At 43.8% G+C, this 52,026-nt stretch overlaps 1 protein-coding gene across 1 annotated transcript; it reads left to right on the top strand.

Annotated features, from left to right (window-relative positions):
• The first annotated feature begins 7,192 nt into the window (after nt 1-7,192).
• Nucleotides 7,193-45,747, top strand: LOC112238847 (ryanodine receptor 2). Its single transcript, XM_042313127.1, has 15 exons — nt 7,193-7,384; nt 11,923-12,161; nt 13,176-13,263; nt 13,626-13,718; nt 14,551-14,721; nt 14,893-14,952; nt 23,713-23,847; nt 26,476-26,588; nt 28,475-28,571; nt 36,438-36,544; nt 37,989-38,040; nt 40,936-40,986; nt 44,243-44,342; nt 45,028-45,107; nt 45,685-45,747. The coding sequence occupies exons 2-15, from the start codon at nt 11,986-11,988 to the stop codon at nt 45,745-45,747; spliced, it is 1,386 nt and encodes a 461-aa protein (XP_042169061.1). The 5' UTR covers nt 7,193-7,384; nt 11,923-11,985.
• The last annotated feature ends 6,279 nt before the right edge of the window (nt 45,748-52,026 follow it).

The following is a 52,026-nucleotide window of genomic DNA, read 5'->3' as shown; positions in this document are numbered from 1 at the left end:
CCTTTCCCTAATACAACTGACTAGGTATCCCCCTTTCCCTAATACAACTGACTAGGTATCCCCCTTTCCCTAATACAACTGACTAGGTATCCCCCTTTCCCTAATACAACTGACTAGGTATCCCCCTTTCCCTAATACAACTGACTAGGTCTCCCCCTTTCCCCCTTTCCCTAATACAACTGACTAGGTATCCCCCTTTCCCTAATACAACTGACTAGGTATCCCCCTTTCCCTAATACAACTGACTAGGTATCCCCCCTTTCCCTAATACAACTGACTAGGTATCCCCCTTTCCCTAATACAACTGACTAGGTATCCCCCTTTCCCTAATACAACTGACTAGGTATCCCCCTTTCCCTAATACAACTGACTAGGTATCCCCCTTTCCCTAATACAACTGACTAGGTATCCCCCTTTCCCTAATACAACTGACTAGGTATCCCCTTTCCCTAATACAACTGACTAGGTATCCCCCTTTCCCTAATACAACTGACTAGGTATCCCCCTTTCCCTAATACAACTGACTAGGTATCCCCCTTTCCCTAATACAACTGACTAGGTATCCCCCTTTCCCTAATACAACTGACTAGGTATCCCCCTTTCCCTAATACAACTGACTAGGTATCCCCCTTTCCCTAATACAACTGACTAGGTATCCCCCTTTCCCTAATACAACTGACTAGGTATCCCCCTTTCCCTAATACAACTGACTAGGTATCCCCCTTTCCCTAATACAACTGACTAGGTATCCCCCTTTCCCTAATACAACTGACTAGGTATCCCCCTTTCCCTAATACAACTGACTAGGTATCCCCCTTTCCCTAATACAACTGACTAGGTATCCCCCTTTCCCTAATACAACTGACTAGGTATCCCCCTTTCCCTAATACAACTGACTAGGTATCCCCCTTTCCCTAATACAACTGACTAGGTATCCCCCTTTCCCTAATACAACTGACTAGGTATCCCCCTTTCCCTAATACAACTGACTAGGTATCCCCCTTTCCCTAATACAACTGACTAGGTATCCCCCTTTCCCTAATACAACTGACTAGGTATCCCCCTTTCCCTAATACAACTGACTAGGTATCCCCCTTTCCCTAATACAACTGACTAGGTATCCCCCTTTCCCTAATACAACTGACTAGGTATCCCCCTTTCCCTAATACAACTGACTAGGTATCCCCCTTTCCCTAATACAACTGACTAGGTATCCCCCTTTCCCTAATACAACTGACTAGGTATCCCCCTTTCCCTAATACAACTGACTAGGTATCCCCCTTTCCCTAATACAACTGACTAGGTCCCCCTTTCCCTAATACAACTGACTAGGCATCCCCCTTTCCCTAATACAACTGACTAGGTATCCCCCTTTCCCTAATACAACTGACTAGGTCTCCCCCTTTCCCTAATACAACTGACTAGGTATCCCCCTTTCCCTAATACAACTGACTAGGTATCCCCCTTTCCCTAATACAACTGACTAGGTATCCCCCCTTTCCCTAATACAACTGTGACATGGTTATTATAATGGTCTGGGCAGGAGGCTGCTGAGGAACGGCAGCAAACACCTGGAAACCATGGAAACCAGGTGTTTGATGTGTTTGATACCGTTCCACTGACTCCGCTCCAGTCATTACCACGAGCCCGTCCTCCCCTAATTAGGGTGTCACCAACCTCCTGTGGTGTGCACAACATACCTTCACAGACAGGCTACAGGAAGGGGGTGTTTATTTCCATCCTGTTCTGTCTGGTAGAGCAGTCCACCATGTTAATGACAGTCTGTTCTGACTGGTAGACCAGTCCAACATGTTTATTACAGTCTGTTCTGTCTGGTAGACCAGTCCACCATGTTAATGACAGTCTGTTCTGTCTGGTAGACCAGTCCACCACGTTAATGACAGTCTGTTCTGTCTGGTAGACCAGTCCACCATGTTTATGACAGTCTGTTCAGACTGGTAGACCAGTTCACCATGTTTATGACAGTCTGTTCTGTCTGGTAGACCAGTCCAACATGTTTATTACAGTCTGTTCTGTCTGGTAGACCAGTCCACCATGTTAATGACAGTCTGTTCTGTCTGGTAGACCAGTCCACCACGTTAATGACAGTCTGTTCTGTCTGGTAGACCAGTTGGTCATGTTAATGACAGTCTGTTCTGTCTGGTAGACCAGTTGATCATGTTTATGACAGTCTGTTCTGTCTGGTAGACCAGTCCACCATGTTAATGACAGTCTGTTCTGTCTGGTAGACCAGTCCACCATGTTAATGACAGTCTGTTCTGACTGGTAGACCAGTCCAACATGTTAATGACAGTCTGTTCTGTCTGGTAGACCAGTTGGTCATGTTAATGACAGTCTGTTCTGTCTGGTAGACCAGTTGGTCATGTTTATGACAGTCTGTTCTGTCTGGTAGACCAGTCCAACATGTTTATTACAGTCTGTTCTGACTGGTAGACCAGTCCACCATGTTTATTACAGTCTGTTCTGACTGGTAGACCAGTTGGCCATGTTTATGACTGTCTGTTCTGACTGGTAGACCAGTTGGTCATGTTTATGACAGTCCACCATGTTAATGACAGTCAGTTCAGACTGGTAGACCAGTTGGTCATGTTTATGACAGTCCACCATGTTAATGACTGTCTGTTCTGTCTGGTAGACCAGTTCACCATGTTTATGACAGTCTGTTCTGGCTGGTAGACCAGTTGGTCATGTTTATGACAGTCTGTTCTGTCTGGTAGACCAGTTGGCCATGTTAATGACAGTCTGTTCTGTCTGGTAGACCAGTTGGCCATGTTAATGACAGTCTGTTCTGTCTGGTAGACCAGTCCACCATGTTAATGACAGTCTGTTCTGACTGGTAGACCAGTCCACCATGTTAATGACAGTCTGTTCTGTCTGGTAGACCAGTCCACCATGTTAATGACAGTCTGTTCTGACTGGTAGACCAGTCCACCATGTTAATGACAGTCTGTTCTGTCTGGTAGACCAGTCCACCATGTTAATGACAGTCTGTTCTGACTGGTAGACCAGTCCACCATGTTAATGACAGTCTGTTCTGTCTGGTAGACCAGTCCACCATGTTAATGACAGTCTGTTCTGACTGGTAGACCAGTCCACCATGTTAATGACAGTCTGTTCTGTCTGGTAGACCAGTCCACCATGTTAATGACAGTCTGTTCTGTCTGGTAGACCAGTCCACCATGTTAATGACAGTCTGTTCTGACTGGTAGACCAGTCCAACATGTTTATTACAGTCTGTTCTGACTGGTAGACCAGTCCAACATGTTTATTACAGTCTGTTCTGACTGGTAGACCAGTCCACCATGTTTATGACAGTCTGTTCTGACTGGTAGACCAGTTGGCCATGTTTATGACAGTCTGTTCTGTCTGGTAGACCAGTCCACCATGTTAATGACAGTCTGTTCTGACTGGTAGACCAGTCCAACATGTTTATTACAGTCTGTTCTGACTGGTAGACCAGTTGGCCATGTTAATGACAGTCTGTTCTGACTGGTAGACCAGTCCAACATGTTTATTACAGTCTGTTCTGTCTGGTAGACCAGTCCACCATGTTAATGACAGTCTGTTCTGACTGGTAGACCAGTCCACCATGTTAATGACAGTCTGTTCTGACTGGTAGACCAGTCCACCATGTTAATGACAGTCTGTTCTGTCTGGTAGACCAGTCCACCATGTTAATGACAGTCTGTTCTGACTGGTAGACCAGTCCAACATGTTTATTACAGTCTGTTCTGACTGGTAGACCAGTTGGCCATGTTAATGACAGTCTTTTCTGACTGGTAGACCAGTTGGCCATGTTAATGACAGTCTGTTCTGTCTGGTAGACCAGTCCACCATGTTAATGACAGTCTGTTCTGACTGGTAGACCAGTCCACCATGTTAATGACAGTCTGTTCTGACTGGTAGACCAGTCCAACATGTTTATTACAGTCTGTTCTGACTGGTAGACCAGTTGGCCATGTTAATGACAGTCTGTTCTGTCTGGTAGACCAGTTGGTCATGTTAATGACAGTCTGTTCTGTCTGGTAGACCAGTTGGTCATGTTTATGACAGTCTGTTCTGTCTGGTAGACCAGTCCAACATGTTTATTACAGTCTGTTCTGACTGGTAGACCAGTCCACCATGTTAATGACAGTCTGTTCTGACTGGTAGACCAGTTGGCCATGTTTATGACAGTCTGTTCTGGCTGGTAGACCAGTTGGTCATGTTAATGACAGTCTGTTCTGTCTGGTAGACCAGTTGGTCATGTTAATGACAGTCTGTTCTGGCTGGTAGACCAGTTGGTCATGTTAATGACAGTCTGTTCTGGCTGGTAGACCAGTTGGTCATGTTTATGACAGTCTGTTCTGTCTGGTAGACCAGTCCACCATGTTAATGACAGTCTGTTCTGACTGGTAGACCAGTTGGTCATGTTTATGACAGTCCACCATGTTTATGACAGTCTGTTCAGACTGGTAGACCAGTTGGCCATGTTTATTACAGTCTGTTCTGACTTTCATTTGGTTTGCAGTCCCTTACTAGACCGTTCTGGTGCTTAGGAAAATTGTAATAGGCTCAGAACAGGGCAGCATGACTGGTCCTTGGATGTACACAGAGAGCTAACATTAATAATATGCATGTCAATCTCTCCTGGCTCAAAGTGGAAGAGAGATTGACTTTATCACTACTTGTATTTGTGAGACGTATTGACATGTTGAATGCACCGAGTTGTCTGTTTGAAATACTGGCACACTGCTCAGTCACCCATACATACCCCATAAGACCAGAGGTCTCTTCACAGTCCCAAGTCCAGAACAGACTATGGGAGGCGCACAGTACTACATAGAGCCATGACTACATGAAACTCTATTCCACAGTACTACATAGAGCCATGACTACATGGAACTCTATTCCACAGTACTACACAGAGCCATGACTACATGGAACTCTATTCCACAGTACTACATAGAGCCATGACTACATGGAACTCTGTTCCACAGTACTACATAGAGCCATGACTACATGGAACTCTATTCCACAGTACTACATAAAGCCATGACTACATGGAACTCTATTCCACAGTACTACATGACTACATGGAACTCTATTCCACAGTACTACATAGAGCCATGACTACATGGAACTCTATTCCACAGTACTACATGACTACATGGAACTCTATTCCACAGTACTACATAGAGCCATGACTACATGGCACTCTATTCCACATCAGGTAACTGATGCAGCAGTAGAATCAGATTTAAAAACAGGTAAAAATACACCTTATGGAACAGCGGGGACTGTGAGGCAACACAAACATGATAACATACGCACTCTACACACACGTAGACATGGACTTTGTGTTGTAGATACGTGGTAGTATAGTAGGGACCTGAGGGAACACACTTAATATGTTGTGACATCTGTTGTGAATGTATTGTAAAAAAAAAAGAGTTTTTAATTGGTTAACTGCCTTAATTTTGCTGGACCCCAGGAAGGGTAGCTTTTGCCTTGGCAGGAACTAATTGGGATCCATAATAAACCCCAGGAAGAGTAGCTGCTGCCTTGGCAGGAACTAATGGGGATCCATAATAAACCCCAGGAAGAGTAGCTGCTGCCTTGGCAGGAACTAATGGGGATCCATAATAAACCCCAGGAAGAGTAGCTGCTGCCTTGGCAGGAACTAATGGGGATCCATAATACACCCCAGGAAGAGTAGCTGCTGCCTTGGCAGGAACTAATGGAGATCCATAATAAACCCCAGGAAGAGTAGCTGCTGCCTTGACAGGAACTAATTCGGGATCCATAATACACCCCAGGAAGAGTAGCTGCTGCCTTGACAGGAACTAATGGGGATCCATAATAAACCCCAGGAAGGGTAGCTTCTGCCTTGGCAGGAACTAATGGGGATCCATAATAAACCCCAGGAAGAGTAGCTGCTGCCTTGGCCGGAACTAATGGGGATCCATAATAAACCCCAGGAAGTGTAGCTGCTGCCTTGGCCGGAACTAATGGGGATCCATAATAAACCCCAGGAAGTGTAGCTGCTGCCTTGGCCGGAACTAATGGGGATCCATAATAAACCCCAGAAGAGTAGCTGCTGCCTTGGTAGGAACTAATGGGGATCCATATTAAACCCCAGGAAGAGTAGCTGCTGCCTTGGCAGGAACTAATGGGGATCCATAATAAACCCCAGGAAGAGTAGCTGCTGCCTTGGTAGGAACTAATGGGGATCCATATTAAACCCCAGGAAGAGTAGCTGCTGCCTTGGCAGGAACTAATGGGGATCCATAATAAACCCCAGGAAGAGTAGCTGCTGCCTTGGTAGGAACTAATGGGGATCCATAATAAATACAAATACCCTGTTTTGAGAGTAAAATATAACAGAAATAACCTACTTGTCAACCTCAAATGAATGACAATCACTGGATTAGTTTGCTTATCAAATGAATGACATTCACTGGATTAGGTTGCATATCAAATGAATGACAATCACTGGATTAGGTTGCATATCAAATGAATGACAATCACTGGATTAGGTTGCATATCAAATGAATAAGGATTAATAATGACTTTATAAATAATGGTCTGGTGTCACCAAATCATGGGCTGGTACCACCAAATCATGGACTGGTACCACCAAATCATGGGCTGGTACCACCAAATCATGGACTGGTACCACCAAATCATGAGCTGGTACCACCAAATCATGGGCTGGTACCACCAAATCATGGTCTGGTACCACCAAATCATGGTCTGGTACCACCAAATCATGGTCTGGTACCACCAAATCATGGGCTGGTACCACCAAATCATGGGCTGGTACCACCAAATCATGGTCTGGTACCACCAAATCATGGGCTGGTACCACCAAATCATGGACTGGTACCACCAAATCATGGACTGGTGTCACCAAATCATGGACTGGTACCACCAAATCATGGGCTGGTACCACCAAATCATGGGCTGGTACCACCAAATCATGGGCTGGTACCACCAAATCATGGGCTGGTACCACCAAATCATGGGCTGGTACCACCAACTGAAAACGTTGGTGGCCCCAGTGACACCAGGGGAAAATGTTGGTCTGGATCCCTGAGCTGACAAGAGATAAGAACATGATTTGAAAAGACAATATTACTTAAACATTTAACATGAGCATCCCCCTCCCCCTGTCCTTCTCCTCAGGTGGTGCTGCCCATGCTATGCAGCTACATGTCTCACTGGTGGGAGCACGGCCCAGAGAACAACCCTCCAGAGACTGCAGACAGCTGCTGTACTCACCTCACCTCAGACCACATGAATAGTCTACTGGGCAACATCCTGAAGATTATCTATAATAACCTGGGGATCGACGAGGGGGCCTGGATGAAACGGCTCGCAGGTAGAGACACACCTTCTATCTACCACATGGTCAAAAGCACTTCAGCCTGCTTGTCAATGTCTTGGTTGTTATGTGTGTGTATGTAGTTACCATGACGTCATATGTCGTCAGAGGGGATCGTCAGCAATAATCATATATGCACATAGAATTGAATTCCACTGTTTGTACTGAAAACTGTCTGCCTTAGGAAGAAGCCCACTGTGGGCAGGCCACTCAGTAGCATTGAGTCAAAAGTAAATGTCATTGACATGTCTACCTCGGATCATTAAAAACAATCAAGCAACCCAGAAAAGGACTAAAAATAGCCCATATTAACATATGTAGCCTGAGAAACAAGGTCCATGAAGTTAGCTATTAACATCAGAACACATTACTATTCTGGCCATCTCTGAAACTTAAATAATTCCATTGATGCAGCGGTAGCTAAACGTGGTTATAGAATATACAGGAGAGATCAATAAGTTATGATGCAGCAATAAGTAGCTAAACGTGGTTATAGAATATACAGGAGAGATAATAAGTCAATATGATGCAGCAGTAGCTAAACGTGGTTATAGAATATACAGGAGAGATCAATAAGTCCTTTGATGTAGCGGTAGCGTAGCTAAACGTGGTTATAGAATATACAGGAGAGATCAATAAGTTATGATGCAGCGGTAGCTAAACGTGGTTATAGAATATACAGGAGAGATCAATAAGTTATGATGCAGCGGTAGCTAAACGTGGTTATAGAATATACAGGAGAGATCAATAAGTTATGATGCGGTAGCTAAACGTGGTTATAGAATATACAGGAGAGATCAATAAGTTATGATGATGCAGCAGTAGCTAAACGTGGTTATAGAATATACAGGAGAGATCAATAAGTCCTTTGATGGAGCAATAAGGTAGCTAGCTAAACGTGGTTATAGAATATACAGGAGAGATCAATAAGTTATGATGCAGCAGTAGCTAAACGTGGTTATAGAATATACAGGAGAGATCAATAAGTTATGATGTAGCGGTAGCTAAACGTGGTTATAGAATATACAGGAGAGATCAATAAGTTATGATGCAGCGGTAGCTAAACGTGGTTATAGAATATACAGGAGAGATCAATAAGTTATGATGCAGCGGTAGCTAAACGTGGTTATAGAATATACAGGAGAGATCAATAAGTTTTGATGTAGCGGTAGCTAAACGTGGTTATAGAATATACAGGAGAGATCAATAAGTTATGATGTAGCGGTAGCTAAACGTGGTTATAGAATATACAGGAGAGATCAATAAGTTATGATGCAGCGGTAGCTAAACGTGGTTATAGAATATACAGGAGAGATCAAAGTTATGATGTAGCGGTAGCTAAACGTGGTTATAGAATATACAGGAAAGATCAATAAGTTATGATGCAGCGGTAGCTAAACGTGGTTATAGAATATACAGGAGAGATCAATAAGTTATGATGCAGCGGTAGCTAAACGTGGTTATAGAATATACAGGAGAGATCAATAAGTCCTTTGATGTAGCGGTAGCTAAACGTGGTTATAGAATATACAGGAGAGATCAATAAGTCCTTTGATGTAGCGGTAGCTAAACGTGGTTATAGAATATACAGGAGAGATCAATAAGTCCTTTGATGTAGCGGTAGCTAAACGTGGTTATAGAATATACAGGAGAGATCAATAAGTTATGATGCAGCGGTAGCTAAACGTGGTTATAGAATATACAGGAGAGATCAATAAGTTATGATGCAGCAGTAGCTAAACGTGGTTATAGAATATACAGGAGAGATCAATAAGTTATGATGCAGCGGTAGCTAAACGTGGTTATAGAATATACAGGAAAGATCAATAAGTCCTTTGATAGAATATACAGGAGAGATCGGTAGCTAAACGTGGTTATAGAATATACAGGAAAGATCAATAAGTTATGATGCAGCGGTAGCTAAACGTGGTTATAGAATATACAGGATAGATAGAAATGTTCCAAGTGTGTGGTTGTTTGTCAGATCAATAAATATTTTTCGACGTAGGAATCACTACAAAACCCTCATCAATCTACACACAATACCCCATAATGACAAAGCAAAAACAGGGTTTTTAGAAACAAGATTCTTGGTGGTTCTGACCTTCTTCCATTTAAGAATAATGGTGGCCAATGTGTTCTTGGGGACCTTCAATGCTGCAGAAATGTTTTGGTGTACCCTTCCCCAGATATGTGCCTCGACACAATCAGTCTCTGAGCTCTACGGACAATTCCTTCGACCTCGTGACCTAGTTTTTGTTCTGACATTCACTGTCAACTGTGGGACCTTATATAGACAGGTGTGTGCCTTTTCAAATCATGTCCAATAAATAGAATTTAAGACAGGTGGAATCCAATCCAAGTTGGAGAAACATCTCAAGGATGATCAATGGAAACAGGCCATGAGAAGACGTCGCTCTGTTTTCTTGACATCTCGGTTGACCAGACAGGTCCTACAGGCTCTGATTTTGTAGCACCTGGACTACTGCCCAGTTGTGTGGTCATGTAGAAGGACATAGGTCAATTGCAGTTGGTCCAGAACAGAGCAGCACACATTGCATTTAGATGTACACGGAGGAAGAATGTCAATGACATGCATGTCAATCTCTCCCGGCTCAAAGTAGAGGAGAGATTGACTGCATCACTATTGGTCTTTGTGTGAGGTATTGATGTGTTGACTGCATCACTATTGGTCTTTGTGTGAGGTACTGATGTGTTTGACTGCATCACTATTGGTCTTTGTGTGAGGTGTTGATGTGTTGACCTCATCACTATTGGTATTTGTGTGAGGTATTGAGGTGTTGATGTGTTGACTGCATCACTATTGGTCTTTGTGTGAGGTAGTGATGTGTTGACTGCATCACTATTGGTCTTTGTGTGAGGTAGTGATGTGTTGACTGCATCACTATTGGTCTTTGTGTGAGGTAGTGATGTGTTGACCTCATCACTATTGGTCTTTGTGTGAGGTAGTGATGTGTTGACCTCATCACTATTGGTCTTTGTGTGAGGTATTGATGTGTTGAGGTGTTGATGTGTTGACCTGCATCACTATTGGTCTTTGTGTGAGGTAGTGATGTGTTGACCTCATCACTATTGGTCTTTGTGTGAGGTATTGATGTGTTGAGGTGTTGATGTGTTGACCTCATCACTATTGGTCTTTGTGTGAGGTAGTGATGTGTTGAGGTGTTGATGTGTTGACCTCATCACTATTGGTCTTTGTGTGAGGTAGTGATGTGTTGAGGTGTTGATGTGTTGACCTCATCACTATTGGTCTTTGTGTGAGGTATTGATGTGTTGACTGCATCACTATTGGTCTTTGTGTGAGGTAGTGATGTGTTGACCTCATCACTATTGGTATTTGTGTGAGGTATTGAGGTATTGATGTGTTGACTGCATCACTATTGGTCTTTGTGTGAGGTAGTGATGTGTTGAAGGTACAGAACTCTCTGTTTAAGCAGTTGGCTCACACAGTTCAGACTCTCATCGGTACATCGCAAGATATGCAATCAGAGGGTCTCTTCACAGTCCCCAGGTCCAGAACAAGAGGCTGGGAAATGCTCAGTATTAGAGACATGACTACATGGAACTCTCTGCCACCCCAGGTAACTCAAGCCAGCAATAAAAACCTGTTCAGAAACCAGATAGAAGAACATCTTACTGCACAACGGCGACTGTGAATAGACAGTCATGTTATATATCTTGTATTGTACCGTTGTATTATGTAGGTGGGTGACCTTGACCGAATCCTTGGCTTTTCCAGCAGGAACGGCTTATAGGGCCGGAGCCATCTCTGAAGCGTGAGGCAGGAGATGATGTAGTTTTCTGTGGTGTTATGTAGTGTTAGGTAGTGTTAGGTAGTGTTATGTATATTATATTATGCCTATGATGTATTTTATATATGTTACTTGTTGTTTTGTTTCCTGTTTGAACCTCAGGAAGAGTAGTAATTGGTCGAGAACAAATTAAATGCTAAAATTGCATGTTGATCGACGGGGAAGCCTGAATTGGTTGACCGGCAGGTGGGTGGGTGTTCAGAAACACAGCGGTTACCCACACTTTACTTGTCTTCAACCCTTCTATGCCGTAGGAGCATAGGTCACCCACATGACCAAGCAGTTTCCCATACTGGATATGTGTTGTTACTGCATGTGGTGATGATCATGTGTTGATGTCACGGGACACAGCAACCAAAATGCATTGTTTCTAAATGAAAACAAACTGTAGAATCATCCAGAGTGAAACACCACCATCGTTGTTTAAATTAGAAAACAAACTGTAGAATCATCTAGAGTGAAACACCACCATCGTTGTTTCAATTAGAAAACAAACTGTAGAATCATCAAGAGTGAAACACCACCATCGTTGTTTAAATTAGAAAACAAATTGTAGAATCATCCAGAGTGAAACACCACCATCGTTGTTTCAATTAGAAAACAAACTGTAGAATCATCATCTAGAGTGAAACACCACCATCGTTGTTTCCCACCAGTCTCTCTCTCTCTAACTGTCCTTCTCTCTTCTGTCCTCGCCTCCAGTGTTCTCTCAGCCAATCATTGGTAAGGCAAAGGGGGCTGTTGAAGACCCACTTTCTGCCGCTGATGGAGAAGTTGAGGAAGAAGGCTGCCACCGTACTGCAGGATGAGGAACAGATGAAGGCCGAGGGACGAGGGGAGATGTCTGAGGCTGAACTACTCATCCTGGATGAGTTTACCATCCTGATCAGAGACCTCTATGCCTTTTATCCGCTACTCATCCGCTTTGTAGACTACAACAGGTACCTAGACATTCTACTTCCTCCTCCTCCATGTTGCTGACTACAACAGGTAACTAGACATTCTACCTCCTCCTCCTCCATGTTGCTGACTACAACAGGTACCTAGACATTCTACTTCCTCCTCCTCCATGTTGCTGACTATAACAGGTACCTAGACATTCTACTTCCTCCTCCTCCATGTTGCTGACTACAACAGGTACCTAGACATTCTACTTCCTCCTCCATGTTGCTGATTATAACAGGTACCTAGACATTCTACTTCCTCCTCCTCCATGTTGCTGACTACAACAGGTACGTAGACATTCTACTTCCTCCTCCTCCATGTTGCTGACTATAACAGGTAACTAGACATTCTACTTCCTCCTCCTCCATGTTGCTGACTACAACAGGTAACTAGACATTCTACTTCCTCCTCCTCCATGTTGCTGACTACAACAGGTACCTAGACATTCTACTTCCTCCTCCTCCATGTTGCTGACTACAACAGGTACGTAGACATTCTACTTCCTCCTCCTCCATGTTGCTGACTACAACAGGTAAAGGACCAGTGGGGTAACTGAGATTAGTGGGTGGATCAATAAGCAAAGTGTTTTTTCCTCCAGTTGTTAAAGACGTGATTCCAGTTGCTGCTGTTGGTGTGACAGTTTTATCCAACTGAATGTTTCTGTAACTTGTTTATGCTCTTGTGACTGTTTTATCCAACTTAAAGTCTACTGTGATGTGTTTCTAGTGGTCTGACTGTTTTATCCAACTGAATGTCTTCTGTAACTTGTTTATGCTCTTGTGACTGTTTTATCAACAAAAGGACCAGTTAAAGTCTAAGCTGTTTTTTAATGTGTTTCCAGTTGCTGCTGTTGGTGTGACAGTTTTATCCAACTGAATGTCTTCTGTAACTTGTTTATGCTCTTGTGACTGTTTTATCCAACTTAAAGTCTACTGTAATGTGTTTCTAGTGGTCTGACTGTTTTATCCAACTGAATACTGTAACTTGTTTGCAATGTGTTTTTATCTTAGGGCCAAATGGCTGAAAGAATCAAACCCTGAGGCTGAGGAGCTCTTCCGCATGGTAGCAGAGGTCTTCATATTCTGGTCCAAGTCTCATGTAAGCTACACAGAGACAATGTCACATATCAATCATCACATCACTGTAACAGTTTCCAGGAAACATTTAATGTCTTAATCACTCTGTGATAGTTTCTACTGGTCGTCACCAAGGCACTCTGAGAGTACTCAGATACTCCTATTAAAATCCCAATCAATTCTAGGAATTCTTCAGCGTTTCTTTCTGCAATAAATACATGTTACATTTGCTTGCCTGGCAGAGAGAACTAGAAGACTGTGATGTATCTCTAGAGCGTTCATGTGTGTCTGTTCTTCTCCAAGTCCCCTGTCAGGCTGCAGGCTACATTTGCATAAATCCTTGGCAATATCCAACACTGAAATATTTGATTTCTTCCAATGCAGAATTTTAAACGGGAGGAGCAGAACTTTGTGGTTCAGAATGAGATCAACAATATGTCCTTCCTCATCACAGACACCAAGTCAAAGATGTCCAAGGCAAGTGATGTTATATAGATGGTACGAGCGTGACTTTTTATTTTTTTTACATTGATATGTACAATTTAGGTGTACTATGACTCTGCATAGCATATATAAGTCAAAGAGCTTTGTCCCCCAAAAATGAAAAAGACTGCACAGTAAGTTATGATGACTGAACATAATTAAATGGATAAGTTGTTCTTGACCTGAAATGTGGCTTGGTGTTCAGAAAGAACAAGAGAGGACCCAGGAGCCAGTAGTGAGACATTATAGAGAACCTACAGAGCCACACCTGTAGTGAGACATTACACCAGTAGTGAGACATTAAAGAGGACCTAGTGCAGAGCCCTGGGGGACACCAGCAGTGAGACATTAAAGAGGACCTATGCAGAGCCCTGGGGGACACCAGCAGTGAGACATTAAAGAGGACCTAGTGCAGAGCCCTGGGGACACCAGTAGTGAGACATTAAAGAGGACCTAGTGCAGAGCCCTGGGGAACACCAGTAGTGAGACATTAAAGAGGACCTAGTGCAGAGCCCTGGGTGACACCAGTAGTGAGACATTAAAGAGGACCTAGTGCAGAGCCCTGGGGGACACCAGTAGTGAGACATTAAAGAGGACCTAGTACAGAGCCCTGGGGGACACCAGCAGTGAGACATTAAAGAGGACCAGTGCAGAGCCCTGGGGGACACCAGTAGTGAGACATTAAAGAGGACCTAGTGCAGAGCCCTGGGGGACACCAGTAGTGAGACATTAAAGAGGACCTAGTGCAGAGCCCTGGGGGACACCAGTAGTGAGACCAGGTGGTGCTGCTGACTTGTTGACTTGTCACCTGGTTTCTCCCCTCTAGGGAGCCGTGTCCGACCAGGAGAGGAAGAAGATGAAGAGGAAGGGTGATCGCTACTCCATGCAGACCAGCCTCATCGTAGCAGCGTTGAAGAGACTACTTCCTGTAGGACTGAATATCTGCGCTCCAGGAGACCAGGAACTGATCGCTCTGGCCAAGATCCGCTTCAGTCAGGTAAATCACTTAAGTCTCTAATGAAACCGTAAGGTGTCTCTAATGAAACCGTAAGGTGTCTCATTGGTATTCTTTAACTCCCGAGTAAGTAGAACAGCCCAGATTCCATGGGCCCCCTGTTTGCTACAATCAACCCTATGAATCAGTGTTTCTTTGATGTTTTGTCAACAGAAAGACACAGAGGACGAGGTGCGGGAGATCATCAGAAACAACCTGCACCTGCAGGGAAAGGTGACCACTACTTAATTAATTAATTAATCTCAGTTGTGACATCATCAGCATGTACTCCCCATACTCATCTACACCATGCTACAGTATTGTGGTACTATACAACGTGGTACATACTAATCTACACCATGCTACAGCCTTGTAGTACTATACGTTGTATAAGCTGACTCGATACTTCACCCAATAAGAAGTAAATTTGGATGAAGTTAAGTATTAGACTTAAAAAGACAAAGAGAGGTTTCATTTGTCTTTCATAAACCTGCATGTCCCGTCTCCCTCCATTCCTCTAGCTCACCATCTCTCTCTGTCTCTCTGTCTCCATCTCACCGTTCTCTCTGCATGTCTGCATGTCCTGTCCACCGCCACCCTTCCTCCTCCGTCACCATCCTCAGTACCGAGTGTTCCACTTCAAAAAGCTGGTGAAGAAGTTGATCATAGTGATGAAGTGGATGAAGAGTCAGCAGGCCTCCAAACCTCCGGCCTTAGAGATGCCCGGCGGGCACAAACGTCTGGCTGGCACCCGCAAGCGCTCTGCCACTATGGAGAGTAGCTATACCCACCGGCCTCCCAGGACCACCCGGGCAGGCATCAAGAAAGCCTCGTCTGTGGATTATGTGATGCACCATGGGCACGGGCAGGGGCAGGGCAATGCCCCGGGTAGAGCCACTGATATCCTGGGCACGTCCAGGATTCGAGAGAGGGCCACCTGGGGGCCTTAGGGCAGAGCATGTATGGGTGTAATACTGCGTTGGTGGGTAGCCCATGATCCTCACAACCTTAACCCTTAACCCTTAGCCTGTAACTCTTAGCCTGTTTCCCAGATCTGTTCATCTAATCAATTAAAGAGAAATTGCAGAAAGTTAAAGGTCCGTTATGATATTCTGAGACAGCAAGTCAGTTAAGAACAAATTCATATTTACAATGACGGCCTACCGGGAAACAGTGGGTTAACTGCCTTGTTCAGGGGCAGAACGACAGATTTTTACATTGTCAGCTCAGGGATTCGATCTTGCAACCTTTTGGTTACTAGTCCAACGCTCTAACCACTAGGCTACCCTGCCACTACGATATATAACAAGGGTGTTAGAAAATGCCAGACAAGCTCAGTCTTCTAAATTGATCACTAATAATCAGAATAATTCAAAAGTGCTCTTCTCGACCATTGATGGACTGATAAATCCTACCGCAGGAAAACCTCTCTGTGAACTTTTCCGACGGCATATTTCAGAGATAAGATAACTAACGTTCGGCTGGGTATCAGTCAAGCAAGAACTCGTGAGAAGTTTGTTATGAGCCGTAGCCTACCACTCAAAGGCAATATGGATAGATTTTCTCTGGTTGACACAGACATGCTCAGGAAAGTGATATCACAACTTAAGTCTTTTGCCTGCCTTCTCGATCCTATCCCCACCACCTTCTTCAAAACAAATGACATATCTGAAGAAGTGCAAGCTATTGTTAATCACTCCCCTTTCATAGGCACTTTCCCCACGGCACTAAAAACCTGTCATGGTGAAACGCCCTTCTTAAGAAAAGTCATCTAGATTTTTTTTTCAGCTCTTAGCAATTTTCAGCCGATCTCCAACCTTCCATTCTTACACAACATTCTGGGGAAAATTGGTTTTCAAACAGCTAAATTATTTCTTAAGTGCCAACTGTATTTTTGAATAATTCCAATCTGGTTTTGGTGCCCACTACAGGACAGAGACAGCCTTAGTTCAAGAGGTAAATGATCTTAGAGCCGACACAGATGCCAAACAGCTCTCTGTCCTTGTACTCTTAATTGCTGCATTTGACACTGTTGACCGTGGTTTCCTTCTGGGCAGACTGGAGAGGTTGGTTTGACCTCTCTGGTTCAGGAGATGTTGGTTTGACCTCGCTGGTTCAGGAGATGTTGGTTTGACCTCGCTGGTTCAGGAGATGTTGGTTTGACCTCGCTGGTTCAGGAGATGTTGGTTTGACCTCGCTGGTTCAGGAGATGTTGGTTTGACCTCTCCGGTTCAGGAGAGGTTGGTTTGCCCTCTCCGGTTCAGGAGAGGTTGGTTTGCCCTCTCCCGGTTCAGGAGAGGTTGGTTTGCCCTCTCTGGTTCAGGAGAGGTTGGTTTGACCTCTCCGGTCCAGTTCTAAATTGGTTTAGGACCGATTTAACCGGTCAAGAGTTTTTTTGTCACTCTTGGTGAACATAGTACATATCACGGCGTTCCACAAGGTTCAGGTTTGGGTCCGGTACTGTTCAGTTTATATACAGGTATGTTACCCCTTGGTACCGTTATCAGTCTGGTACTGTTCGGTTTATATATGTTACCCCTTGGCAGGGTTATCAGTCTGGTACTGTTCAGTTTATATATGTTACCCCTTGGCAGGGTTATCAGTCTGGTACTGTTCGGTTTATATATGTTACCCCTTGGCAGGGTTATCAGTCTGGTACTGTTCAGTTTATATATGTTACCCCTTGGCAGGGTTATCAGTCTGGTACTGTTCAGTTTATATATGTTACCCCTTGGCAGGGTTATCAGTCTGGTACTGTTCGGTTTATATATGTTACCCCTTGGCAGGGTTATCAGTCTGGTACTGTTCGGTTTATATATGTTACCCCTTGGCAGGGTTATCAGTCTGGTACTGTTCAGTTTATATATGTTACCCCTTGGCAGGGTTATCAGTCTGGTACTGTTCGGTTTATATATGTTACCCCTTGGCAGGGTTATCAGTCTGGTACTGTTCAGTTTATATATGTTACCCCTTGGCAGGGTTATCAGTCTGGTACTGTTCGGTTTATATATGTTACCCCTTGGCAGGGTTATCAGTCTGGTACTGTTCAGTTTATATATGTTACCCCTTGGCAGGGTTATCAGTCTGGTACTGTTCAGTTTATATATGTTACCCCTTGGCAGGGTTATCAGTCTGGTACTGTTCAGTTTATATATGTTACCCCTTGGCAGGGTTATCAGTCTGGTACTGTTCGGTTTATATATGTTACCCCTTGGCAGGGTTATCAGTCTGGTACTGTTCGGTTTATATATGTTACCCCTTGGCAGGGTTATCAGTCTGGTACTGTTCGGTTTATATATGTTACCCCTTGGCAGGGTTATCAGTCTGGTACTGTTCGGTTTATATATGTTACCCCTTGGCAGGGTTATCAGTCTGGTACTGTTCAGTTTATATATGTTACCCCTTGGCAGGGTTATCAGTCTGGTACTGTTCAGTTTATATATGTTACCCCTTGGCAGGGTTATCAGTCTGGTACTGTTCAGTTTATATATGTTACCCCTTGGCAGGGTTATCAGTCTGGTACTGTTCGGTTTATATATGTTACCCCTTGGCAGGGTTATCAGTCTGGTACTGTTCGGTTTATATATGTTACCCCTTGGCAGGGTTATCAGTCTGGTACTGTTCAGTTTATATATGTTACCCCTTGGCAGGGTTATCAGTCTGGTACTGTTCGGTTTATATATGTTACCCCTTGGCAGGGTTATCAGTCTGGTACTGTTCAGTTTATATATGTTACCCCTTGGCAGGGTTATCAGTCTGGTACTGTTCAGTTTATATATGTTACCCCTTGGCAGGGTTATCAGTCTGGTACTGTTCAGTTTATATATGTTACCCCTTGGCAGGGTTATCAGTCTGGTACTGTTCGGTTTATATATGTTACCCCTTGGCAGGGTTATCAGTCTGGTACTGTTCGGTTTATATATGTTACCACTTGGCAGGGTTATCAGTCTGGTACTGTTCAGTTTATATATGTTACTCCTTGGTACCGTTATCAGAAAGCACAGCATTGATTTTCACTGCTACGAAGACGATATTTCTGTGTCACCAGAGAATGTTATGTCCACGGATAAATTATTCAACTGTATTAGTGATTTAAATACTTGGATGGCTCACAACTTCCTCCAGCTCGAGGTCCTTATTGTTGGAGCCAAAGCACAGAGAGAGAATCTATATATATATAGATATATATAATATGGCCTCACGTTTTAATTTACGGGCAATAAAGATAAAACACAATAAAACCTAGTTGTTGTTTTAGAATCTGAACTACATTTCAAATCGCATTTGTAATTTTGACCAAAATAGCTTTTTACCACCTGAGGACCATTGCCAAGGTGTGACTGTTTCTCTCTCAGGCCAATACAGAGAGACGCATCCATGCTTTTATTACAAGCAGGCTTGACTACTGTAATGCTGTCCTGTCTGGTCTACCCAAGAAAGCCATTTGTCAACAGCAAAACATACAGAATGCTGCAGCGCGGCTACTGACCAAGACCAGATGGAGAGAACATATTACACCTGTTTTAAGGTCTCTGCATTGGCTGCCGGTGGGTTTTAGAATACATTTTCAGATACATTTTAAGATTATTCTATTGGTTTTTAAATCAATCCACGATTGTTCACCCAATACATGTCAGACATGCTTTTGAGTTCTGTACCCAGTCGGTCCCTCAGGTCCTCTGGTTCTGGCCTAAGCCTAAGATGAAAAGACATGGAGCCTCTAGTTACTAAGCCCCCAGCCTCTGGAATAGCCTGCCTGAGGAACTGAGGGGGACCAAGAGGTATGGAGAGGCAGCCTCTAGTTACTAAGCCCCCAGTCTTTAGTTACTAAGCCCCAGCCTCTGGAATAGCCTGCCAGAGAACCTGAGGGGGATCAAGAGGTATGGAGAGGCAGCCTCTAGTTACTATGCCCCCAGCCTCTGGAATAGCCTGCCTGAGGACCTGGGGGACCAAGAGGCATAGAGATGCAGCCTCTAGTTACTAAGCCCCCAGTCTTTAGTTACTAAGCCCCCAGCCTCTGGAATACCCTGCCTGAGGACCTGGGGGACCAAGAGGTATGGAGAGGCAGCCTCTAGTTACTAAGCCCCCAGTCTTTAGTTACTAAGCCCCCAGCCTCTGGAATAGCCTGCCAGAGAACCTGAGGGGGATCAAGAGGTATGGAGAGGCAGCCTCTAGTTACTATGCCCCCAGCCTCTGGAATAGCCTGCCTGAGGACCTGGGGGACCAAGAGGCATGGAGATGCAGCCTCTAGTTACTAAGCCCCCAGTCTTTAGTTACTAAGCCCCCAGCCTCTGGAATAGCCTGCCTGAGGACCTGGGGGACCAAGAGGTATGGAGAGGCAGCCTCTAGTTACTAAGCCCCCAGTCTTTAGTTACTAAGCCCCCAGCCTCTGGAATAGCCTGCCAGAGAACCTGAGGGGGATCAAGAGGTATGGAGAGGCAGGCTCTAGTTACTAAGCCCCCAGCCTCTGGAATAGCCTGCCAGAGGACCTGGGGGGACCAAGAGGCATGGAGAGGCAGCCTCTAGTTACTAAGCCCCCAGTCTTTAGTTACTAAGCCCCCAGCCTCTGGAATAGCCTGCCAGAGGACCTGGGGGACCAAGAGGCATGGAGAGGCAGCCTCTAGTTACTAAGCCCCCAGTCTTTAGTTACTAAGCCCCCAGCCTCTGGAATAGCCTGCCTGAGGACCTGGGGGGGACCAAGAGGTATGGAGAGGCAGCCTCTAGTTACTAAGCCCCCAGTCTTTAGTTACTAAGCCCCCAGCCTCTGGAATAGCCTGCCAGAGAACCTGAGGGGGATCAAGAGGTATGGAGAGGCAGCCTCTAGTTACTATGCCCCCAGCCTCTGGAATAGCCTGCCTGAGGACCTGGGGGGGACCAAGAGGAATGGAGATGCAGCCTCTAGTTACTAAGCCCCCAGTCTTTAGTTACTAAGCCCCCAGCCTCTGGAATAGCCTGCCTGAGGACCTGGGGGACCAAGAGGTATGGAGAGGCAGCCTCTAGTTACTAAGCCCCCAGTCTTTAGTTACTAAGCCCCCAGCCTCTGGAATAGCCTGCCAGAGAACCTGAGGGGGATCAAGAGGTATGGAGAGGCAGCCTCTAGTTACTATGCCCCCAGCCTCTGGAATAGCCTGCCTGAGGACCTGGGGGGGACCAAGAGGCATGGAGATGCAGCCTCTAGTTACTAAGCCCCCAGTCTTTAGTTACTAAGCCCCAGCCTCTGGAATAGCCTGCCTGAGGACCTGGGGGACCAAGAGGTATGGAGAGGCAGCCTCTAGTTACTAAGCCCCCAGTCTTTAGTTACTAAGCCCCCAGCCTCTGGAATAGCCTGCCAGAGAACCTGAGGGGGATCAAGAGGTATGGAGAGGCAGCCTCTAGTTACTAAGCCCCCAGCCTCTGGAATAGCCTGCCAGAGGACCTGGGGGGACCAAGAGGTATGGAGAGGCAGCCTCTAGTTACTAAGCCCCCAGTCTTTAGTTACTAAGCCCCCAGCCTCTGGAATAGCCTGCCAGAGGACCTGGGGGGGGACCAAGAGGCATGGAGATGCAGCCTCTAGTTACTAAGCCCCCAGTCTTTAGTTACTAAGCCCCCAGCCTCTGGAATAGCCTGCCAGAGAACCTGAGGGGGATCAAGAGGTATGGAGAGGCAGCCTCTAGTTACTATGCCCCCAGCCTCTGGAATAGCCTGCCTGAGGACCTGGGGGACCAAGAGGCATGGAGATGCAGCCTCTAGTTACTAAGCCCCCAGTCTTTAGTTACTAAGCCCCCAGCCTCTGGAATAGCCTGCCTGAGGACCTGGGGGGGACCAAGAGGTATGGAGAGGCAGCCTCTAGTTACTAAGCCCCCAGTCTTTAGTTACTAAGCCCCCAGCCTCTGGAATAGCCTGCCAGAGAACCTGAGGGGGATCAAGAGGTATGGAGAGGCAGCCTCTAGTTACTAAGCCCCCAGCCTCTGGAATAGCCTGCCAGAGGACCTGGGGGGGACCAAGAGGCATGGAGAGGCAGCCTCTAGTTACTAAGCCCCCAGTCTTTAGTTACTAAGCCCCCAGCCTCTGGAATAGCCTGCCAGAGGACCTGGGGGGACCAAGAGGCATGGAGAGGCAGCCTCTAGTTACTAAGCCCCCAGTCTTTAGTTACTAAGCCCCCAGCCTCTGGAATAGCCTGCCTGAGGACCTGGGGGACCAAGAGGTATGGAGAGGCAGCCTCTAGTTACTAAGCCCCCAGTCTTTAGTTACTAAGCCCCCAGCCTCTGGAATAGCCTGCCAGAGAACCTGAGGGGGATCAAGAGGTATGGAGAGGCAGCCTCTAGTTACTATGCCCCCAGCCTCTGGAATAGCCTGCCTGAGGACCTGGGGGACCAAGAGGAATGGAGATGCAGCCTCTAGTTACTAAGCCCCCAGTCTTTAGTTACTAAGCCCCCAGCCTCTGGAATAGCCTGCCTGAGGACCTGGGGGGACCAAGAGGTATGGAGAGGCAGCCTCTAGTTACTAAGCCCCCAGTCTTTAGTTACTAAGCCCCCAGCCTCTGGAATAGCCTGCCAGAGAACCTGAGGGGGATCAAGAGGTATGGAGAGGCAGCCTCTAGTTACTATGCCCCCAGCCTCTGGAATAGCCTGCCTGAGGACCTGGGGGACCAAGAGGCATGGAGATGCAGCCTCTAGTTACTAAGCCCCCAGTCTTTAGTTACTAAGCCCCCAGCCTCTGGAATAGCCTGCCTGAGGACCTGGGGGACCAAGAGGTATGGAGAGGCAGCCTCTAGTTACTAAGCCCCCAGTCTTTAGTTACTAAGCCCCCAGCCTCTGGAATAGCCTGCCAGAGAACCTGAGGGGGATCAAGAGGTATGGAGAGGCAGCCTCTAGTTACTAAGCCCCCAGCCTCTGGAATAGCCTGCCAGAGGACCTGGGGGGACCAAGAGGTATGGAGAGGCAGCCTCTAGTTACTAAGCCCCCAGTCTTTAGTTACTAAGCCCCCAGCCTCTGGAATAGCCTGCCAGAGGACCTGGGGGACCAAGAGGCATGGAGATGCAGCCTCTAGTTACTAAGCCCCCAGTCTTTAGTTACTAAGCCCCCAGCCTCTGGAATAGCCTGCCTGAGGACCTGGGGGACCAAGAGGTATGGAGAGGCAGCCTCTAGTTACTAAGCCCCCAGTCTTTAGTTACTAAGCCCCCAGCCTCTGGAATAGCCTGCCAGAGAACCTGAGGGGGATCAAGAGGTATGGAGAGGCAGCCTCTAGTTACTAAGCCCCTAGCCTCTGGAATAGCCTGCCAGAGGACCTGGGGGACCAAGAGGTATGGAGAGGCAGCCTCTAGTTACTAAGCCCCCAGTCTTTAGTTACTAAGCCCCCAGCCTCTGGAATAGCCTGCCAGAGGACCTGGGGGACCAAGAGGCATGGAGAGGCAGCCTCTAGTTACTAAGCCCCCAGTCTTTAGTTACTAAGCCCCCAGCCTCTGGAATAGCCTGCCTGAGGACCTGGGGGACCAAGAGGCATGGAGAGGCAGCCTCTAGTTACTAAGCCCCCAGTCTTTAGTTACTAAGCCCCCAGCCTCTGGAATAGCCTGCCTGGGGTGGGGTGAAACTGTGGACATATTTAAAACAGATCTTAAAACATACCTTTTAACTTAGCCTTTTCCTCAGGGTGCTTGTCATTCGTTCAGTTCTTATTGTTATTCTTTAGTTGTATTGTTCTCTGTTTTATTGTCATTGTTTTTGTTGTTGTTTTTGTTGTTGTTTTCCTTCCCTGTGAAGCACATTGTGTTCCATGTCTGAAATGTGTTGTATAAATACATCTTGATTTGATTTGATTTGTGCTGAAAAAGCCAACTCGTATTTTTGGTATGCCGATGACTATAGGAGTTGGATAGAAAACCCAAACACGGAGACCAGGTTAACGAACCTTAACCCTCACAGTGAAATCACGTAGCCTTGCTTAGACCTCAGACATGCTTAAACATCCTGTTTCTCCTCAACCCCAATAATGTATTCTCTCTCTGTGTGTGTGTAGCTGGAGGACCCTGCTATCCGCTGGCAGATGGCTCTGTATAAGGATCTTCCTAACAGGAGCGAGGACACGTCAGACCCGGAGAAGACTGTAGAGAGAGTCCTGGACATCGCTCACGTCCTCTTCTATCTAGACCAGGTGGGTTCTGGGAAACATCAGGGTTCATTTAGGGCAATGGAAAATGTTTTAAAAGGTTTAAGTAACAGAACACCAGGCTGTCCGTCTCTCTTCCTGCCTGTTTTCTTTGGTTTAAAGTCACATTTTGAAACGTTTTGTCATGGAAAATGTTTTTCTCAGTTTGGTGCCTATTGAACATGACCTGGGTCTGAAGTCGTCTATAAAGGAATGTACTTCTGGGGACAACATTGGTATTTTATGATGCTGTGCCCTTTCCTGCAGGGCTGAGGGTCATCTCCACCTCAGCAGAAGGATGTTTAAATATCCTCATGAAGAAAATAGTTTGACCCCTAGCGTGTTATCCCAGATTGCTGAAGTGCTGTTAGAAATGAGTAACGTTGAGTTGTGTGAATCGGTTAACGTTGAGTTGTGTGAATCGGTTAACGTTGAGTTGTGTGAATCGGTTAACGTTGAGTTGTGTGAATCGGTTAACGTTGAGTTGTGTGAATCGGTTAACGTTGAGTTGTGTGAATCGGTAACGTTGAGTTGTGTGAATCGGTTAACGTTGAGTTGTGTGAATCGGTTAACGTTGAGCTGTGTGAATCGGTTAACGTTGAGTTGTGTGAATCGGTTAACGTTGAGTTGTGTGAATCGGTTAACGTTGAGTTGTGTGAATCGGTTAACGTTGAGTTGTGTGAATCGGTTAACGTTGAGTTGTGTGAATCGGTTAACGTTGAGTTGTGTGAATCGGTTAACGTTGAGTTGTGTGAATCGGTTAACGTTGAGTTGTGTGAATCGGTTAACGTTGAGTTGTGTGAATCGGTTAACGTTGAGTTGTGTGAATCGGTTAACGTTGAGTTGTGTGAATCGGTAACGTTGAGTTGTGTGAATCGGTTAACGTTGAGTTGTGTGAATCGGTTAACGTTGAGTTGTGTGAATCGGTAACGTTGAGTTGTGTGAATCGGTTAACGTTGAGTTGTGTGAATCGGTTAACGTTGACTTGTGTGAATCGGTTAACGTTGAGTTGTGTGAATCGGTTAACGTTGAGTTGTGTGAATCGGTTAACGTTGAGTTGTGTGAATCGGTTAACGTTGAGTTGTGTGAATCGGTTAACGTTGAGTAGTGTGAATCGGTAACGTTGAGTTGTGTGAATCGGTTAACGTTGAGTTGGTTGAATCGGTAACGTTGAGTTGTGTGAATCGGTAACGTTGAGTTGTGTGAATCGGTAATGTTGAGTTGTGTGAATCGGTTAACGTTGAGTTGTGTGAATCGGTAACGTTGAGTTGTGTGAATCGGTTAACGTTGAGTTGTGTGAATTGGTAACGTTGAGTTGTGTGAATCGGTAACGTTGAGTTGTGTGAATCGGTAACGTTGAGTTGTGTGAATCGGTTAACGTTGAGTTGTGTGAATCGGTAAAGTTGAGTTGTGTGAATCGGTAACGTTGAGTTGTGTGAATCGGTAACGTTGAGTTGTGTGAATCGGTTAACGTTGAGTTGTGTGAATCGGTAACGTTGAGTTGTGTGAATCGGTAATGTTGAGTTGTGTGAATCGGTTAACGTTGAGTTGTGTGAATCGGTAACGTTGAGTTGTGTGAATCGGTAACGTTGAGTTGTGTGAACGGTAACGTTGAGTTGTGTGAATCGGTTAACGTTGAGTTGTGTGAATCGGTAACGTTGAGTTGTGTGAATCGGTAACATTGAGTTGTGTGAATCGGTTAACGTTGAGTTGTGTGAATCGGTTAACGTTGAGTTGTGTGAATCGGTTAACGTTGAGTTGTGTGAATCGGTTAACGTTGAGTTGTGTGAATCGGTAACGTTGAGTAGTGTGAATCGGTTAACGTTGAGTTGTGTGAATCGGTAACGTTGAGTTGTGTGAATCGGTTAACGTTGAGTTGTGTGAATCGGTTAACGTTGAGTTGTGTGAATCGGTTAACGTTGAGTTGTGTGAATCGGTTAACGTTGAGTTGTGTGAATCGGTAACGTTGAGTAGTGTGAATCGGTTAACGTTGAGTTGTGTGAAGCGGTAACATTGAGTTGTGTGAATCGGTTAACGTTGAGTTGTGTGAATCGGTAACGTTGAGTTGTGTGAATCGGTAACGTTGAGTTGTGTGAATCGGTAACGTTGAGTTGTGTGAATCGGTTAACGTTGAGTTGTGTGAATCGGTTAACGTTGAGTTGTGTGAATCGGTTAACGTTGAGTTGTGTGAATCGGTTAACGTTGAGTTGGTTGAATCGGTAACGTTGAGTTGTGTGAATCGGTAACGTTGAGTTGTGTGAATCGGTTAACGTTGAGTTGTGTGAATCGGTTAACGTTGAGTTGTGTGAATCGGTAACGTTGAGTTGTGTGAATCGGTAACGTTGAGTTGTGTGAATCGGTAACGTTGAGTTGTGTGAATCGGTAATGTTGAGTTGTGTGAATCGGTAATGTTGAGTTGTGTGAATCGGTTAACGTTGAGTTGTGTGAATCGGTAACGTTGAGTTGTGTGAATCGGTTAACGTTGAGTTGGTTGAATCGGTAACTGGTAACGTTGAGTTGTGTGAATCGGTTAACGTTGAGTTGGTTGAATCGGTAACGTTGAGTTGTGTGAATCGGTAACGTTGAGTTGTGTGAATCTGTAACGTTATGCCTCTCCGTTTCCTCTTCCTGTAGGTGGAACATCCGCAAAGGAGCAAAAAGGCTGTGTGGCACAAGCTGCTCTCTAAACAGAGGAAGAGGGCTGTAGTGGCCTGTTTCAGAATGGCTCCCCTGTATAACCTACCCAGGTAAACATGTCTCCCCTGTATAACCTACCCAGGTAAACATGGCTCCCAGGTAAACATGTCTCCCCTGTATAACCTACCCAGGTAAACATGGCTCCCCTGTATAACCTACCCAGGTAAACATGTCTCCCCTGTATAACCTACCCAGGTAAACATGTCTCCCCTGTATAACCTACCCAGGTAAACATGTCTCCCCTGTATAACCTACCCAGGTAAACATGTCTCCCCTGTATAACCTACCCAGGTAAACATGTCTCCCCTGTATAACCTACCCAGGTAAACATGGCTCCCAGGTAAACATGTCTCCCCTGTATAACCTACCCAGGTAAACATGGCTCCCCTGTATAACCTACCCAGGTACACATGTCTCCCCTGTATAACCTACCCAGGTAAACATGGCTCCCCTGTATAACCTACCCAGGTACACATGTCTCCCCTGTATAACCTACCCAGGTAAACATGTCTCCCCTGTATAACCTACCCAGGTAAACATGTCTCCCCTGTATAACCTACCCAGGTAAACATGGCTCCCCTGTATAACCTACCCAGGTAAACATGTCTCCCCTGTATAACCTACCCAGGTAAACATGGCTCCCCTGTATAACCTACCCAGGTAAACATGGCTCCCCTGTATAACCTACACAGGTAAACATGGCTCCCTGTATAACCTACCCAGGTAAACATGGCTCCCCTGTATAACCTACCCAGGTAAACATGGCTCCCCTGTATAACCTACCCAGGTAAACATGGCTCCCCTGTATAACCTACCCAGGTAAACATGGCTCCCCTGTATAACCTACCCAGGTAAACATGGCTCCCTGTATAACCTACCCAGGTAAACATGGCTCCCCTGTATAACCTACCCAGGTACACATGTCTCCCCTGTATAACCTACCCAGGTAAACATGGCTCCCCTGTATAACCTACCCAGGTAAACATGTCTCCCTGTATAACCTACCCAGGTAAACATGGCTCCCCTGTATAACCTACCCAGGTAAACATGTCTCCCTGTATAACCTACCCAGGTAAACATGGCTCCCCTGTATAACCTACCCAGGTAAACATGGCTCCCCTGTATAACCTACACCAGGTAAACATGGCTCCCTGTATAACCTACCCAGGTAAACATGGCTCCCCTGTATAACCTACCCAGGTAAACATGGCTCCCCTGTATAACCTACCCAGGTAAACATGGCTCCCCTGTATAACCTACCCAGGTAAACATGGCTCCCCTGTATAACCTACCCAGGTAAACATGGCTCCCCTGTATAACCTACCCAGGTAAACATGGCTCCCTGTATAACCTACCCAGGTAAACATGGCTCCCACTGTATAACCTACCCAGGTAAACATGGTTCCCCTGTATAACCTATGGTAAACTGTAAGTCCCCTGTATAACCTACCCAGGTAAACATGGCTCCCCTGTATAACCTACCCAGGTAAACATGGCTCCCCTGTATAACCTACCCAGGTAAACATGGCTCCCCTGTATAACCTACCCAGGTAAACATGGCTCCCCTGTATAACCTACCCAGGTACACATGGCTCCTCTTGCCTTACCTAACTAACCCTAACTTACCCAGGTAAACATGTCTCCACGTGCCTTACCTAACTAACCCTAACTCTAATTTACCCAGGTAAACATGTCTCCACGTGCCTTACCTAACTAGCCCTCTCTTTCACCCTGCTCCACCCCCACATGTAAATTAACATATTCCTGTCATCTCCTGGTGAATCAACGGGCCTCAGCAGTACATCTTCAGAAAACCCCGTTCTGTGCAGTTTTATAAAGGATAACTGTCCAACTACTACTTCCTGTCCAGGACAGACTTCTCTCTCTCTCTCATTCATCCATTCACCTCTGATGACTTCTCTCTGTCTCCCACCAGGCACCGGGCGGTCAACCTGTTTCTACAGGGATATGAGAAGTCCTGGATTGAGACTGAGGAGCACTACTTTGAGGATAAGCTCATAGAGGACCTGGCTGTAAGTGTTACTCCATTGATAAGCTCATAGAGGACCAGACTGTAAGTGTTCCTCCATTGATAAGCTCATAGTCAACCAGACTGTAAGTGTTCCTCCATTGATAAGCTCATAGAGGACCAGACTGTAAGTGTTCCTCCATTGATAAGCTCATAGAGGACCAGACTGTAAGTGTTCCTCCATTGATAAGCTCATAGAGGACCAGACTTTATGTGTTCCTCCATTGATAAGCTCATAGAGGACCAGACTGTAAGTGTTCCTCCAGTGATAAGCTCATAGAGGACCAGACTTTATGTGTTCCTCCATTGATAAGCTCATAGAGGACCAGACTGTAAGTGTTCCTCCATTGATAAGCTCATAGAGGACTAGACTGTAAGTGTTCCTCCATTGATAAGCTCATAGAGGACCAGACTGTAAGTGTTCCTCCATTGATAAGCTCATAGAGGACCAGACTGTAAGTGTTCCTCCATTGATAAGCTCATAGAGGACCAGACTGTAAGTGTTCCTCCATTGATAAGCTCATAGTCAACCAGACTGTAAGTGTTCCTCCATTGATAAGCTCATAGTCAACCAGACTGTAAGTGTTCCTCCATTGATAAGCTCATAGAGGACCAGACTGTAAGTGTTCCTCCAGTGATAAGCTCATAGAGGACCAGACTGTAAGTGTTCCTCCATTGATAAGCTCATAGAGGACCAGACTGTAAGTGTTCTTCCATTGATAAGCTCATAGAGGACCAGACTGTAAGTGTTCCTCCATTGATAAGCTCATAGAGGACCAGACTGTAAGTGTTCCTCCATTGATAAGCTCATAGAGGACCAGACTGTAAGTGTTCCTCCATTGATAAGCTCATAGAGGACCAGACTGTAAGTGTTCCTCCATTGATAAGCTCATAGAGGACCAGACTGTAAGTGTTCCTCCATTGATAAGCTCATAGTCAACCAGACTGTAAGTGTTCCTCCATTGATAAGCTCATAGAGGACCAGACTGTAAGTGTTCCTCCATTGATAAGCTCATAGAGGACCAGACTGTAAGTGTTCCTCCATTGATAAGCTCATAGAGGACCAGACTGTAAGTGTTCCTCCATTGATAAGCTCATAGAGGACCAGACTGTAAGTGTTCCTCCATTGATAAGCTCATAGAGGACCAGACTGTAAGTGTTCCTCCATTGATAAGCTCATAGAGGACCAGACTGTAAGTGTTCCTCCATTGATAAGCTCATAGAGGACCAGACTGTAAGTGTTCCTCCATTGATAAGCTCATAGAGGACCAGACTGTAAGTGTTCCTCCATTGATAAGCTCATAGAGGACCAGACTGTAAGTGTTCCTCCATTGATAAGCTCATAGAGGACCAGACTGTAAGTGTTCCTCCATTGATAAGCTCATAGAGGACCAGACTGTAAGTGTTCCTCCATTGATAAGCTCATAGAGGACCAGACTGTAAGTGTTCCTCCATTGATAAGCTCATAGAGGACCAGACTGTAAGTGTTCCTCCATTGATAAGCTCATAGTCAACCAGACTGTAAGTGTTCCTCCATTGATAAGCTCATAGAGGACCAGACTGTAGATTGATAAGCTCATAGAGGACCAGACTGTAAGTGTTCCTCCATTGATAAGCTCATAGAGGACCAGACTGTAAGTGTTCCTCCATTGATAAGCTCATAGAGGACCAGACTGTAAGTGTTCCTCCATTGATAAGCTCATAGAGGACCAGACTGTAAGTGTTCCTCCATTGATAAGCTCATAGAGACCAGACTGTAAGTGTTCCTCCATTGATAAGCTCATAGAGGACCAGACTGTAAGTGTTCCTCCATTGATAAGCTCATAGAGGACCAGACTGTAAGTGTTCCTCCATTGATAAGCTCATACAGGACCAGACTGTAAGTGTTCCTCCATTGATAAGCTCATAGAGGACCAGACTGTAAGTGTTCCTCCATTGATAAGCTCATAGTCAACCAGACTGTAAGTGTTCCTCCATTGATAAGCTCATAGTCAACCAGACTGTAAGTGTTCCTCCATTGATAAGCTCATAGTCAACCAGACTGTAAGTGTTCCTCCATTGATAAGCTCATAGAGGACCAGACTGTAAGTGTTCCTCCATTGATAAGCTCATAGAGGACCAGACTGTAAGTGTTCCTCCATTGATAAGCTCATAGAGGACCAGACTGTAAGTGTTCCTCCATTGATAAGCTCATAGAGGACCAGACTGTAAGTGTTCCTCCATTGATAAGCTCATAGAGGACCAGACTGTAAGTGTTCCTCCATTGATAAGCTCATAGAGGACCAGACTGTAAGTGTTCCTCCATTGATAAGCTCATAGAGGACCAGACTGTAAGTGTTCCTCCATTGATAAGCTCATAGAGGACCAGACTGTAAGTGTTCCTCCATTGATAAGCTCATAGTCAACCAGACTGTAAGTGTTCCTCCATTGATAAGCTCATAGAGGACCAGACTGTAAGTGTTCCTCCATTGATAAGCTCATAGAGGACCAGACTGTAAGTGTTCCTCCATTGATAAGCTCATAGAGGACCAGACTGTAAGTGTTCCTCCATTGATAAGCTCATAGAGGACCAGACTGTAAGTGTTCCTCCATTGATAAGCTCATAGAGGACCAGACTGTAAGTGTTCCTCCATTGATAAGCTCATAGAGGACCAGACTGTAAGTGTTCCTCCATTGATAAGCTCATAGAGGACCAGACTGTAAGTGTTCCTCCATTGATAAGCTCATAGAGGACCAGACTGTAAGTGTTCCTCCATTGATAAGCTCATAGAGGACCAGACTGTAAGTGTTCCTCCATTGATAAGCTCATAGAGGACCAGACTGTAAGTGTTCCTCCATTGATAAGCTCATAGAGGACCAGACTGTAAGTGTTCCTCCATTGATAAGCTCATAGTCAACCAGACTGTAAGTGTTCCTCCATTGATAAGCTCATAGAGGACCAGACTGTAAGTGTTCCTCCATTGATAAGCTCATAGAGGACCAGACTGTAAGTGTTCCTCCATTGATAAGCTCATAGTCAACCAGACTGTAAGTGTTCCTCCATTGATAAGCTCATAGAGGACCAGACTGTAAGTGTTCCTCCATTGATAAGCTCATAGAGGACCAGACTGTAAGTGTTCCTCCATTGATAAGCTCATAGAGGACCAGACTGTAAGTGTTCCTCCATTGATAAGCTCATAGAGGACCAGACTGTAAGTGTTCCTCCATTGATAAGCTCATAGAGGACCAGACTGTAAGTGTTCCTCCATTGATAAGCTCATAGAGGACCAGACTGTAAGTGTTCCTCCATTGATAAGCTCATAGAGGACCAGACTGTAAGTGTTCCTCCATTGATAAGCTCATAGAGGACCAGACTGTAAGTGTTCCTCCATTGATAAGCTCATAGAGGACCAGACTGTAAGTGTTCCTCCATTGATAAGCTCATAGAGGACCAGACTGTAAGTGTTCCTCCATTGATAAGCTCATAGAGGACCAGACTGTAAGTGTTCCTCCATTGATAAGCTCATAGAGGACCAGACTGTAAGTGTTCCTCCATTGATAAGCTCATAGAGGACCAGACTGTAAGTGTTCCTCCATTGATAAGCTCATAGTCAACCAGACTGTAAGTGTTCCTCCATTGATAAGCTCATAGAGGACCAGACTGTAAGTGTTCCTCCATTGATAAGCTCATAGAGGACCAGACTGTAAGTGTTCCTCCATTGATAAGCTCATAGTCAACCAGACTGTAAGTGTTCCTCCATTGATAAGCTCATAGAGGACCAGACTGTAAGTGTTCCTCCATTGATAAGCTCATAGAGGACCAGACTGTAAGTGTTCCTCCATTGATAAGCTCATAGAGGACCAGACTGTAAGTGTTCCTCCATTGATAAGCTCATAGAGGACCAGACTGTAAGTGTTCCTCCATTGATAAGCTCATAGAGGACCAGACTGTAAGTGTTCCTCCATTGATAAGCTCATAGAGGACCAGACTGTAAGTGTTCCTCCATTGATAAGCTCATAGAGGACCAGACTGTAAGTGTTCCTCCATTGATAAGCTCATAGAGGACCAGACTGTAAGTGTTCCTCCATTGATAAGCTCATAGAGGACCAGACTGTAAGTGTTCCTCCATTGATAAGCTCATAGAGGACCAGACTGTAAGTGTTCCTCCATTGATAAGCTCATAGTCAACCAGACTGTAAGTGTTCCTCCATTGATAAGCTCATAGAGGACCAGACTGTAAGTGTTCCTCCATTGATAAGCTCATAGAGGACCAGACTGTAAGTGTTCCTCCATTGATAAGCTCATAGAGGACCAGACTGTAAGTGTTCCTCCATTGATAAGCTCATAGAGGACCAGACTGTAAGTGTTCCTCCATTGATAAGCTCATAGAGGACCAGACTGTAAGTGTTCCTCCATTGATAAGCTCATAGAGGACCAGACTGTAAGTGTTCCTCCATTGATAAGCTCATAGAGGACCAGACTGTAAGTGTTCCTCCATTGATAAGCTCATAGAGGACCAGACTGTAAGTGTTCCTCCATTGATAAGCTCATAGAGGACCAGACTGTAAGTGTTCCTCCATTGATAAGCTCATAGAGGACCAGACTGTAAGTGTTCCTCCATTGATAAGCTCATAGAGGACCAGACTGTAAGTGTTCCTCCATTGATAAGCTCATAGAGGACCAGACTGTAAGTGTTCCTCCATTGATAAGCTCATAGAGGACCAGACTGTAAGTGTTCCTCCATTGATAAGCTCATAGAGGACTAGACTGTAAGTGTTCCTCCATTGATAAGCTCATAGAGGACCAGACTGTAAGTGTTCCTCCATTGATAAGCTCATAGAGGACCAGACTGTAAGTGTTCCTCCATTGATAAGCTCATAGTCAACCAGACTGTAAGTGTTCTTCCATTGATAAGCTCATAGAGGACCAGACTGTAAGTGTTCCTCCATTGATAAGCTCATAGAGGACCAGACTGTAAGTGTTCCTCCATTGATAAGCTCATAGTCAACCAGACTGTAAGTGTTCCTCCATTGATAAGCTCATAGAGGACCAGACTGTAAGTGTTCCTCCATTGATAAGCTCATAGAGGACCAGACTGTAAGTGTTCCTCCATTGATAAGCTCATAGAGGACCAGACTGTAAGTGTTCCTCCATTGATAAGCTCATAGAGGACCAGACTGTAAGTGTTCCTCCATTGATAAGCTCATAGAGGACCAGACTGTAAGTGTTCCTCCATTGATAAGCTCATAGAGGACCAGACTGTAAGTGTTCCTCCATTGATAAGCTCATAGAGGACCAGACTGTAAGTGTTCCTCCATTGATAAGCTCATAGAGGACCAGACTGTAAGTGTTCCTCCATTGATAAGCTCATAGAGGACCAGACTGTAAGTGTTCCTCCATTGATAAGCTCATAGAGGACCAGACTGTAAGTGTTCCTCCATTGATAAGCTCATAGTCAACCAGACTGTAAGTGTTCCTCCATTGATAAGCTCATAGAGGACCAGACTGTAAGTGTTCCTCCATTGATAAGCTCATAGAGGACCAGACTGTAAGTGTTCCTCCATTGATAAGCTCATAGAGGACCAGACTGTAAGTGTTCCTCCATTGATAAGCTCATAGAGGACCAGACTGTAAGTGTTCCTCCATTGATAAGCTCATAGAGGACCAGACTGTAAGTGTTCCTCCATTGATAAGCTCATAGAGGACCAGACTGTAAGTGTTCCTCCATTGATAAGCTCATAGAGGACCAGACTGTAAGTGTTCCTCCATTGATAAGCTCATAGAGGACCAGACTGTAAGTGTTCCTCCATTGATAAGCTCATAGAGGACCAGACTGTAAGTGTTCCTCCATTGATAAGCTCATACAGGACCAGACTGTAAGTGTTCCTCCATTGATAAGCTCATAGAGGACCAGACTGTAAGTGTTCCTCCATTGATAAGCTCATAGAGGACCAGACTGTAAGTGTTCCTCCATTGATAAGCTCATAGAGGACCAGACTGTAAGTGTTCCTCCATTGATAAGCCCATAGAGGACCAGACTGTAAGTGTTCCTCCATTGATAAGCTCATAGAGGACCAGACTGTAAGTGTTCCTCCATCGATAAGCTCATAGAGGACCAGACTGTAAGTTTTCCTCCATTGATAAGCTCATAGAGGACCAGACTGTAAGTGTTCCTCCATTGATAAGCTCATAGAGGACCAGACTGTAAGTGTTCCTCCATTGAAGTGTGAATTCAGGAACACTGTGTAGGAAATCACACAGCAGGGAATACCTGTGTCTCATTACAATATGTTTCTAATGACGTGTTATTGTGTTGATGCTATTTTCCTGCCTGCACACAAACCACGTCCTCATGTTGTTCACGGAGCATCCATTTGATATTCTGAGCACAGCCACACAGACATAGAACTCTCGGTTTGAAATGAAGTCATGATTGGATTAACCAGGCTCCAATACCCAGCATTCATTGGGGGCGAAGTGATTTCTTTTTTCTGAAAGCACAAAGAAACAGACTGAAACAGACAAAACAAAAGCAGTCAACGATGCATTCCTTTCAGATAACGTTTCTGAGAATTTCCTCTCAATGCAACGGAGGGAAGGAATGAACTACGTGGAGGAGACTAGAGAGAGTTATCTGGAATGAACTATGTGGAGGAGACTAGAGAGAGTTATCTGGAATGAACTATGTGGAGGAGACTAGAGAGAGTTATCTGGAATGAACTATGTGGAGGAGACTAGAGAGAGTTATCTGGAATGAACTATGTGGAGGAGACTAGAGAGAGTTATCTGGAATGAACTATGTGGAGGAGACTAGAGAGAGTTATCTGGAATGAACTATGTGGAGGAGACTAGAGAGAGTTACCTGGAATGAACTATGTGGAGGAGACTAGAGAGAGTTATCTGGAATGAACTATGTGGAGGAGACTAGAGAGTTATCTGGAATTATCTGGAATGAACTATGTGGAGGAGACTAGAGAGAGTTATCTGGAATGAACTATGTGGAGGAGACTAGAGAGAGTTATCTGGAATGAACTATGTGGTGGAGACTAGAGAGAGTTATCTGGAATGAACTATGTGGAGGAGACTAGAGAGAGTTATCTGGAATGAACTACGTGGAGGAGACTAGAGAGAGTTATCTGGAATGAACTATGTGGAGGAGACTAGAGAGAGTTATCTGGAATGAACTATGTGGAGGAGACTAGAGAGAGTTATCTGGAATGAACTAGAGACTATTGTAGATGTACTAAGTAGAATAGAAAACCCTGTTGGAAAAATGTAGATAATTGTTGTTAATTGAATTGAGATGAGAACATTTTTATTTTTCAAGGAACACTCTCACTCAAATATATTCATCTAGGGAGTAGTGCTCATATATTCATCACTGGTCTCTAGGGAGTAGTGTTCATATGGTCTCTAAGGAGTAGTGTTCATATGGTCTCTAGGGAGTAGTGTTCATATGGTCTCTAGGGAGTAGTGTTCATATGGTCTCTAGGGAGTAGTGTTCATATGGTCTCTAGGGAGTAGTGTTCATATGGTCTCTAGGGAGTAGTGTTCATATATTCATCACTGGTCTCTAGGGAGTAGTGTTCATATGGTCTCTAGGGAGTAGTGTTCATATGGTCTCTAGGGAGTAGTGTTCATATGGTCTCTAGGGAGTAGTGTTCATATGGTCTCTAGGGAGTAGTGTTCATATGGTCTCTAGGGAGTAGTGTTCATATGGTCTCTTTGTTCCCAGAAAGAGGATGTGATCCTTATCAGAGTTTATTTTGTGGTTGAGACTTGAGAGTGTTACCTGTGTAGATGTAGTGTAGACTAGAAGGCACCGTAGGAAGAGATTTGATGTTTGTGGATTGTGAAGAACCATTTTTATTTTTTATTCTGTCTTCACAGAGACCTGGAGGAGAGGAGCCTCCTGAAGAAGATGAGGGAGCCAAGAGGATCGACCCTCTTCATCAGCTCATACAGTTATTCAGTAGGACGGCCCTGACTGAGAAGTGGTGTGTACCTCTGCTCTGTAGCTGGTCCTAGTAAACTATAGTCATACCAGGACTGTAACTAGTAATGTTACCTTTATAGTGGTGGGTATCTCTGCTCTCTAGCTGGTCCTAGTAAACTATAGTAATACCAGGACTGTGACTAATAGTGATGCTAGTAATGTTTCCTTTATAGTGGTCGGTATCTCTGCTCTGTAGCTGGTCCTAGTAAACTATAGTCATACCAGGACTGTAACTAGTAATGTTACCTTTATAGTGGTGGGTATCTCTGCTCTGTAGCTGGTCCTAGTAAACTATAGTCATACCAGGACTGTAACTAGTAATGTTTCCTTTATAGTGGTCGGTATCTCTGCTCTGTAGCTGGTCCTAGTAAACTATAGTCATACCAGGACTGTAACTAGTAATGTTACCTTTATAGTGGTGGGTATCTCTGCTCTGTAGCTGGTCCTAGTAAACTATAGTCATACCAGGACTGTAATTAGTAATGTTACCTTTATAGTGGTGGGTATCTCTGCTCTCTAGCTGGTCCTAGTAAACTATAGTAATACCAGGACTGTGACTAATAGTGATGCTAGTAATGTTTCCTTTATAGTGGTGGGTATCTCTGCTCTGTAGCTGGTCCTAGTAAACTATAGTCATACCAGGACTGTAACACTCTCTATATGATACATCATCCTCTCTACCCGGTGCTATAAAACCATAGTAATACCAGGACTGTAACACTCTCTATATGATACATCATCCTCTCTACCCGGTGGTATAATACCAGGACTGTAACACTCTCTATATGATACATCATCCTCTCTACCTGGTGGTATAATACCAGGACTGTAACACATTCTATATGATACATCATCCTCTCTACCCGGTGGTATAAAACCAGGACTGTAACACTCTCTATATGATACATCATCCTCTCTACCCGGTGATATAAAACCAGGACTGTAACACTCTCTATATGATACATCATCCTCTCTACCCGGTGATATAAAACCATAGTAATACCAGGACTGTAACACTCTCTATATGATACATCATCCTCTCTACCCGGTGGTATAATACCAGGACTGTAACACATTCTATATGATACATCATCCTCTCTACCCGGTGGTATAAAACCAGGACTGTAACACTCTCTATATGATACATCATCCTCTCTACCCGGTGATATAAAACCAGGACTGTAACACTCTATATGATACATCATCCTCTCTACCCGGTGATATAAAACCATAGTAATACCAGGACTGTAACACTCTCTATATGATACATCATCCTCTCTAACCAGTGGTATAAAACCATAGTAATACCAGGACTGTAACTGATATTGGTAGTAGTAACATTTCCATTACAGTGGATCTGATGTCTACCTGATGTTCTAGAACCTTCCTGATTCTACTACTCATTATGACACAATAATAATGACCTTATCTACTGTGTGTTGCAGTAAACTGGAAGAGGACATTCTCTACATGGCCTATGCTGACATTATGGCTAAGGTACCTCTTGTATTCAGAGTGGTCTTACGTCACAATCCATTATGTTTTTCTACTGATTCATCAATTACTTGATTGGTCCTATCACTTCATTGGTTGATTGATTTATTATTTGATTGGTCCGATCACTTGGTTGATTGATTTATTATTTGATTGGCCCGATCACTTGGTTGATTGATTTATTATTTGATTGGCCCGATCACTTGGTTGATTGATTTATTATTTGATTGGCCCGATCACTTGGTTGATTGATTTATTATTTGATTGGCCCGATCACTTGGTTGATTGATTGATTTATTATTTGATTGGCCCGATCACTTGGTTGATTGATTGATTTATTATTTGATTGGTCCGATCACTTGGTTGATTGATTGATTTATTATTTGATTGGCCCGATCACTTGGTTGATTGATTTATTATTTGATTGGCCCGATCACTTGGTTGATTGATTTATTATTTGATTGGCCCGATCACTTGGTTGATTGATTTATTATTTGATTGGCCCGATCACTTGGTTGATTGATTTATTATTTGATTGGTCCGATCACTTGGTTGATTGATTTATTATTTGATTGGCCCGATCACTTGGTTGATTGATTGATTATTTGATTGGTCCGATCACTTGGTTGATTGATTTATTATTTGATTGGTCCGATCACTTGGTTGATTGATTGATTATTTGATTGGCCCGATCACTTGGTTGATTGATTTATTATTTGATTGGCCCGATCACTTGGTTGATTGATTGATTATTTGATTGGCCCGATTACTTGGTTGATTGATTTATTATTTGATTGGTCTGATCACTTGGTTGATTGATTTATTATTTGATTGGCCCGATCACTTGGTTGATTGATTGATTATTTGATTGGCCCGATCACTTGGTTGATTGATTTATTATTTGATTGGCCCGATCACTTGGTTGATTGATTTATTATTTGATTGGCCCGATCGCTTGGTTGATTGATTGATTATTTGATTGGCCCGATCACTTGGTTGATTGATTTATTATTTGATTGGCCCGATCACTTGGTTGATTGATTTATTATTTGATTGGCCCGATCACTTGGTTGATTGATTTATTATTTGATTGGCCTGATCACTTGGTTGATTGATTTATTATTTGATTGGTCCGATCACTTGGTTGATTGATTTATTATTTGATTGGTCCGATCACTTGGTTGATTGATTTATTATTTGATTGGTCCGATCACTTGGTTGATTGATTTATTATTTGATTGGCCCGATCACTTGGTTGATTGATTTATTATTTGATTGGTCCGATCACTTGGTTGATTGATTTATTATTTGATTGGTCCGATCACTTGGTTGATTGATTTATTATTTGATTGGTCCGATCACTTGGTTGATTGATTTATTATTTGATTGGTCCGATCACTTGGTTGATTTATTATTTGATTGGTCCGATCACTTGGTTGATTGATTTATTGGTTGATTGGTCCGATCACTTGGTTGATTGATTGATTTATTATTTGATTGGTCCGATCACTTGGTTGATTGATTGATTTATTATTTGATTGGTCCGATCACTTGGTTGATTGATTGATTATTTGATTGGTCCGATCACTTGGTTGATTGATTGATTATTTGATTGGTCCGATCACTTGGTTGATCGATTTATTATTTGATTGGTCCGATCACTTGGTTGATTGATTTATTATTTGATTGGTCCGATCACTTGGTTGATTGATTGATTGGTTGATTGGTCCGATCACTTGGTTGATTGATTTATTATTTGATTGGTCCGATCACTTGGTTGATTGATTTATTATTTGATTGGCCCGATCACTTGGTTGATTGATTTATTATTTGATTGGTCCGATCACTTGGTTGATTGATTTATTATTTGATTGGTCCGATCACTTGGTTGATTGATTTATTATTTGATTGGTCCGATCACTTGGTTGATTGATTTATTATTTTATTGGTCCGATCACTTGGTTGATTGATTGATTATTTGATTGGCCCGATCACTTGGTTGATTGATTTATTATTTGATTGGTCCGATCACGTGGTTGATTGATTTATTATTTGATTGGTCCGATCACTTGGTTGATTGATTTATTATTTGATTGGTCCGATCACTTGGTTGATTGATTTATTATTTGATTGGTCCGATCACTTGGTTGATTGATTTATTATTTGACTGGTCTGATCACTTGGTTGATTGATTGATTTATTATTTGATTGGTCCGATCACTTGGTTGATTGATTTATTATTTGATTGGTCCGATCACTTGGTTGATTGATTGATTGGTTGATTGGCCGGATCACTTGGTTGATTGATTGATTATTTGATTGGTCCGATCACTTGGTTGATTGATTGATTATTTGATTGGTCCGATCACTTGGTTGATTGGTTGATTGGTCCGATCACTTGGTTGATTGATCGATTATTTGATTGGTCCGATCACTTGGTTGATTAATTGATTGGTTGATTGGCCCGATCACTTGGTTGATTGATTGATTGGTTGATTGGCCCGATCACTTGGTTGATTGATTTATTATTTGATTGGTCCAATCACTTGGTTGATTGATTTATTATTTGATTGGTCCGATCACTTGGTTGATTGATTTATTATTTCAAATCAAATCAAATTTATTTATATAGCCCTTCGTACATCAGCTGATATCTCAAAGTGCTGTACAGAAATTGATTGGTCCGATCACTTGGTTGATTGATTTATTATTTGATTGGTCCGATCACTTGGTTGATTGATTTATTATTTGATTGGTCCGATCACTTGGTTGATTGATTTATTATTTGATTGGCCCGATCACTTGGTTGATTGATTGATTATTTGATTGGTCCGATCACTTGGTTGATTGATTGGTTGTGATGTCTTTCTCTTTCTGTATCATCCATTTCTCCACCAGAGCTGTCATGATGAAGAGGATGAGGATGGAGAGGAGGTGAAGAGTTTTGAAGTAGGTATCTCCTCTTGAACACCGTCCAACCCATTTAACTTTTGCCCATCCCTCCCCCAGAAGCATTTTAAAAAGAGGGTGACGTCTTTTAAAATGTGGGTTATTTAGTTTCCCATGGCTTGCAGGCAGCTTTTCAATGACCCCTGAAGAGATGGCACGTAGAGTCTTCTCTGATTTGAGATAATGACCCCTGAAGAGAGATGGCACGTAGAGTCTACTCTGTTGAAATAATGACCCCTGAAGAGATGGCACGTAGCGTCTACTCTGATTTGAGATAATGACCCCTGAAGAGATGGCACGTAGAGTCTTCTCTGATTTCAGATAATGACCCCTGAAGAGATGGCACGTAGAGTCTTCTCTGATTTGAGATAATGACCCCTGAAGAGATGGCACGTAGAGTCTACTCTGTTGAGATAATGACCCCTGAAGAGATGGCACGTAGAGTCTTCTCTGATTTGAGATAATGACCCCTGAAGAGATGGCACGTAGCGTCTACTCTGTTGAGATAATGACCCCTGAAGAGATGGCACGTAGAGTCTACTCTGTTAAGATAATGACCGCTGAAGAGATGGCACGTAGCGTCTACTCTGATTTGAGATAATGACCCCTGAAGAGATGGCACGTAGAGTCTTCTCTGATTTGAGATAATGACCCCTGAAGAGATGGCACGTAGAGTCTTCTCTGATTTGAGATAATGACCCCTGAAGAGATGGCACGTAGAGTCTTCTCTGATTTGAGATAATGACCCCTGAAGAGATGGCACGTAGAGTCTACTCTGTTAAGATAATGACCGCTGAAGAGATGGCACGTAGAGTCTACTCTGTTAAGATAATGACCGCTGAAGAGATGGCACGTAGAGTCTACTCTGTTGAGATAATGACCCCTGAAGAGATGGCACGTAGAGTCTTCTCTGAGTTGAGATAATGACCCCTGAAGAGATGGCACGTAGAGTCTACTCTGTTGAGATAATGACCCCTGAAGAGATGGCACGTAGAGTCTTCTCTGAGTTGAGATAATGACCCCTGAAGAGATGGCACGTAGAGTCTACTCTGTTGAGATAATGACCCCTGAAGAGATGGCACGTAGAGTCTACTCTGTTGAGATAATGACCCCTCACGTAGAGTCTACTCTGTTGAGATAATGACCCCTGAAGAGATGGCACGTAGAGTCTACTCTGTTAAGATAATGACCGCTGAAGAGATGGCACGTAGAGTCTTCTCTGAGTTGAGATAATGACCCCTGAAGAGATGGCACGTAGAGTCTTCTCTGAGTTGAGATAATGACCCTGAAGAGATGGCACGTAGCGTCTACTCTGTTAAGATAATGACCGCTGAAGAGATGGCACGTAGAGTCTACTCTGTTAAGATAATGACCGCTGAAGAGATGGCACGTAGAGTCTACTCTGTTGAGATAATGACCGCTGAAGAGATGGCACGTAGAGTCTACTCTGTTGAGATAATGACCCCTGAAGAGATGGCACGTAGAGTCTACTCTGTTGAGATAATGACCGCTGAAGAGATGGCACGTAGAGTCTACTCTGTTGAGATAATGACCCCTGAAGAGAGATGGCACGTAGAGTCTTCTCTGAGTTGAGATAATGACCCCTGAAGAGAGATGGCACGTAGAGTCTTCTCTGCTGAGTTGACACAATCTTGTGCAATTCCAAATTTCTCAAACATCGTTCATTGACATTAATGGCAGACTTGTGGATCTCAAGTTGGATTACCAATCAGATGATAATGATACGGTCTCATACCTGGTGTAATTTACCATAGATTGACCACAATTTTTTTATTTAACGAGGCAAGTCAGTTAAGAACAAATGTTTTATTTACAATGACGGCCTACCCTGGCCAAACCCTAACCCCGGACGACACTGGGGCCAATGACGGCCTACCCTGTCCAAACCCTAACCCCGGACGACGCTGGGGCCAATGACGGCCTACCCTGTCCAAACCCTAACCCCGGACGACGCTGGGGCCAATGACGGCCTACCCTGTCCAAACCCTAACCCTGGACGACGCTGGAGCCAATTGTGCTCCACCCTTTGGAACTCCCAATCACGGCCGGTTGTGATACAGCCTGGAATCGAACCAGGGACGTCTGTAATGACGCCTGTAGCACCGAGACGCAGTGCCTTAGACCTCTGCTCCACTCTGGAGCCCCTGTTATAATGGAACATTGTGTACATCTGTATCTTTGTTTTCTCCTCATGTGGTTTGTGTGATCATGCAGCGACACCCGTAAAACACTGAGGATGTTAATCAGCATGGCTTTTCAGTAGGCTGCTCCTCAGGACCACATCCTGTCCTTATTACACCAATCTTTCCACCTTCATTTTCTAGAAGGTTTTTCTATTTTCTGAGTATGGCTGGGTGGGATCCGTGCACTGTGAAATGATACCATTCTGTTTCCCCAGCGTGATATAAGCAAAGGTTTAAGCAACAAAATTGCCAAGAAGGAGGAAGAATCTCTGGTAACAAAGTTCTCAAAAAACAACTCTCTCTTGTTGATTTTGCATCTTGTTTCCTTTCCAGTATTTCTGTATTTCATGTTCCTCTTGAAGGTTCCTCATTCATATCGTTCAGCTCCGCCCCTCTCCGCTTCCTGATTTGTTTTTTCTTCAACACTGTAAAAAAAAAAAAAAAAAAAAAGCCTAAATTAGGAGAGCGGCCATCTTGCTTTTCCCGAGCTCTTCCATCCCCTTGTGTTCTTCTGCTGTGGCTCAGATGGAAAGTGGGGAAGCAACCACGCCTGGACACCTATAGCGCTCCCTGCCATGCTGTTCCCTCAGTCGGGCAGAGTTGTTGCTGCTGTTTGGTTGTCACTGTTTCAGTGGGTGTTGCTGGAGACATGACACTGTCCCCCTCGTTGTCTATCTGTCTCATGTCCCTCAGCACTGAGCTTACAGTCCACCTCACTGTACTAACACACAGACAGACTGCCTGCTCCCATCCAGCTCCAAGCCCTCTGTAGTCTCCAAGCCCTCTGTAGGCCCTGTGGTTATGAGTTGCAATATTGTAATACATTTGTCTTCAACAGGCATTATTAACACCAGTGACATCATCCTGAATTCAATTAGACGTTGATAGAAAACACCTACGGAAGGTGATCTTGGGCCTGGTGCAGGAGTAGGTCTTCACCTCCAGGGTGGTGTTGAGTGTCTTGTAGCCCGATGGGTGGTCTGATTGGACAGGAAGGTGCAGTCTCTCAGGTCTCTCCTCCTCCTCTTCCTCTTCCTCCCTCCCTCCTGCAGGAAAAAGAGATGGAGAAACAGAAGCTGCTATATCAGCAGGCCAGGTTACACGACCGAGGTGCTGCAGAGATGGTGCTGCAGACTATCAGCGCCAGCAAAGGTAAGCTCTCTGAGTAGGATGGACGAACAGGATGTACACTGAGTGGACAAAACATTAGGAACACACGCTGCACCCCCCCCTTCCTAATATTGAGTCGCTGCAACCCCCTTCTGCCCTCAAAACAGCCTCAATTTGTCGGGACGTGGATTCTACAAGGTGTCGAAAGAGTTCCACTGGGATGCTGGTCCATGTTGTCACCAATGCTTCCCACAGTTGTGTCAAGTTGGCTAGATGTCGTTTAGGTGGTGGACCATTCTTGATACACACAGGAAACTGTTGAGTGTGAAAAACCCAGCAGCGTTGCAGTTCTTGACACAAACCAGTGCCCCTGGCACCTACTACCACACCCTGTTCAAAGGCTACTTAAATCTTTTGTCTTGCCCATTCACCCTCTGAATGAGACACATACACAGTATCAAAGTCTCAATTGTATCAAGGCTTAAAAGTCCTTCTTTAACCACCTGTCTCCTCCCCTTCATCTACACTGATTGAAGTGGGAGCATAGCTTTCACCTGGATTCACCTGGTCAGTCTATGTCATGGAAAGAGTAGCCATGTGTGATGAATACATTGGACATCTCAGTGACCCATAACTCTCACAATAAAGCAGAGCTCTGTCCACAGTAGGTAGGTAGCTACGTTGTGACGTACTAGACCCAGTATAAAGGTGTTGTGTTCCCCACCAGGTGAGATGGGTCCCATGGTGGCCTCTACTCTGAAGCTGGGGATAGCTGTCCTCAATGGAGGCAACTCGACTGTTCAGCAGGTAGGTCTATCTACCATTAAACTGCATCAATCTACCATCAGTCACTTATTAACCTGGTATCTACCATTAAACTGCATCAATCTACCATCAGTCACTTATCGACCTGGTATCTACCATTAAACTGCATCAATCTACCATGGTATCTGGCATCTAATGTCAAAATGCATCAACCAATATATTTCTAGTCACTTTATTTATATTTATTTATTTATTTATATTTCTTTATAGAATTGGTTGTTTGTGTTTCTAGTCGACCGTGTCTCTGTAGTGTTTACTCTCTCATGTCTCTGTAGTGTTTACTCTCTCATGTCTCTGTAGTGTTTACTCTCTCATGTCTCTGTAGTGTTTACTCTCTCATGTCTCTGTAGTGTTTACTCTCTCATGTCTCTGTAGTGTTTACTCTCTCATGTCTCTGTAGTGTTTACTCTCTCATGTCTCTGTGTCTCTGTAGTGTTTACTCTCTCATGTCTCTGTGTCTCTGTAGTGTTTACTCTCTCATGTCTCTGTGTCTCTGTAGTGTTTACTCTCTCATGTCTCTAGTGTTTACTCTCTCATGTCCCGTGTTTCTCTCTGACAGAAAATGCTGGACTACCTGAAAGACAAGAAGGACGTGGGCTTCTTCCAGAGTCTGCTGGTCTGATGCAGTCTGCAGGTACTGCTGTACCCTCTCATCCTGTCTCCGTTCGGTGGAGTGTTTACTGTGTCATGTCGTTAACCTCTCTGTCTCTCTGTTTCAGTGTTCTGGACCTGAATGCGTTTGAGCGCCAGAATAAAGCAGAGGGACTGGGCATGTGACAGAGGAGGGATGGTTATTAACTACTCTCAAGTAGAAACACTAATTAAAGGTAATGTTCTACTGTCTCCTACTGTCTATGTTAATTAAAGGTAATGTCCTACTGTCTCCTACTGTCTATGTTAATTAAAGGTAATGTCCTACTGTCTCCTACTGTCTATGTTAATTAAAGGTAATGTCCTACTGTCTCTGTACAACACATGCTGAATATGGGAGAGTTCATCGCCATAATGTCTTCACTATATTCAGTATTAAAGAGGGAAATGGGTATCATACCAGAACACACATGGACATAATGAAAGATGACACATATACGTATTATATATATATATAAGATATTTAAGATCCATATCTAGGATGTGTTTAATATATATTGTGTTGTAGTTGTGTCCAAATTCATCCTGGTTTTCTTCCTTTCTCTTCTTGTTTTGTCATCACATTGACTGAACCGGAGTTCTGTTGGGTTTGGACAGTGAAAATACAGCGTCTCCTGTATCTGTGTCGTCTGTCTACGTGCAACAATCACTTTTCATTTCCTGCTGTCCACGTCAAATGTCTTTGTGCTCTTCAGTTATTTACGAACCTCCCATGTGTTGTCTGTGGGCGCCACATTCTACCTGTGTCGTGGTCAGTGTTGTATTCAAAGGCTGGATGGATGGACAACACTTCTAAGGATGAATCAAAGTTGATGCTAATTTATAGCGAGCGTTTCCAATATGCTAGTCAGGCGGTGTAGGAACAAATTCCCTGTGTTTTCTCTTTGACAAATTATTATTAGTATTTTTAAAGGATACATTGACAACAAAGCTTATCCCATAGGCAAGTCAATCAGCACCAAGCTTATCCCATAGGCAAGCCAATCAGCACCAAGCTTATCCCATAGGCAAGTCAATCAGCACCAAGCTTATCCCATAGGCAAGTCAATCAGCACCAAGCTTATCCCATAGGCAAGCCAATCAGGACCAAGCTTATCCCATAGGCAAGCCAATCAGCACCAAGCTTATCCCATAGGCAAGTCAATCAGCACCAAGCTTATCCATAGGCAAGCCAATCAGCACCAAGCTTATCCCATAGGCAAGTCAATCAGCACCAAGCTTATCCCATAGGCAAGAATCAGCACCAAGCTTATCCCATAGGCAAGCCAATCAGCACCAAGCTTATCCCATAGGCAAGCCAATCAGCACCAAGCTTATCCCATAGGCAAGCCAATCAGCACCAAGCTTATCCCATAGGCAAGCCAATCAGCACCAAGCTTATCCCATAGGCAAGTCAATCAGCACCAAGCTTATCCCATAGGCAAGCCAATCAGCACCAAGCTTATCCCATAGGCAAGCCAATCAGCACCAAGCTTATCCCATAGGCAAGTCAATCAGCACCAAGCTTATCCCATAGGCAAGTCAATCAGCACCAAGCTTATCCCATAGGCAAGCCAATCAGCACCAAGCTTATACCATACGCAAGTCAATCAGCACCAAGCTTATCCCATAGGCAAGAATCAGCACCAAGCTTATCCCATAGGCAAGAATCAGCACCAAGCTTATCCCATAGGCAAGTCCAATCAGCACCAAGTTTCCCATATCAGCACCAAGCTTATCCCATAGGAACAAGCCAATCAGCACCAAGCTGTATCCCATAGTCAATCAGCACCAAGCTTATCCCATAGGCAAGCCAATCAGCACCAAGCTTATCCCATACACAAGTCAATCAGCACCAAGCTTATCCCATACGCAAGTAATCAGCACCAAGCTTATCCCATACGCAAGTCAATCAGCACCAAGCTTATCCCATAGGCAAGTCAATCAGCACCAAGCTTATCCCATACGCAAGCCAATCAGCACCAAGCTTATCCCATAGGCAAGCCAATCAGCACCAAGCTTATCCCATAGGCAAGTCAATCAGCACCAAGCTAAATCATCCCATTGAACAAACAAACAACAATCAGCAATCATTGCAGAACTTATCCCATAGGCAAGCCAATCAGCACCAAGCTTCATCCCATTGGCAAGTAGGAATCAGCACCAAGCTTATCCCACTACTGCAAGGCCAATCAGCACCAAGCTTATCCCATATGCAAGAAGAATCAGCACCAAGTTTATCCCATTTTAGGCAAGTTTCAATCAGCACCAAGCTTATCCCATTGATTGCAAGCCAATCAGCACCAAGCTTATCCCATAGGCAAGCCAATCATCACCAACTGTTTTGTCCCAGTAGGCAAGTTCAATCAGCACCAAGCTTATCCCTAGGCAAGACCAATCAGCACCAAGCTTATCCCATAGGCAAGTCAATCAGCTCTGACCAACTCTTATCCCATAAATTCTCAAGTGCAATCAGCACTCAAGCTTATTCCCATAATGGCAAGTCAATCAGCTTAATTCTCTTTGGACCAAAAAAGACACAAGTCAAATAACACTATTGGGCTTATCCCATAGGCAAGCCAATCAGCACCTGTCAAGCTTATCCCATAGGCAAGTCAATCATTATCTAGCACCAAGCTTATCCCATAGGCAAGTCAATCAGCACCAAGCTTATCCCATAGGCAAGCCAATCAGCACCAACTTATCTAGGTAACAACAAGCAATCAGCACCAAGCTTATCCCATCTAGGTAATAACCAATCAGCACCAAGCTTATCCCATAGGCAAGTCAATCAGCACCAAGCTTATCCATAGGTAAGCACAATCAGCACCAAGCTTATCCCATAGGCAAGCAATCAGCACCAAGCTTATCCCAATAACACAAGCTAGGTAATAACAATCAGCACCAAGCTTATCCATTATCTAGGCAAGTCAATCAGCACCAAGCTTATCCCAATAACACAAGCCAATCAGCAATAACCAATCTTATCCCATATCTAGGTAAGTCAATCAGCATTATCTAGCTTATCCCATCTAGGTAATAAGCCAATCAGCACCAAGCTTATCCCATTATCTAGCAAGCCAATCAGCACCAAGCATTATCCCATAGGCAAGTCAATCAGCACCACAAGCTTATCCCATACGCAAGCCAATCAGCACCAAGCTTATCCCATAGGCAAGCCAATCAGCACCAAGCTTATCCCATAGGCAAGTCAATCAGCACGAGCAGAATAAATCAGTGGAGCCACAGGGTTGAACAAACAAACAACAATCGCTAATCATTGCAGAACTTAGTATATATATTAGTTTTTTTAGGTAACAACACATTATCTATAATAAAACCTTCAAAATCATCATTGTTAATGTTAGTAGGAAGAGTGGCATCTGGAAGGTTTTCTGTCATACACTCACTGTTCTTATGGTAATAACTTCCTTCCTGGTTTATATTACTATATTACTTCTCATATGCAGTAGAAGAAATGTAAGCATTTTGCTCTTTTATTTGATTTGTTTATTTTTCTCTAGGTCATTTTAAAACAAAATGTTTCATAGTGGGTCACACATGTTGCCACTACTTCTAGATTGAAACGGAATACAATTATCTTTTTTATCTAGGGGGGGTTTATGAATAATCAACCAACTGTTTTGTCACAGTACCCTGTTCTAAATTATCTACAAAGTGCAGTCTATCTAGAACTCTGACCAACTCTTTTCCTATTCTAAATTCTCTACAAAGTGCAGTCTTCTAGAACTCTGACCAACTTAATTTCTAGGTAATAACACATGATTCTAAATTCTCTACAATGTGCAGTCTTCTAGAACTCTGACCAATCTAATTCCTATTCTAAATTCTCTACAAAGTGCAGTCTTCTAGAACTCTGACCAACTCTTTTAACCTTATTCTAAATTCTCTAGGTAATAACACATGATCTAGGTAATAACAGTCTTTAGGTAATAACTCTGACCAACTTAATAACACATATTCTAATAACACATTATCTAGGTAATGTGCAGTCTTCTAGAACTCTTATCCAACTTTTTCCTATTCTAAATAACACATTTTCTAGGTAATAACACATGATCTAGGTAATAACACATGATCGTAATTGATCTAGGTAATAACACATGTCAAAATAACACACATCTAGTCAAATAACACATATCTGGGTAATAACACATTATCTAAATAACACAATTATCTAAATAACAAGCATTATCTAGGTAATAACATTATCTGTCAAAGCTGTACAGTACCTTATCTAGGTAATAACACATTATCTAGGTAATAACACATTATCTAGGTAACAACACATTATCTAGGTAACAACACATGATCTAGGTAATAACACATTATCTAGGTAATAACACATTATCTATTCCATCGAATGGGAAAACGTCTGTGGGAGCATTTGAAATTAAATCCGGATCAAACATGTTAGCAAAAATTTTTGATACAGATGCTATTAGCAATTTCTGGGGTAGCTAGCTAGCTTTAGTTTGGTACCTAGCTAGCACCAATGCAACCAGCCTGAAAACAATTACCAGTAGAAACTGCATTCATTTTCACTATTCTTAGCAATGATTTAGGAATCCATGTGAGTAAGTATTAGCTAGGTAGCTACTTGTTGTTCTCCTATTGAAATAACTAGCTAGCCAGCTACTTAACCCTGCTGCCCAAAACTAACCTTATAAGCAGCCAGCTAACTTCATGTGGGTAGTGTGGCTTGACCGGGCCGGGTTATGTGTTTTGAAGCCACAATAGTGGAATTTGCAATCAGGTCCCTCATAAATCTAGTTCCCTATAGAAAACCAATTGAAAAGTCAGTGACCTCAACAACAACAAAAAGATTTCCTGGATGGTTTGTCCTCGGTGTTTCACCTGCCAAATAAGTTATGTTATACTCACAGACATCATTTTAACAGTTTTAGAAACTAGAGTGTTTTCTATCCAAATCTACCAATTATATGGATATCATTCTGGGCCTGAGTAGCAGGCAGTTTACATTGGGATTTTCATCCAGACGTCAAAATAGTGCCCCCTATCCTTAAGATGTTTTAAACAAGGCTGGAGTGTTGGAATGTGGAGCAATGAAATGGAGTTATCAGTCTACTCAGTACCAAAGTGCTTTTTCCCAACGTCCTCCTCAGCGATATCAGGCTCCAAAACCTCCACGTTGTCTTGTTTTCCCTCTGGAATCGTGTCCAATACATAGTAGGGTTGACTGGTGCAATACATGAGGCTCAGTTCACAGTGGTTTCAGAGTCCCGCAATAAGAGCTATGATGCTAATGTTCTCTGGGTGTCACTGAGTAGACTGATAACCCATGTCATTGATCCACAACCCATACGTAAGGCTGTACAGTGAAATAAGGATAATAAGCCCCCAATGCCATTCGAAAGTCTACTACATCCAGTGTGTTTTCAACAGGTTTCTGTCAAATTAACAAATTATTGTATTTTGTTGAATTTATATAAGAACATTCCAACCTAGTTTAGTATGATCTATTCCATTATGGCATGATTCCACTATTTGTATTAATTTGCATCACTTTCATTGAGACTTTTATTTTGAAGGCGAACCACAAAGTCCACTATTGTGGCTAGCTTCACATAAATGGGTCCGACCACCATTAATCAAGTAAGAACTGTCTTATAATTTAGGGTTATTTTAGATTATGACACCTAGCTAGATAGATAGGGGTGGCAGGTAGCCTAGTGGTTAGATCGTTGGGCCAGTAACCGAAAGGTTTCTGGATTGAATCACCGAGCTGACAATCTGTCGTTCTGCCCCTGATTATGGCAGTTAACCCACTGTTCCTAGGCTGTCATTGTAAATAAGAATTTGTTCTTAACTGACTTGCCTAGTTAAAATATATGTATTTTAAACAAAATAGCTACTGAAACAGATTATGTCGGTTTGCTAAGTTTTTGGGGAAGGACATTGTTCGCATCCATCAGCTATCTAGCTTGTTTTATGACCAGCACTGTCCAGAGCCTGGGGAAGTGTGTCTGTTGACCAGCATCATAGCATATGAAACACGACAAGACATATGAAACACATGACATATGAAACTCGACATGACATGACATATGAAACACGACATGACATATGAACATGACATATGAAACACGTCATAGCATATGAAACACGACATGACATATGAAACTCGACATGACATATGAAACACGACATGACATATGAAACACATCATAGCATATGAAACACGACATGACATATGAAACACATCACAGCATATGAAACACGACATGAC

Source organism: Oncorhynchus tshawytscha, unplaced genomic scaffold, assembly GCF_018296145.1.
Source record: "Oncorhynchus tshawytscha isolate Ot180627B unplaced genomic scaffold, Otsh_v2.0 Un_contig_10535_pilon_pilon, whole genome shotgun sequence".
Taxonomy (NCBI): domain Eukaryota; kingdom Metazoa; phylum Chordata; class Actinopteri; order Salmoniformes; family Salmonidae; genus Oncorhynchus; species Oncorhynchus tshawytscha.
The sequence above is the reverse complement of the archived record's forward strand: the minus strand, read 5'-3'. Positions and strand labels throughout refer to the sequence as shown.

Bases quoted from the DNA above. Each gene is read 5' to 3' on its own strand.
- LOC112238847 (XM_042313127.1), top strand. From the start codon at position 11,986: ATGGAGAAGTTGAGGAAGAAGGCTGCCACCGTACTGCAGGATGAGGAA. The intron at 23,848-26,475 runs GTGGGTTCTGGG...CTCTTCCTGTAG, and splicing joins TCCTCTTCTATCTAGACCAG to GTGGAACATCCGCAAAGGAG. The intron at 44,343-45,027 runs GTAAGCTCTCTG...GTTCCCCACCAG, and splicing joins GACTATCAGCGCCAGCAAAG to GTGAGATGGGTCCCATGGTG.